The sequence below is a fragment of the Uloborus diversus genome, chromosome 7 (assembly GCF_026930045.1).
Source record: "Uloborus diversus isolate 005 chromosome 7, Udiv.v.3.1, whole genome shotgun sequence".
Lineage (NCBI taxonomy): Eukaryota > Metazoa > Arthropoda > Arachnida > Araneae > Uloboridae > Uloborus > Uloborus diversus.
The window spans coordinates 145,871,594-145,943,682 of record NC_072737.1 but is presented as its reverse complement, the minus strand read 5'-3'; the positions used below and the strand labels follow the sequence as shown (position 1 = coordinate 145,943,682).

The 72,089-nt window shown below is 34.7% G+C and overlaps 1 protein-coding gene across 1 annotated transcript; it reads left to right on the top strand.

Moving 5' to 3' along the window:
- Nucleotides 1-34,747: 34,747 nt before the first annotated feature.
- LOC129226931 (bombyxin G-1-like) lies at nucleotides 34,748-61,421 on the top strand. Its single transcript, XM_054861560.1, has 3 exons — nucleotides 34,748-34,842; nucleotides 57,085-57,283; nucleotides 61,225-61,421. The coding sequence occupies exons 1-3, from the start codon at nucleotides 34,831-34,833 to the stop codon at nucleotides 61,419-61,421; spliced, it is 408 nt and encodes a 135-aa protein (XP_054717535.1). The 5' UTR covers nucleotides 34,748-34,830.
- The last annotated feature ends 10,668 nt before the right edge of the window (nucleotides 61,422-72,089 follow it).

The window sequence follows — 72,089 nt, the reverse complement described above, 5'->3', positions numbered from 1 at the left end:
TTTTTTCTTTAAAAATTTTTTTCCCCAATTTCAACATACACACAGTAATTAATTTCCTTTTTTTTGAGCAATCACGATTGCTTATTGTTATCACTTGACTGTTTTGATGTGCTATCATTTTATTTTCCCGCTAGCACCCTCTGCAGCATCACCGTCGACCGGCTCCTCACGATGCTGCTCCTGTAGCGAAACCCATCTCCAGGTTGCATCCATATGCTACACACACGCGCATACATACACAACTACACAGACACACATATACATACACAACTACACACACACACACATACATACACAACTACACACACACACAAATAGATACACCTACAGACATATACAAACACATACACACACACACAAACACATACACTCACTCAAACACATACATGCACACACGCATACATACAGCCACCTACACATACATACAGACACCTACACATACACACACACCTACACACAACTACCCACACACTCATGCCTACACACAACTACCCACACACTCATCACACTCATGCCTGCACGCAGACGCAAATACATATGCCTGCACACACATACACATTCCCCACTACACACAAACACTCATACACATAACTACCCACACTCATACCTGCACACAGACACAAACACACATGCCTACACACACATACACATGCCCCCTACACACAAACACACATACCCCCCCACACACACATAAACACACATGCCTACATACACACGCACACACTCGTGATTGCGAAAAACATAATTTGAATTCAAGAGGTCAAAATTCAAATTATTATTATTATTATTTTTTTTTTTTGCAGAACAATTTAATTATCCGAAGTTTTGATCATCCGACTGGGGCCCAGTTTCAATTGATTCGTATAATTGAAGCTCTACTGTACTTACAATTGATTTTAAAACATAAACAAGGCTTTTAAAAGGATTTTTTAACGTTCTCTCTTGATTCTGCTTTGGCAAGTAGGAAAAGTTTGTATTTACGACTTCACGTAAGATCTAAGACTTCTTTTAAGAAAGATATAAAAGAAAGTTTCGTGTTGGCCGCAACATACTACATTGTTTCGATTTCTTTCTATCTTATAATTCTTATCCCGGATTTGTAGTGTGTTCTGTTTTGCCTGTCCCCTTAATATGCTGCGTTTTTTCATGACACAACTTTAGCTTTTTACATCCAGTGACTCTTTTACTGCAATAATTTCCTTGAGGTCTTCCACAAATTATGTCAAGCTCTGAAAAGAATATGTTCATGATATTGTGACAGTTTGGATCAAGGGGTGAGAGGGAGTAATAAGAAGTGTGAAGTGAGATATATTTTTCCTTTTTTACTTCCTTTTACAAAAAAGGAAGTATTGTATTCGCGAAAAAAAATTTCACCCAAAAATCGGCCTTAATTTCCATTTCACTCACCCCCAAATGAATGTTGAGTTTTTTTTTTCTACCTGACCACACGTGGATATGTGCCTAGGAACGTACAGACACCTGAAGTATCCATTTTGACGATCCCCGAGTTAATTACAACGAGTTTTCTCGTGACGTCTGTAGTACGTATGTATGTGCGTATGTGTGTATGTGTGTATGTATGTCGCATAACTCAAGAACGGAAAGTCCTAGAAAGTTGAAATTTGGTACATAGACTCCTAGTGGGGTCTAGTTGTGCACCTTCCTTTTTGGTTGCATTCGTATGCTTCAAAGGGGGTCTTTGCCCCTTTTGGGGGGGAAATCATTGTTAATTTCGATGTAAACTCACGTGGTGTTATAACTTGGCGGACACTTGTCGATATATCGCCAGTCTTTTGGTCGCCAAGATTTGTCGCCAACTTGGTGACAAATTTGGCGGATTTTTTTTTTTTTTTTTTAAATCTGGTTTCAGTTTGGCCACTGTTGGTGATATTTAGAGAGTAAACTATTGAATCATATTAAAACTGCCAATAATGAGAAAATGACATTAAATTGGAGTAAAAGGAATTCATGTGATGCACACATCAGCTCGTTTTACACCGCAGATGATTTGGGGATGTATTTCTGATCAAGGAATTGGTGGGCTTCACTTTGTGCAAGGAACGGTAAACGCTCAGGTGTATATTGGCATTTTGTAGGAGAAATTGCTTCCTACTATCCGAGACCACTTTACTTCAGTTCCAAACGTCATTTTCCAGGATGATTCTGATCCGAGTCATAGGGCAAAACGGGTAAGTAACAATTAAAAAACCTTTATCCTGCCATTAGATTTAAATTGACATGGGGTTAAGTAATTTTTTTTTCTCTAAGGAGAATTTTTTTTCTCTCTTCTTTTTTTTTCACAAGCAGGTTCAGAAATGGAAAAATGAGCATGGGGTCAGCAGGTTGCCTTGGCCCGGAAACAGCCCTGATCTACGTAAACAATTATCGAATTTCGGCTTTTAAATGTTTATTTCTAAGTTTTGCAGAACTTCACATATATTCATCGGTAATCAGTTGACAAAAACTTCTCACATAATCCCATTGTTGTGAAAGTGCAAGGGTGATGCAATTTGTTTTACCAGCACTGTATATGTTTGTGAAAAAGAGAGTTATATGAGACAAGGTAAGTGGGTAACATGAAGTGTGACTTTTTGTGACAGTGGGTTGGAGGAGGGGTCAAATTAGTTTTTCTTTAAAATTACGTCATTTCATTTACGTTCACTGTCCATTTATGGACAGCCCCTTACTTTTCATTTTCACACCTGTGAGGATCTCAAAATGATTGAACATTGTACTGTGAGAAATTACACTATATATTTTCACCCACTTGCTCCCTCAATTGTGTAACCTCTCTATCTCGGACACATTAATACAAGCTTAATGTTTTCTTCACGTAAACTTTTCAAATTTTTTGGATTTCAATGCTCTACCTCCGTCTAGAATTATCCTTGTTGGGTTAGCAAAAGCTTCTTGCTGAGTTTGTTTGAAATTTCCAACGTCATACGAATAATGAATTCAAAAACTTACTATATAATCTGGCCAGAAAGATCAAATTTCCATTTTACAAATATTTTGTCAAATGTATCTAAATGTTAGATTTTAATCACGCATCAAGATGCATTTTGTGGGAGAAAAAAAAATGTGTTCTTTAAATGAGTAAATCAGCTTTTGGATCAAAATTTAAATAGCCTGAGACTTACTGTGCACGTTGAGATGAAAATGTTCAAATGCAAGATCAGCAATTAAAATTTTAATTAGAAAATAAACACAGTTTGACAGCAATTTTTTCTTCTTCTTTCTTTACTAATAATAAAGCTGAATGTCTCTCTGTCTGGATGTCCGAAGGATGTCTGTAGGATGTCAGGATCTCTGTGACGCGCATAGCGCCTAGACCGTTCGGCCGATTTTCATGAAATTTGGCTCAAAGTTAGTTTGTAGCATGGGGGTGTGCATCTCGTAGCGATTTTTCAAAAATTCGATATGATTCTTTTTCTATTCCAATTTTAAGAACAAAATTATCATAAGATGGACGAGTAAATTACGAAATTATCATAACGTGGAACTGTAACATGGTTACAAGCCAATTGGCGAGAAAATTCACCATCCATCATTTGTAAATATAAAGGCGAACCAAAAGACCTTTTGATTTTTCTATTACGGGCAAAGCCGTGCGGGTACCACTAATAATACTAACTTACTAATAATTAAGCTCAAAGTCTCTCTGTCTGGAGGATGTCTGGATCTCTGTGACGCGCATAGCGCCCAGACCGTTCGGCCGATTTTCATGAAATTTGGCAAACTTTGTAGCATGGGAGTGTGCACTTCGAAGCGATTTTTCAAAAATTCGGTTTTGTTCTTTTTCTATTTCAATTTTAAATACACTTCCCGGAGCGAAATTATCATAAGATGGACGAATAAATTACCAAATTGTCATAACGTGGAACCGTAACAAGGGCATGCAAATTGGAGAGAAATTCACCATCCATTATTCGTAAATATACAGACGAACCAAATGATCTTTTAATTCTCTACTGCGGGCAAAACCGTACGGCTACCACTAGTTAAAAATAAAAACGAAATTAAAATGTTTATATATTATTGTCTATTAAACACAATGTTGCTCGAAAGGAAAATGAAAGTAAGAATCGTCATGTTTTCTTAAATCGGAAAGGTTTTTCCTGGTCATTTTATGTGTCCTGGCGCACGTGGACCGGCAATAACACCGTTGTTTTCTTCCTGTTTTAACGGGAGTGCCGCTGCACTCGATTGTTATCAATTCGGAAATAGTAACTCAGTTGGAACTTAAAAAATCTATGAATGGCTACGGATGAGTTTGTTTTGTGTTGGATTTGAAAACAAAACACGCTCACAGCTGTGTGAAATCTTTAATATCGTACATCATACTTTCTTTTTAGATAAAATGCTTTCATAATTTATGTTTACCTTATAATGCTAACTTTCGTTACACCACATACAAAAAAAAAAAAAAAAAAAATTTGAATTTTGACATCTGGAATTCAAATTATGTTTTTCGCAATCACGTGTATGTATGTGTATGTAGGCGTGTTTGTTTGTGTCTGTGTGCAGGCATGAGTGTGTGGGTATGTATGTGTAGGTGTGTGTGTGCAGGTGTGTGTGAATGTGTGTGTAGGGTATGGACGTAACCTTGAGACGGCTTTCGCTAGAGGACCAGCATCGTGAGGCCGGTCGACGGTGGTGCTCTAGAGGGAGGCGGGCGGGAAATAAAATCATAGGAACATCAAAACAATTAAATGAGAACAATAAGCAATGTGATTTCTCAAAAAAAAAAAAAAAAAAGTAAAAAAAGTATAAAATCTGAAAATTGTAAGAATCTTTTGTTTACACAAAGCTTTAAAGGATTTTTTTTTGAGGGGGTTGGGGGTGTGAGGTTATCTGTGAAAAGTTATATTTTTTATCAGCGTATAGTATCAAGTGCAGAGAGTGTAGTATAATGTGGATATAACGGCCGTAATGCTGAAGTCTTAACACAAGCAAACTCTCTGAAAGCGTGAATAACTTAAGACATTTTCAAAATGGTATGAGGGAGCTGAATTTTGTTTTTCAGAAAATATAAAATTTGGAAAATATTGTAGGTATTGTACTCTGGATGATTTCGAGTAAGGCAAGTTGTACATAAGTACTTTGCTTGAGCATACTTTTTATTCCGAATAAAAAATTAAAAACTAATTATACTTATTAATTCCATTTATTTCAATTGGTTTAACTTAATTAAAATTTGCAGTAAAACTGATAGTTTTGAACAAATTAAATTTTAAAGAGAATTATACCATTTAATTACATGCTTATCGTAAGAATCGGTTATGAGGTCACTCCACTTATAAGGTCAGTTTCGAGAAGTGTTGATGGGTGACCTTATATCGAGGTCCGACTGTATTTTTATTAACAGAACAAAAACCCTTTCTAAAATAACTGATACAGTTAACTTGTTAAATGTTTGAGCATTATTGTGTAAGATAACTCTTTTCAGCCTACTTTCCCAGTAAAAGTCAGAGAAAGAAGAAAAAAGCATGAAAGAAGGCTTAATGCATCTTGAAAATATCGCGAAAAAAAATAAATTTAAAAAAAATGTCGAAAAATTGAAAATTGGAAAGTAGGGTATTGAGATGGGGGAAAATGTTTGTCGGTCTGTCTGACTGTCCCCCTCCCCCTAATAACTTTTGAGTGAATAGTCCGATTCGAAAACAATTTTTTTTTTGTTCGAAAGATCTCGGCGAGGACACCTCATTCCTATATGTCACTTTTTGATTTGAACTATTTTTCGTTCAATTTTGAACAGTTCAAAAAAACTTAACATTAGCGCCTACAGGGAAATTCAAAGCAATTACGAACTTAAAGGCGAATTTGCTTCAAACAAACTTTGTAGGAAAAAGCTTTTAATGAAAAACTTGTATACAAATTTTTTTTTGATTTGAACAATTTTCCTTTCAATTTGAACAGTTCAAATCCCTTAACATTAGAGCCTACGTGGAAAGTGAAAGTCAATGTAGATTCCGCACTTGAAGGCGGATTTACTTCAAACAAATTTTGTTGGAAATAGCTCTTGACGACAAACTCCCGACTCTGACTCCGAGAATTTTTGGGCACCGGACTCCGACTCCGACTCCTGTGCCCGACAATTAGTCTAACGCCGACTTCCCGACTTCGACTCCTGTGCCCGACAATTAGTCTGACGCCGACTCCCCGACTTCGACTCTGACTTCATAGCTTTGGCAAAAATTTATACACGGAGGAAAAATGACCGACTCCGATTCTTGGATATTCGACGCCGACTCTGACTCCTTTATCCCAAATAAGTTCGACTCCGACTCCACAAACATTGGCAGAGTGGCGGATTCTAAGGAAAATGGCAATTTCCAACTCTGAGTCCTTGAATTAAATACCTTCGGCTCCCGAATCTGACTCTTTTATCCCAAAATGAGATTGACTCCGACTCCGACGCCATGGTTTTAACTGTGATATAATTATTGTTAATATGACTTGTTTTTGTTTTCACTCTAAAGTTTTAATTTATGTATTCAGTTTTCGGTGGATAAACTCGAAGTCATTTATGTTTCTACATAGAGATATGCGCAGACGATTTTTTTTTTTGACAATGAAAATTACTTTTTTAAGTTGACATTTTATTGTTTTTATTTTGGAAAGTACATTAATTCATTAAAAAAAATATTTTTTTGGCAACAGGGGAAAAAACAAACGTTTTTTTTTTTTTTTTTGATATGATTTATTTATTTTAGTGATCTTATTTATTTTAATTATTTTTTTTTCTTTTGGAAAGCCATTTAAATTTTTTTAATGGAAAAAATTGCATTAGCTGCTTTGTTTAAAAGGTGCTGCTATGTTATTTGTTCGTCTATTTTTATTTATTTTTTTTACGCATCTATTTTTTTAGATAAGTAAGGCGTACTTTATTCCTAGAAATCAGCTTAAAATATTTAAAAAATATGTTTGAAACAATTTGCGATTTTAGTTATTTCTGAGAATATTGATCAGATACTCGAAAGTAGATATGGGTAAAGGGAAAAGTAGGTTCGTTTAGTTCTAGACGGAACATCTTGCTTTCTCATCAAATGTGAACTAACGAATTTTTTTAAAACCTTTCTATCCAGGAAAAAAAAGGCTATGTGTATTTAAAGTCTGCAAAATATACCGATTAAAAGACTTCCAATGTCTTTCTTTTTAGATTAAAGAGAAAAAAAAAAACTATAAATTGGATTAGTGTTCTTTCCAACCGCCCGTCTAGACCACAAGTCAAGTTTTAGGAATTGATTTTAGAGGAATTTAGTACGCGAATGTTATGGCAAACAGTAATAAATTGCTTTCTTAAAATTCTGCGTGATTTTTTTTATTGCTTTTGGTGGTCAAATATTTCACGGAAATCCAATTTAACTCAATATCAAATATATCAGCAGTTATTTTTATTAAAATATGAGATATTTTGCATAAAATGGCACGAAAACCAAAAAGAAATTTTTATTGTACTTGCAATTATGTATTTTTTGCCTTGCACAGCTAAAGTGAGCTAATGATCAACCTGAAGTATTTTGTGTTAAGTAATTATTTTAGGTTGGCATGCAACTTTATAAAAGCATCTGTTGATGTTAAAAAAAAAAAAAAAAAAAGAAAAGAAAGAGAAAACACGGCTCAACCCGCGGAGCATACAAGAAGTGCCAGCACTTATGAATGAATTATTCTACATTTACTTCAGGCATTGAACAGGGTCGCGCAGGCTAATTAGGTCCGGGCCTAAGCCTCATCTTCCTAACGTGCCCCGAAGTTTTCAAAAAAATATGCATAGCATAAAAAAAAATCATATATTTTGAAGAAGCTAATAAAAAGTTAATGATTCATTAGTTAGAAAAAATATGTTTTATAATATATATATATATATATATATATATATATATATATATATATATATATATATATATATATATATATATATATATATATATATGTGTGTGTGTGTGTGTGTGTGTGTGTGTGTGAGTGTGTGTATTTTAAGCAATACAAAAGAATACGTATTCAACAAATATATTGAAAATACTGAATAACAAATCATAAATACAATTTAATAGGAATAATTTCACAACATTGGTGCTATAATAAGACGAAAAATGATAATAAGACATGCAACGATTAATACAAATTAGTTTTGGTAATAAAGAAATATTTCCAAACTGAATGAAACTAAAAAACAAATCTACGTCAAAAAAGAATCTAAGAAAAAAACTATCATATCACTTACCGTCAGATGAATAATGAGAAAGAGTTGTGCAAATTATATTAAAAATACAAATTTAATTATAACAATTATTATTAAGAGCAAGAAACATGTGTTGCACTGTTAATGCTGCATAATTAAACACAAATTGTAAGTAATAGAGGGACGACTCATTGGAGGAAGTCGATAAGTATTATAACCCCTAGTATTTGGTGTTGACAATTTGGAAAGAAGTTTGTTTACTTTGTATCCCAGAAGCTTATTTCTGTTGTCGCTGATTATCCCACTAGTCAGAGAAAAAACTCTTTCCGATGGCACAGAAGTTGCCAATTTTTAAAGTTGTAATTTTCACCGGAGAAATGTAAATGATTTTAATTTAGTTCAAGAACTGGAGTCTTGAAATAGACAGCAAGTTCTGGCACCAGACTATCAGTATCAGGTTCTTCCAATAGCTATGACCTCTTCTCACACTCCAGTTATCTCTTACCACACAGAAAAATTGATATTATAAAATGTGTATAAATAAATGAATTTTTTTGAGCAATTCCATAAGTACACTTAAATACCTATTAGCAAATTGGAACAAATTTTAGTATATTTTCAATTGAAATACAGAAACATCAACATCGAAAAAACATCAAACCCAAAACATCGAAAGTAAAACATCTATGTTTTAAAAAAAACATCGATATTTCCAAAACATCGAAATCGATGTCGTACCGCTACCCCGCGATGCTATATTCAAGGGCTCTACAAGCACCGACGCAACGTTATAGAGTTGAGAGGCGGACCTTCAAAGTATTGTCAGCCTTGAGCCTCACTTTTAATTAGTCGGACAATGGAATTAAAAAAAATTTTTTGATCGTTTAATGAATTTCAAGGTTCAGTGGCATTATTTGCGTCAAAATTATAGTGCTCTTTAGTAGCTAGACACAAAAATATTTTTTCCCACTGTCCACAGTGTTTATTGCAAACTCCGATCCTCCGCACGAAAATACCCGAAACCCTTTTAGAGGAGCTAGCTAACTCTGACAGAAGTAAGGGCCAAGGGTTGCAGCGAAAAACAAAATTTTCTGCATATATTTGCTGTGGGAAAGTTCCAGAAAGAGCTCCCGAACCTCTATTTATACACAAAATATCTAATTTCAGGTCATTTTCTAAGAAGAGGCTTCCAAAAATATATAAGGAATGGGAACATATTTGTTTGCAACAAAGTTCGCGGAAAGTTTGTTACTAAATACAAATATTTTGATGAAAAACCTGAGACTATATTTTGATGTTTTGCTTATTTTATGTTTTCGCTTTTTATTCTAGCACTTATGGAAATATTTTTTTTCAGGCTCGTATGGCATAGCGCGCATTTTTTAGTTTAATTGAAAAATTAATTGTTTATTATTGAAATATATGTTTTTATTCACCCTACGCACGTAAAATTTTCATTATTGAATAATATCAGTATCAAATTGAAATATGCATCATACATTCTTAGAGAAAAACATGTCCTTTTCACACTACAAAATTCCATTATGATTAATTATAACTTTTACGTAGAATGTTTTCTCTTTAGTAAAAGGTTGTGTTCATTCTTTTTTGAACAATGAAGCTTCCCAGAAAACCATACGATAAAGTAATACAACAATCGAATGAATCTAGTAAATCGTGTCTCTGAGAGCAAAAACTTTTTGCCCTTGTGACCCCGTTATAGAAATATGAATTCTTAAAGTCTGCCGACATTTTTAGAATGAAAATGTCGGCAGACTCGCCGAATTTAGCGAGTTTTGGTGGGAAATGAAAGACACCAGTCACACGTTTTTCAGATGAATGCTACATGCTGACGGTGGTGCATCATGGCACCTTCCCTTTCTCGCAAAGTCTTTAAACTTGGCGAGTTATCTTAAATTTTGACCGACTTGAAGGCTTTGTATCTCGACAATGAGGGAACAAGAGCAAATAATTTATACGACAAAAATTTTCTCAATATGCTCTTTCTATCGCAACCTATTTATTTTTTAACCGACTTCAAAAAAGGAGGTTATGATTTCGTCTTGCGGCTTTTTATGTATGTTTTCTTATTACTCCAAGACTACTGAACCGATTCGAAAAATTCTTCTTTTGTTTGGAAGGGTATACTTTCCTGAGGGTTCCATGGTAATTTGCTCTGGATCTGATAAGGTGTCCCAGAGAAATCCAAGAAAGTTTGAATTTCACTCGTTGTAAATACGTAATTCAACTTACGTCAACGGCGGAATACGGGCGGAATACTTCACAGATCACGTTGTATATTCCGTGACCGATGTATTTTAACAGCAAATGTTTTGCCGTCGTCTTGAACGATAATTCTCGAGGCATATGGGGGATTAATTTTCGCCGCCTGTTAATTTTTACATATAGGTGTTATTAATGTTTTACTGCGTAGCAAAGCAGTAAATTAAATATATTTTGGGACTTTAATAGCTGACTCAATTACCTTAATAATTTTTTAAACTAAAATAACTTTATTTAGTCACTAAATTTTTTTTTTAATATTTCAGTTTTTAAACATATTTAGTGTTCAATCCAAGGGGAATTGAATACAGAGCACCCCTCCCCCGATGATTTAATTTATATTCTTTAATAATGTGTTGTAACTCGTGTCTGATTTTGACCAGTATTCTAGATTTACTATTTCTCAATGCCGCCAGTTTAATTTGAAACTAGGGTTATACTAATTAGCAGGCTTCAAAAAAAGGAAGAGGTTCTGAACTTGTCGGATTTGTTTTTTCTTTGTACAATGTCCCACAAATACTCGAAGACACCTGTACCCAGGGGCGTGCACCGGAGGGGGGGGGGAGAAAGAACACCTAATTGCTTGGGCCTGAGAATGAAGGGGGCCCAATATTTTTAAAACTAGAGGTGAACTATAGGGGTGAGCAATAAGGAGAGGGGCCCAGAAAAGTATTTTGTGACGGGCCCAAAAATTTCTGTGCACGTCCCTGCCTGTACCGATTAGGAAAATTCGTTATTTTTTTATTTTTTTTGTTAGAAACGGTATAGGGTAGCACCCCCAGTAATTGGCATGTCACTATTAATTGGCACTTCCAACAAAAATGTTCTAAAATAAGATTCGTATCCTATCTTTTAAAAGTAGAAGGCTATATACCAACTGAATGTACATTTACTTTAAAGATTATAATTTCAATTCATGTTACTAAATGATAGCAGTGTATAGGAAAGAGAAACAATTGTGGCTTGTGTCAAATCAGCCATTTTTATTGCAAAAGCTTCTTCTCTGGCTTAAGGAAAGCATGTGCATCAATCCATTAAAATCTGACTCAAAATATATTTTAAATTTTCGTTGTCAAAAATTTTGCTTAGTTAAAAAATGTTACTTTGAGTGGGTAAAAGTAATTTTTTGTCTCTTTTTGGATTTTTGAAGAAATGATGGATGCCATTTAGTGGTGCTTCAGTTTTGCTAGTCCCCAGTAATTGGCACATGTGCCTATAAACACTAATGTGTTGTGCAATGTGTCACTAGTTTGATTTCTGATATTTTTGCAGCAACTATATTGTATGGGTTCTATTATTGATTTGAATCCTACAGAATATACTGTTACATTTTTAAGAGAAACAATAAAAAACAAATATTTAAAGCCATCAGTCAGATATTGCGATTGAAGAAAATCGTTTCATTTTTAATAGTCCCTCAAAATCATCGGGTCATTTTTCCTTTTTCTGCGGAAACAGCTATAATTCGTAAAGTCGAAACTGCATACTGACTAATGAAACAGCAATAATCTCGATATTTTTTTCTATGCAACACTCCAAATTTACTTTTATTTCTCTAAAATACACTTTCAACGTCAAGATGTGTGATTTAACATTAATTAACGTAAAATTACCTACTTTAAATTAACATTAAGTATGTTTCTTATGATGATAAAATTTGTATGTAATCTAAATGTGAAAAATAATGTGATTTTCCAGTTCTGTTAACATGTGCCAATTACTGGACCACAAGGTGTCATACACTGAGGTATCAGGTGCCAATTACTGGTGATTTTTATAAAAATATCAATTCAAATTCAGCAAGTTACCGCCCTATAGCCAGGGCTAAGACAGAAATACACCGCCAGCTCAGTCAATTCCAGCCGAGGACTGCAGTTTCGTGCTTATTAGCACACCTCAGCTCGGCATAGGAGTGACTGAGCTGTAGGTGGAAAATATCTTAAAGAAGCCAAGAGTGCCAAACAAACTGGTAACTAATACAGAATTAGCACTGACCAGACACGCGGGGGACACACCCCGAGAGGTCTTGCTTTTAACACTGTTTCCAATTCTAATATAGTAGTTAATACACGTGTAAGGACTGATGTGACCCCCCCCCCCAGAAGGAATTTCTGGCTACGTTAGTGCGCGTTTAAATGTAGTTACGTACGTTCAAAAAAACTTTTAGTTTATCTTTATTTTTATGTATCATTTATAGTGGTAAGTGTAATAGTTGATGAAATATAAATTTTTAAGACCGGGATATTCTTTTATGCTAACCCTGTATTTTATGCAGCTCCCACACTAAGTTGATTATTCTGATCTCACTGTAACAAATTTTGTATGTTAATGTCAAATTTATCATTAAATGGACCAAATTAGAAAATATACAAACATCCTAATTTCATGTCTTGGCTCATTTTCTTATCAAATGCTACTTCCAAACTTTTAATGCTAAATCTAGCATTAAATATCTTAAATTGGCAACAATGGATCTTGGTGACTACCTTGGTGAACTAGTTGCATATTTTCGTACTTTTAAATATTTTCTCTGTGGCAGTGAGTTCTAAAGTAGTTGTTTATATGCTATAAAAGTAAACACACTCTTACGCACTGCGATATCAGTTGATCAATTTAAAAGTAATGAAGTTTAATTTATATTTGTAAACAAATGCTAATTCATTTCTGGAGTGTTGTACAGTAACTTACTTCAGCAGAAAATTCAATATCAACTTTAAAATGTTAATACATTTCTGGAATCTAGTGCAGTAATTTACTTCACAGTTCAAGGTGCAATATTAACTTTACAAAGAAAAATGTTTGAAAAAAAAAAAAAAAAAAAAGATAAATTAATTTGAATTATGGCATTTTGAATTCAAATTATGTTTTTCGCAATCACGAGTGTGTGTGTGTATGTAGGCGTGTGTGTTTGTGTCGAGGCATAAATGTGTGGGTACTGTGTGTGTGTGTGTGAGAGAGTATAGGTATGTGTATGTATTTGTGTGTGTTTGTGTCTGTATGCAGGCGTGAGTGTGCGTGTTTGTAAGTGTGTATATGTATGGGTGGGTGTCTGTGTGTGTGTGCAGGCATGAGTGAGTATGTGTGTGTGTGCGTGTTTGTGTCTGTGTGCAGGCACGAGCGTGTGTGTATATGTGTGTGTGCAGGTGTGTATGTATGCGTGTGTATGTTGGATATGGATGCATCCTGGAGATGGTTTTCGCTAGAGGAGCAGCATCGTGAGGCGGCCGGCCGACGGACGGTGGTGCTGCAGAGGGAGGCAGTGGGAAAATAAAATCATAGCAACATCAAAACAGTCAAATGAGAACAATAAGCAATCGTGATTGCTCATAAAAGGAAATTCATTCAAAGGGACTTTGTTCTCTTCGATTTGTTGCATAAAAGTCTTTTTGTCTGACAATTAAGTGGCTTTTTCCGATTTTCCAAAATTAAAATTTTCGTATGATTCATTTCTTTAAGAAGGGGGGGGGGGAAATCTATTTCAGATAATTGTGAAAAATACTTTTTTGAAACTGATAAAAGTGAGAAAACAGCTAAACATTTTTCGTGACTATTTATAGCAAATGAACCCGGATAAGATAACAAGACTGATTTATTTTCGCAAAATGGTTAGCTACACGACCACTTAAAAATATTTTCGCAATAACACCAAAAAACGAAAATATTCTGGCGGAAATTCACATGCATCTTATAAAAATTCGGCAATAAATCAAATTCGCTATTTACCGAAGAACCAGTAAATTTATTTGCTTTTTCAGCTGTAAATCATTTCCAAGAATAAACTGATATGATGTTTTTCGCCGAGCTTAACCTTTGAAATTCGAGCCAACGCACTTCCTCGATCATTGGTATTCCGTAACGGAATATGGACGAAACAAATTGAAAAACCTCCTTTCTAAAATTACTCAAATTAATGGAGAAGTTCTCGGTTTACCGAATGTACTTGTAAGTCACGCTTGTAGAACAAATTTCACTGGTTGAGAAGTAAAAAAGCTGATCAGCTTTCTAGAAGAGGGTGGGAATTGTTGGTGTTATTGGGGCCATTCATTAATTACGTAAGGATGATTTTCGCAATTTATCAGGAGTGCCCACTTAGGAGAGGGGGTCATGGCGCAGACTGCGCCATTGAATTTTTTAGAGGAGGGGTGTTTTGACGGGTATTTTTTACATTGGTGGGGAGGGGTCCTCGCTATATTTAAGGGGTGCGCCCTTGCTCTTAGGGTGGGTGGGAATCCCTGAATTTATGACCCCCCTACTCCTTACAAGGGTACGTAAGATTTTTCAAACCCCTCCCTCCTATACGTAAGATTCCATTTCGGTTTTCAAAATAAAATGTTTTTAGAAAAGGATTAGTTACACTCAAACACCAAGTTTGACGTAAATCATAGATTTTTTTTCCAACAGATTAGTTATATTATTATTTTTTTTGCTGCCAACTACATATTTTCATTATATTATTAAATAATTATCTACTCTTTGGAATATCAATTAACAGTAGTTAAAAGTAAGTTTTTAAATAATCTTAAACGTAAACCAGTTAAACAATCTACAAACCAATAACACTTTTAAAATTATGATCGACTAGTTTTTAATTAATTTCAAAGAAAATTAATTAAAACAGTTGAAACGTTTTTACGACATTGTTTTGTGCGATACTAATTAAAATATGCCACACATTGTGCGATTCTTTTATTATATTTTACACCATTCATTTTTTGTAGAAACAAGTAAAAAACAGTTCATCCTAATACGTTTTTTACCTTCTAGATGCAAATGAAATATAATCCTTGCATAACCGCTCGACCGCGCGATTGCTAATATAAAATATCGACTTGCAAAATATTACGTAAGAATGGGTTCGACCTCCCCTCCCTCCAAAGTAAGGGTATGGAGAGATTATTCAAACCAACCTCCCCCTCGGAACCCTTACGTAATTAACGAATGGCCCCTAAAATATAAAAAAAAACTCTTGAAATCATTCTAATAAATGAAATATTTCACAACCAAGAATTGCATCCGGTTATTAATGCTTCTAAAAGTCATAATTCTGCATAAAATTCAGCGTACCTTTTGCTGTTTTTTTTCATGTATATCACTATCAGTACCCGCACTGCGATGCTCGTGCTAAGAACTTAAAGAAAGTCCGTTGCATAAAAAAGATTAACGCCCCCTCCCCCCCTTCTGATGTGAAATTATCATTTTTCTTCAACTAAAATGCGTACACGTCTTTTCAAAAAACCTATTAAAGTTTCTTTGGAGTTTAAAACTATTCGTCAAAACACATAAAAAGATTAACAGTAGCTTTAAAACTCAAGATAATCCTTCAACTGTATAGTTCATGGCTTAACGTGCCAAGCAACCACGCTACCATAAACCTGCCCTTTAGCAAGTGAAGCGGTTTTTTCTGCAATTTAAAGTGTTTCGCCAAATAAACAATACAATAATAAAAATGTTATAAAAAGCAATCACAATTGAATAATACGACAAATCAAATTATTTACTTAGAATAAGTAACTATCTTCAACTATAAGAATGAAAACAAACGTTGAGGAGATAAGGAAAACAAAATCCAATACAAAAATCCTACAAAATCAAATTATGTTCCTGAATAACGAAAAAAAAAATCGCATTCAAAAATCTGTTTGCTGACCACAACAGCATAGTCGATCACGCGCCTGAGTAGCTATCGACGTAGTCGACTCTCAATGAAATAACTTTCCCAGTAGTTCCTGTGATTAGCGCGTTCAAACAAGCAAACAAACTCTTCAGTTTTATATTATTAGTATAGATCAGGGGTGCCCTGATTGGAAGTCATGAGAGTTTCTCTGTGACCTCTCGAAATATTCCCTGATTCGGCAAATTTTGTCTGACGATTCGGCAAAATGATCTTCATTTGGCAAGATTTAGAGTTCTATTCGGCAAAATTATCATTATTCGGAAAATTGTGGAGTTCCATTCCGCAAATTGAGAATTTCCGCCCTGCCAAAAATTAAAGCTCGGGGCGCCCCTGTTCACCATACAGCTTGAAGTTCCGACCGGAACGAAACGAGCCTACTTTCCCGCATACCAACATCGACTTTCTAGTATCTAATCAATATTCTCTAAATTGGGTGAGACTGAAAATTATGTCAAACATTACTATTTAACATTTTAAGCTGATTTCTAGAAACAAAATATGCCTTGCTCATCTATAGAAATAGATACAGAAAAAATAAATAAACGGACAAAGAAAGTAGAAGCACCTTTTCAACAAGGAATTCTTAACCTTCCATCCAGGCTTTGAACCTCACTTTGAATACTGATGTGAGATCACGCCCCCCTCTCCCTCCCGCACACGCGGTCAATGCAAATAGAACAATCGAAAAGTCTAAATTTGATACAAAAGCTGGTTGTTAAATGAAAATATAGATATGGATAGAAACTGCCACGGTATTGGCAATCTGTGTTAAAACCAAAAATTTAGTGGGGTCGACCCTCAACCCCCCCCTCCCCTTTTGGTGCCCCTGGAAGTTTTTTTTCATAAATAGAAGCAATTTTCAAATTTTTTAGTTAGCTTTACCAACATGTCTTCAGCTTATAGTGTACAAATAGGGAAAAAAACTTGATGAGGTAAAGATCAAAATAAAGCATAATTATGTATAAATTTTCTTTATCAATGCAAGAGTTTATAAACTCCTCCGTTAGTTTATTTTATTATTACATCAATGTTTTTACAATTATTTCATGAAGTTTTGCTAATTTCGGATTGGTAACTATTAATTGCTATGTTAATTTTTCGAACCGAAAGTGACATTTGTATAGTGCTGTTTAGAATTGTTACAAATAGTATTAAGAAAGCAAATAGCAAGAAGTCATTTTAAAAAATAGGAATTTCAAAACTATAATTCATTGCGCGTACATAAGCAAACGCAAGCATTTTTTTTTTCGCTATTAAAAAAATATATTACACATTTTTCAATGGCTCTGACAACAATAAAACTTCTTGAATGTTGAAACGGAAAAACACAATGCACTGTCAAAAGAAAATATTCTTTTTTACATTTTGAAGACAATTGTTGTTCCGTCTTTTCACTTAGTTATTTTGTTATTTCTCTTTCAATTTTCCATTCTTTTCACGCGAAGTGTTTTTTCGAAACAAATACACAAGGAAAAGTAAAACATTTCGATACGTCTTTTAAACCGCTTTTTGAGCAAATAATTTTATAAACGAGTAACAAATGGAATTAAAAATCCCTACCTTTTATTTGAAGAGCAAAACTGTAAAAATACTTTAAATCAGATTTTTGTTTAACTTCAGAAATCTTATAAATTTCATTAATTCACTTCAGTACTTATTTCTGCCAAAATTATAAAAATAAAGTGCTACGATTTTACTTTTGAAATACGCATAAAAAATCAGTAGAACTCCATTTATCCGAATCAATTCAAACCGGATCCCATTCCGATGCTCAAAAACTTGGATAACCGGACTTTCTTTAAAAAATGATCTATTTTATTTATTTATTGTACTAGCTGCGTTGCCCGGCTTAGCACGGTTTATCTCAAAAAAAAAAAAAGTTATGTCAAGTGACGGGTGTTCAATAATTGGGATTAATTAATAGAAAAGAAAAATACTGTAAAAAGTCAAAACAATGATCCTTAAATTTAGTTTACGGCAAATCTTTAATTCCCGAATAAATTAAACGCAAGCCTCCATAATTACAACTAAAGTCCTTGATTATCATCTGCAAACAGTACAAAAAATAATCATAAGGGGGAAGAAAAAGGGTTTTTAAGAATTTTATTTGTTCACAGTCGAGAAAAAAAAATGGAAAGAGATCAAAAATGATTTCATTCACGTTAATTTAAACGCAGTTCGTTTGGCAAGTGATAAATTTAAGATTTGATATGAATGTTCCATTAGGCTTAAAAATGCTTTTAAGTTTTATTTTCTGATGATTTTACATCCTTTTTTTGTTTTTAATTCGAAGGAAGAAAATGAACTACAGAGATATCTTTTGCGAGCTTTCGAATAGGATTTGAATCAAGAAAACCGGATAATTATTTCGGGTAGAAAGAGCCTTTTTCGGATCCTAAAATTAAAATTCGAACCGTTCGGTGCTTTTTGACGTTCGAACTCCCCCCCCCTACTTTCCTTCTCGGAAGCCCAAGTAACTCCTTGCCAAATTTGGTCCATATGCGACGCAAACTGTGGATTTGTATAGGGACAGACATACACACATATATATTCTCTGTTTTATTTATATAGTGTGCCAGTTGCACTTATCAAGGAGAAGGGTACTCATACCATCCATGTTCTTTCAAAGTCTGCTCGAAATCTTGCTATCGCTTTTACAGATGGCTCCTCAGACTCCAACCTTGACCGGGGAGGTGCCGGCATCTTTTTCACTTCCGCTAATGGCAATTCTGAGTCAGGGCCGTCCCAAGAGGGGGCGAGCAGGACAATCGCCCCGGGTGCCATGAAATGAGGGGTTCCGCAAGGCACCCCTCGTTTCGGCGGAACACGAGGACATTCACAAGATGGCGCCTTTCGGCGCACCTCATCGTATAGAGTGCCCCGATTGTATAAAATTGGGGGCGCCTTGCGGCGCCCCTTCATTCATTAACTCAACGGATCTGCATTCTTCAATGGATTCCAGCACACGTCGATATTAAATCCCCAGATCGCAGCTTAAGTAGCGACACGTCAGCCATCTTGGGGTTAAATGCCGCTTTCTTCCTATGTCTGCTACAATGAAGTAGAGTGCTTCGCTTCTCGATTGTGGATAAACATAGATTTAATAAGAAACCACAATCAAGAAGTAAAACACTCTATTTCATTAGAGCAGACATATTGAAAAAGCATCGATTAGCCCCAAGATAGCGGACGTGTCGCTACATCTACAGTCGACTCCCGCTACAACGCGATTCGACTTACGCGAAATGGCTGTAACGCGAGTTTTTCAGGAGCAACGAATTTTAGAGCTAAAGCAAATTTCTCGCTCTCAACGCGAAAATATTTGGAAAGGAATCGTGATACTAAGTTTCTGCTTTGGTATTGTTTGCTAAACATTGACTTCGTGAATGTACTTTCATCAAAGGTGATGAAATAAATTGGCACCTAGGCACACTGTTTCATCTAAAGTTTGAAGATAGAAACAAAAAGCGAAAGTTTGCGACAATTTAAGAAAAAGGTAAAAATACTTGCTGCGCTTGAACAACTAGAAAGTGGGTCGAAGGTAGCACGACAATTATGTTTGAGTGAATTTTTCATGCGCACTACTAAAAGTCACGAGAAGGCAATCCATATAGGTCCAGACCTTAGTATCAGACCATAGTCTTAATATGAAGCTCACAGAGTGGTGTTTAAGCAAAATGCAAACAATATGAAACTGGAATCTGCTGGTGTATTGCTGATTATAGAGACTCTGAAAGAAGGGTGTTACCATAGATGTAAATGTTATAAAAGTAAATGCAAAGCCACTGCAGTTAAAAATAAATAAAAATGACGATCAGATTGCGCAGCATAAATCATCATCTTCAATTTTTAACCTATAAATGTAACTTATTGCATCTACTGTATAGCACTCTTACAGTGCAGTGCTTTATTCTTACTACATACTGTACGTACCGCACTGTTTTATTTTTATGTCTCTCTCTCCCATCGATCATTGATTTTGTGCATCATAACAGTATTTTATGTTAAATAATGCAGTTTTTTAAAAAATAGGGTAAAAATTCAGCTCTTTATGTAAGAAACGGTAATATATAGTTGAAAAATGGTCTAAAGCAGTTAGAAAAGTGTTTAAAAATGTCTAACATGATTGGGTTTGCTAATAAAAAAATCATATACACGACACTTCCACAACGCGAAATTTCGACTTACGCGAGGAGTCATGGAACGCATCCCTCGCGTAGGTCGGGATTCGACTGTATTACGATTCAGGGCTTAAGTCGATACAGACGGCAATGAGGAAGCTGGTGTCCTCGCCAAAGAAGCCCGAGACGGCACTCAAAATCGTGACACTTACCGATGCTGACGCAGTAGCCAGCTGAAGACTGCTTCATGCTTCGTCCCAGAAGCACTCCATCCTTGCCCTAAACTGTAACCGTGCTATCTCTACAGCCATTGCCAGGCTGAGGACCAAACACTTCAAGAGAATGAGGATACATCCCGATGGCCATCGAAACTATAGGAGCTGTCTTCACTGCACAGACATTGAACCCACTCCCAAACATATCTTTGACTGCCCCGCCATTTTGGCGAAGCTCTTGTGTGAGAATCCATCTTGCTTCCCCCATCAACTATCTATTCCTCGGAAGTCATGTGGCAGGGACTGTTTTGGATACTTTTGGACCAGTTTGACTCTACCGCACTATTCCACTGGACAAGACAACAACAACAATGTATGTGTTAAAAAGCATGAGCTTTTTTCATGAAGTAGATAAAATTCAGAAACAACGCTTAAAAGCACAAAGAAAAGATTGAAAAGTTAAAATGCAAGCATGTTTCAGAGGCCTTTTTCCTCAGTGCAAAGCAAGCAAATGGGACGGAACATGGTCATGGGAGAGTTTAAATGCAAAACGGTGGGGGGAGGTGGACCAATCAGATCTCAGCGAGTGCTGAGGCATGATTTGACGTGTCAGGATATGTAAATTTGAACCCATCAATTAAGATTGGAGAGATATGCGGAACCGCAAAAGACTCATTACAAAGAGTATTAAAATTTTTGTGAACATAAAAGGCTTCCAGAAAATCCAATTCCCCTACAATTGTAGCTCTGCAAATAATCTTGGCCGCCGAAAAAACAAAATGATGCCCTGTGTCCCAACAATGAACTCCCCCTCTGAAACATGTTTACATTTTAACTTTTCAATCTTTTTTTTTGTGCTTTTAAACGTTGTTTCTGACTTTTATCAATGCATGTGTGTTCAAAATGGGAGCACAAACCTTTTTGAAGAATATAATGGCTAATTATTAATTAATGAACCGCAATCCTTTTACGTTTAAAGCGTACTTACAAGTGCTACATTAGGAGCAGAATAATAGATCTGCCACATGAAACGATGACTCATCATCCCAATAATATTCGTTCTGTGCCTGGAAGCTACGCGGAGAGAAGAACGATAATGCGCGATTCATTTATTTTGAAAATCACAATACGTTTCCACCTTACGTTTTTTCTGAAAGGGAATGATCAGCGATTTGGATAAATGGATTTCTTCTGTGCTTTAAAATGTGTTTAAATGCATGTAACTTCGTTTATAAAAGAATATTTTTCGCCGCAAACGTCCTAGTTTGTGCCATAAAGTTTTAGGATTGTCACACAGTATGATGGAGGTGGTGGTTTCATTCCCATGAGCCATTCCCAACATAGGTCCTGTATCGTCTGGGGGAAAAGACAGAAGCCCTAACCACTAGATCTCTTGTGACAATAACCTGGGACCATTCTGAAATTCAAAACGTTTAAACATTCACCTGACATTCATATGTCATCAATCATTGATCTTTTTAATTTGCATTTGGCAAAAAAAAAAAAAAAGCGTTTAGGGGGAATTGAAGATTGTAAGCTTCTCACCATTTTAAGATCCAATCAATCAGCCACCGATTCTTACCGAGATTGAGTCTCCGTCAAGTGATAAAATGCGTGGGAAACACAGATTGCTTATCACCACTCAGCAGTCATCGGTTCCTTACTGATTTCACTAAGATGGTGAGTTAAAATTTTAACTCGTCTTATTATGATTTCTGGCTTCGATATTTTTTTACATTTTGATACCACTTCCTGTTGAGATGAATGATATTTTCTAATTTCAATTTTGATTAAAAGTATTTTTTTATGGATGTCAATAATGGAGTCGGAATATTGTGCTCCAGTTGATGGATGCTCTCACATTATGATGCATGGATATGGTGGCCGTGACTATCATAGGTCTCCAACCCCACGAGCCGGGCATGGCGCGAGTTTCATTGTTGATGACGTCTTAGCGTTACTCGATCAGTGAATTGGCTATTATATATATGAGGATAAGTTGTAATAGTATTCGCAAACAAACACATTATAAATAACTTTTCTTTTAATTTCTGTTTTTATTTTTATTAAACTTTCATGATAGGAAAATATCAGTTTTAAGCATCTTAGGTTTTTTTTTTTTTGAAAGAAAACAAAAACAGTTTAAGTTTATTATATCAAGAAAGAACATAAAATAGATACTCAAATTAAAATGTAAAACATATTTCCGCATGTTTTCAGTTGGTTCGCAATGTCCAGGGTTAATAGAATGTTATATACCTTATCGTCTGATGCCTTAAAAACATGTAAATGTTTCGGCGGTTTTTACGCCGACATAGTGATTTTTTTAAATTTAACGTGTTACCATCACGCAGTACTCAGTTCAAAGAGAACCATCGACAATTCTGTCATTGCAGGTACTGGACAATCGGTACTTGTTTTTACGTTTATAACAATAAAACGGTACGAAACATAAACTGGTGGCGAGGACAAACTATTGGTAAAGAAATTAGCATAAGTACATATATCCATAATTTATAGCCTATGTCACTCAGTAAGAATGCACCTTTCATACACTGAAAGAATTTTTAGGATAGTTGCAATGATTCCGGAGATTATCTCGGACGTATAAACACACAAAAATCCGCTCTCTCTGTATAATATTGGTATAGATAGTGAAGATAAATTGAAGAGTTACTCTCGAAACATTCCCCGATTTCCGTGACGGCATCCTGTTGCTCTCTTCCGATCGAAAACTAAACATGACCGTCACATGGACAGATGTGGAATACTCTCTACCCCAACTGTCCGTGACAACAGTGATCATGTGGCGAATGCTGAGCATTTTGGGGCATACTCATCAGCTGTCTCTCGAGATATTAAGAACATACTATAAAGATATATTTGAAGTTAAAATAGTAGATTAATAGATATAGACAAATTAATATGTAAATCTAAAGAGAAAATTGTTTATTTTTTTACTGGATAGCTTTTAAAATGATCCCAGCAAGCATAGATGGGAAAATATCGGCACAAGAGAAGCTGTTGGAAGGAAAATATATGAATGTGTCGACAACCATGCTTGGAAAAATGATCGCTGCAGTTACAACAGTATCCTATAACTAGCCGGTCAAATATCCGCCGTCTTCATTAATGGTGACTGAGGAACGTTAAATATACTCGTGGTCGCAAAGTCCTCTAAGTGAAACGATACTTCTGGGGGTGCTTGGCCAGGGATTGCTCGGCTTCTGGTCTGGATCAAAAAATCAGGGCAGACTTCAGAGTCCCATCCAACTGGTTAAACCACTAATAGTGGTATTTACGGGGGACCCTGGAGTGAAAAATAAAGAAACAAGTATCCTAGAACTTCAGATCACAGCGTATTGCTCTTTGATACACCATAACCTAGCATCAAAAAGTCAGGCTAAAGTTCATTAGTTGAATTTGAAGACGAACAATAAATCCTCGTTCCTTGAGTAACAGAATGGGCTGTTTTGACAACGGCAGTTGCTTCAACTTGCGAACATTTCCTGAGAAAAAAAAAGATGGATAAAACAAAGATGAGGAAGATAAAGAGAAGATTTAAAATTAAAAAAAGTATAGAGGGAAAAAAAATACGGAGGGGAAGACAATGAGAAATTCAAACGAAAAAAACCAAAGAAATTAAATAAAGCTCCGCACGATCAAGTTGATGGAAATGATGAGATTGGAGACGGTTCTGATCAACATGCGCCTTATGTAGTCGAGTCGCGACTTACGCGAGGGATGCGTTCCAAGACTCCTCGCGTAAGTCGAAATTTCGCGTTGTGGAAAAAAATATGCATGCAATTTTTTTAGATGCATACAAAATTCTTTTAGATACTTATAAACACCCCTCAAACTGCTTTAAAGCATTCCTTAACTATACACTACAGTTTCTTACTTAAAGTACTGAACTTGTATTGTATTTGAAAAATAAAAAACTGTTTAGTTCAACATGAAATACTTAAAGTTGCACAAAATAAATGATCGATGGGAGGGAAAAACATAAAATAAAACAACATGGTACGTACAGTATGCAGTAATAATAAAATGCTGCACTATAATAGTACTGTACGGTAGATACAGTAACAATATTTATGAGTTAAACAATGAAGATAATGATTATTTATGCTCCATGATCAGATTGTTATTTTTATTTAATACATTTTTAAATACGGTTGCTTTGGCTTTTCTGTTGGCAACAGCCCCACTTCCTGATCTCTTTAATCCACAATACAAGAGCAGCTTCCATTTTCATAATATTTACATTTATAGACTGCACTGCAAGCTTCAACATTGAAACTAAGTCCTGAACTTTTACGGATATCTTTTTTTTTTTTTTTGTTTTGACTTTTAATTGTACGTATGGAGGATTCACTCATACCTATTGTCACGCTACCGTCGACGTTTTGTAGTTGTTCTAGCATATCGAGAATCTTAAACCTTTTTTTTTTAGTCAGAAATTTTCTTTTTCTTCCCATCTTCACAAACTTTAGATGAAGGTGCCACTCAAGTGCCATTATAATTCATCAATTTTCATATTTAGAATGAAAAAATTAAATAAGTGAAAGGTGCGGAGTGGTTATTTGATGCACTAACAACGCGATGCATAGACTAATTTGGTGTGGGAACTTTCATTGTCAGTGATGCTTAAAGCGATGTAACGACACTCACGAAATCAATATTTAGTAGCCAATAACGAAGCCGATACTCTCTTCCAAAAAAATTCATGTTGTGGACGAAAAATTCGCGTAAGCTCTAAAATTCGTTACTCGTGAAAAATTCGCGTTGTAGCCATCTCGCGTTAGTCGAATCGCGTTGTAGCGGGAGTCGACTGTAGTTCGATCTTTCAGCTTTGAATACGAATGAGATTTGTAGTAGAACTTCAGAAGTGCAAACCAAAAAGAACTTGTCTCGCAATACCAGACAAGTTCTTTTTACTGATGAAAAATAAAGTGTTCGGTAATCCAGGGGCAGATACAAGGGGAGGGTCATGGAGATCATAGACCCCTCCTCCCCCACAAACCGTCAGAAATGTTATCCATCGCATTGTGTTCAAATTTTATGAATAATATGTAAGAATAAATGCAGACTGCAGTAATCTTTTCAGAATATTAATTATTTTTAGGAAATATTTGAAATACTACTTCATTCCGTTGTGTATGAAATTAATTAGTTACGTTTATTCCTTTAAAGGTGCCTCATTCCAGGCCGATTTGGTGTTTTTTAGTGACACCCAAGCAGTTTCAAAAAAATTTCGTACTCAAACCCCATATTCTTCAGCATGACCCCTTCCCCTAAAACGATAGTCTGTCTCCGCTCCTACCTGAAGTCGAACTTCGTGTACAGTTGAGCTGAGTAATGGAATTGAAAAGCAGCTGAATAGATGTTCTGATAATTTTGGTCAAACATATTCTTGCAGGTAATGGAATATGGAATGATATAAAACATCTCAATTTCTATTTTTACACAAGAGCTAAAGCTAATGAACAGTCATCATAATCCCAGATTATATCCACGGTAGAACAAAAAAGGAATGCCAACCGAAGGACAAAAAAAAGGAAGAAAGTGAAGAACATTGCAGACACAGCCACGAATCAAAGAACTTCTTTCAAGTCAAATTTCAGCAAATATGATAGACGGAGTTCACTTTAAGTACAACATGAAAATAAATAAATAAATAAATAAATAAAAGAAGACAATCACGACTTCTCAAGTTTTTAGGACTGTTAAGGGAAAATTTGCTGTAAATCCTCTCAGAGATTTAGCCCATTTTAGAAATGAAAAAAATAAGATAAGAGTCGAAGATGGTTATCGAATTGTTCAAGCCTCTAGTGTTTGAGAAAAAGAAAAGAGGAAGAATTTTTCCACCTAATTCTTCAAATATCAGTCAAATTACACTGACAGTTTAACAATTGTATTTCTAATTTTCTTTTTCAACTATTTTGTGATATCTGGGACTAAGTCAATAAGTTTTGAAATGTTAGGTACAAAAAAAAAAAAAAAAAAAAAAAAAAAAAAAAATCGTTTCATTGTTAAATATGGTGTCAATATTCGGCTCTTTTCTCTCTCAAAAATTGGAGCACTTATGTCACTAATTAGTTAGGTTCGGAATTACGTTTAGCAGTTCAAGAATTGGCTGAAACCACTTGACATTGATCTTCGGTTAAAAAGAAAACTTTTGGTAATTCGACAAGAAATTGGATCAAAATTAATAAAAAAAACCATGCACGAATTTCAAAAACTCTAAATCATGTGTCTGAGAATAGCTTTTTTTCTAAGAAGAGTTGGTGGATGAATGCTTGAAATTTTTTTTTATTTGGTGCTTTTACATTGGAAATGCAGTGACCCGGTTTTTCACGGAGTAGAGATTTTCAAAAGCTGTCGTTTACATTAAACCCTGTAGTTGAGCAATACTTCCTCTCAACTATCCCGCTTTGCACCTGGGAAAGAGTAGTTCCAAAATTCTATCTGCAATCTTTGCAACCATCTATGCGATGGAACAGCATCAGCATTTACTCACATCTCCAATAATCAGGTTGTCTACGATTGGTCAGCCAAACTAACAGTAAATAATTCAGCTTTTCAAGCGGAACTTTTCTCCATCTTTCACGCTTTCAACTATATCACATCAAAAAATATTTTCTCCAGCACTACAATATTCTCAAACAGTATGTCTTCTCTCAAAGCGATAATGGACCCAATGCATACCTCTAAGTTAGTCAGAGACATGCAGAGAACACCTAAATATAAAACTAAACTGGATTAGAGCTCATATGAGACACTATGGCAATGAACGAGCCGACATTTTAGCTAAAACAGCAGCAATGACTCTTACACATCCATTCGCATATAAAATTCCTCTGCTAAAATCTTTCCTCAAATATCTTCTCTGGTCTGAACTTCTTCAAAATTGGCAGGAAACCTAGGACATTGCAGAAACTGGTCGGAGAGTTCATGATTTCCTGCCAAAAGTAAAACTAAAGCAACGCTGCAAACATCCAATAGAAGTACAATTTCTCAGTGCCACATGGACTATTTCCATCGTATCTACACAGATTTAAGTTAATTAGTTCACCGTTATGTGTATGCAGTCAACCTGGAACTCCTGAACATTACATATTCAACTGTTTTCTAACCATCCTCTTTCCATTGCACTTACAATTCCAACTTTTCTTTTTCCAAAAATATTACACATATTCTATCTCATCCAATTGCACGCAAGGATGTCCAAAAAATAATGTCACTACTCATATCTCAAGCAGATGACTTTAAATATCCAGCCTAAAAACTTTCAAAATTGCCGTTTACGTTGCATTTACCAGCCATTCCAGTCTTATTTAGCTTCTTCACGTGTATACTTTGTTCTTTTTATTGTTTATGATTTTATATTGGTTTCTGTAAATATCAAAATTGTTCCAGCGAGTGTCGCTCGTGAACTGTTCTGTTTCCATCAGTCACCACATCCGGTTAAACTCTCACCGGGCTTGGTACGGTGGTGATTGGTGGGGTTTAAATAAAAAAAAAAATAAAAATAAAATTACCATGGGAAGTAAAACGATTGAGCAGCACATCCAAATTATAAAACTTTATGATCAAAACGAAGGTTTATTTGTGCAAACGTTGCGTGTATTCTACAGCAGATGCGGTGCACTTTCCCAGCCGTATTTGAGACGAAGCCACTCCATTTATGGTTCATGAGGTGGCAATGAATCTACAAAGAGTTAATGTTGCTGTTTGGTGTGGATTTTAGGCTGGCAGCGTCATTGGTTCGTACTTTTTTGAAAACGATGTTGGTGAGGCCATCACCGTCAATGGTAAGCGCCAAAAGAAAGTTTGGGCCAAAAGAAATCGAACGACGGCGATCGATTTCTTTTGGCCCAAACTGAACGATAGACGAAATGTGGTTCGGGCAAGACGGTGCTACGTGCCACAAAGCGGGCGTCACGATGCACATTTTGCGTGAACGATTCAAGGATATGGTTATCTCTCACAGAAGTGATGTGAATTGGTCAAAAAGGTCACACAATTTGGCCCAGCTGAATCTTTTCTTGCGTAATTTTCTGAAGTCACAGGTCTATACAAATAAGCCACAATAGACAAATGCCCTTAAATTCAAAGTAAAATCTTTATCGCTCAAGTTTTGCCGGATCTATGCAGCAGTGTCATTGAAAATTGGAACACTCAGATCCGTGCCACCGTAAGAATCCGCGGTAGACATTTTGAGGATGTTATGTTCCATATAAAATGGAATTTTTTAACAGTGTCCTTTAAACAGAAAAAGAATTTCGTCACTACCTCACACTAAGGCCACTATATGCGGAGAGCTGATTTATTCGACATTTTGGTTTCCAAAACTGTCCGGTTACAAAATTAGTACTTGCACGTATGCCTTCTTTCATAAAACTGGTGCCCAAGCTTTAGATGTGATGCTTGATTAATGTTTACTTATTTTATTCTGTAAGTGAAAAATATTTAATTAATGCAAGTTAAAAACAAATAAGATAAGAAAATTATGTTCATTGCAGAAAACATTTCCCGATACATTTTTGTTAAATTTTTGAACAAAGTTACCTTCCTAAATTCACCTTAAGTGACTTTTTACTCAATTTATCATCAGTTTTATGACATAGCAACAAGCGAATATTATAACGTAACTATAACTACTAGAAACAAGGTTAGATCCAAAGTTGTCTCGGAACCAAAATGTCGGATAAGTCGGCCTGTCCTTTTCAAGGAGTTCTACCTCACACGCAGCCTACTTTTTTGTATTTCAATATCAACCCTCCCTTATTGAAAGGCCCTTTATTATTAAAAGACACTCATGAGCGAACTAGTTGTCCAATGAAAACACAGGTGTCCTGCTGTTTTCGGTACAGAGAGCTCATGTAATTTGGTAGAATCGGAAGTACTGTTCTTATGCAATGTCCCTCACTAGATAAGATTTCAATCTTTAATTTCTCATGGTCGAAAACATTTAATTTCGATACACTATTTTTCTTCCTCAATTGGCTTGTACTTTGATCCATAGTTTAGTGATCACGTATCAGAAAATTTTTGCGGTAATTCGTCAGTGTCCGTGCACTTTGTTACGTCATATTCAAAAGTAGTTAGACCTTTAAAAACTCCAGAACCATTTCCTAATCACACTTAAGATATCATATCACTTTTTTGTTTACAGAACATGTTATAAGTTAAAATATTTTTAGAATAAGGACACATTTTAGTGTTCTATTCCATGGAAGATCAGACATTTCGTCCTGCACGTGACGGCTCTAATTTTCATTTCAAAATGAGTAATAAGCAAACATTCTTTGCTTAAGAAATATCACATAAATGTACCGTGTTTCCCGAAAATAACAGGGCTGTGGAGTCGGAGTCGAAGAGAGGGAGTCGGACTGGTTTTGGGGCAAAGGAGTCGAAGATTTAAAGTTTCAACAGTAGAAGTCTGCACGTGACAGCTCTTTAGTTTCATTTCAAATTGAGTAATAAGCAAACATTTTTCGCCTAAGAAACAACACGTAAATGTATCGTGTTTCCGAGAAAATAACAGGGCTGTGGAGTGGAAGAGCCGGAAGTTGGTCATTTTCCCTCCAAGTCCGCAAATATGCCAGTTCTTGCGGAGTCAGAGTCGGACTGAAAGAGTCGGAGTCGGAGTCGAAGGCTCTAAAATTCCTGGAGTCGAAGTCAGTCATTTTTCCTCCGTCTCCGCAGCCCTGTAAAATAGACCCTGTCTTACATTGCCCTGTTTTTTGTTGCAAAAGACACGCTAGGGCTAACTTTCAGGTGATGTTTCATTTTTATGCGCAATAATAAAGAACTGTTCGTGTTCAAAAATACATTTATTCGGGTTTAAAAGAGATTATATTTATTTAAATCCAAAAATTTATTTCCGTTCAATAAAAACTCAAAAATGAACTAATTAATTCAACAATCATACGGTCGAGCTAGGATCCAAGGGAATATTGACCTCTCAGTAAGACTACCAAAAGTAATTTTTTTTTTCTTTCTTTCTAATGGAGTTGTGTTAGGCTATTTAGCCTTTTGCAGACCTAGAACGATCCCCAATTTGGCATCCAGTCTTTCATGTGCCCCCATTAAGGCACGGATGTGAATGGCACAGATAATTTTGACGCCTAATTTCTATCAAATGTAGGTACATGGGCTATCTTTGATACGAAACTTCACTAGAGATTTAATTTTTCCGAGGGCATTCAAACCCAAACGAATACCCAAAGAATCCTTTACATGCCGCATAATTATGCGACTTGGAAGCTGACGGTTTTCTGCATCACCAAAATTCACCGACTGGCGGCCGTGGGTTAGAACTCTGAACCACGGTGCAAATGGCCAACGCCTTACCATAACTCCGCCCAGCCAGGTAACTAAAATTGCATTTTGGGCAGCTCTTGATTACTGAATAGGTCAACTAGGTCGTGGCCTAAGGTCTCTCGCTTTTTCAGGGGTCCTCAAATGGCTAAAATTGTTTCAGCCAATGGTTAAAATTGTTAGATTTGACCACAGGGGGTCCTCGAAATTTTTTTTGGCCTCGGACAAACTCCGTGGTTTTGGGGGCTTGACAGATTGAGAACTACTTTCGCGCAGTTGTACATAGTTGTGTTCAAATACTATACTTATGCCCCCCCCCCCCCGTCCTCTCGATTTCTGTGATAGTATTTTAAAAATCCCCTCCTCCAGAACCATATTATGAGATGGATTCGACCTTGTGGCTTCGGAAACGTAGTCAACAAGCTTGATGATAGGCCATGGCTGCCTAGTCGGAAACTAGGGGCCCGGGCCTTGGGTGGTCCCGGCGACACTGACGTGAAAAAAAGAAAGAAAGAAAGGAAGGAAAGAATAAAAGAAAGGAAGAAAGAAAAAGGAGGGATATAAGAATCCAAATAAGAGCAAACGTAAAATTTACTCTTTTGGTATTTTCTGTTGTGGCACTTAAAATAGAGTTATTTGTTTTCAAGTAAGCAAATTTAATTTTTATTCTCCCTCCCTTTTTTTTCATATTTTCTTCATTTTCTTTTCTCCCTCCCGTTTTTTCTTCTTTTATCCCTTTTTTTCATCTTTCTTCTTCTTCTTTTTTTGAGGGGCGGAGGGGCTCGGTGACGTAACTGACAAGGGGTCGTCCGCCTTGGCTCTCTGCAGCCCTAGCAATAAATGTTAAATGTTTGTCGGTAACGCAACAAAATATATAAAATACGGAATATTCTAATTTGTAACTAACAGATCCATTTGTTTCGTTTAAAATAAGCATAATTTATTTCGCCAGTCCTTTACATTCTGGAATAAAACCGTCTTGTCTATCAATAAGAAGCCCATCTGAATGGCGTGTTATGTAAGACCAAGACCGTAACCAGAAAATAATTTCGGGGAGGGTTTAAAAACTTTCATGCGGAGCTTTGCGATATTTTTGCTAATGTTCAAGTCGTTGGGTTATCAATTATGAAAGCGTTTTATGCAATTAAAATACATATGAGAGACATTTGAGTTTTCGAAGAATAATTTTTGGAATTTTTTAAAATTTTAACGAACATTTAAATGTCAAACTGAACTTTTCGGGGGACGGGGGATGGGGGGGGGGGGGGGTTGAACCCTAAGACCCCCCGCCTTTTATACGGCTCTGTGTAAGACGTTCTTTAGAGTGACATTTTCAACTAGGACTTATTTTATGGATAGGGTTTACATAATGAATACCCAGAAAAATCATGCTAGGCTCTAATTTTTGATTAGGTCTTATTTTTGGAGAAACTCGGTATGTGGCATCTTTGATTTTTTATTTATTAGTTTATTTATTTTTTCGTTGATAGCACCATTATATGAAAATTCAAGTAAATTTATGACAATATTTAATTTTTTTCAGTAAATTAAGAATTTTTAGTTTTTGCAAGTTAGTTCTGAAGTAGATGAGGGGGTACTTTTGAACAAAACATCTAGGGGCATATGAGAACATTTCCCATCTTCTCTGTAATATTAATACTAGTGTAGGGTTAAAAAATGCGTAAATATTTTTAATTATCATTTTTCTGCAATCAGCTTAATAATAATAATTATTAAATATTTAATTATTTATTTTCATTACTTTTAATTTAATTTATCCATTTTTTACTAGATATTTGGTCAACAATTTAGTGTTATACTAATACTGACAAGAAATAAAAAGACAAATTATTTTCATTTAATTGAAAAATGCAGTTTAAATTAATTTTGAAGTACAATGGCATACTTCGTATGAAGTATAAAAGCAATATGTTATAAAAACAATGTTTACATAATAAAATATTCTGTGTACTATGTAGTCTTATAAATTTTGTTTTGTGTCTATCCAGCGATCAGAACAGACTACAAGACTTTAAAACTTGACAGTGAGCAGTTATATATTCTGGAGAAAATATTTTCCCTGTGACACAATTACTACACAATTTAAATTGACGCAGTATAGGTTACAAACCCCTTCAGTGTAATTGGTGTATACATATATGTTTCATATTAAAGAGTTTTTCTTTGAAATATGATGCTTGTTCTGCATTTTTTAATCGTGTTCATATGTGCGCCAGACCTGCTCACATGTACCCTATAGGGGCACATGTGAGCACTTGAAGACAAAACCATCATAAAGTAAAGAAATAATTTTTAAAAAATCTCAAGAAATTCCATGAGACAAAGAAAAGACTATTCAGTATGAGAATATTTTTACTCTGAGAAAGGGGGTCTTTTGCCCCCCTTTTGCCCCACTTCTTTTTGAAAAATGAAGAAGTGAAAAAAATCGTTCACACGTGCCTTCCTTTCCCCTGTGTTTTGAACAAAAAAGTCTGTACAAATAACTTATGAGCTGTAAGGGATACTCAAACTGTAAGACGAAACAAAATGCCGAGTCGTTTAGCACTTTTTACTCTACATGAAAAATAAAAAAAAATCACGCAAAAAGAGCACACAACATGTTTTCTCATATTTCGTTTCTTGCACATGATATTTTGAAAGCAAGAAATCTTTAAAAAGCATCTTCATTCCACCGCCCGTGCTTTCGATTCTGAGAAATGAACTTTACTCAGTGTTGTAATCATACTTCATGCAAAAGTAGAAAACACACAAGAAGATCTAAAAGATTTCATAATGGGGTTGTTTCCATCAGTCATAAGTACTACTTTTAGTCACTGAAGTTGATAAAATAAGCAAAAAAAAAAAAAAAAATCGTGGAGCAAAGAAAATCTTTTATTTTCAGAACGTTTAATTTTTAATTAATTTTTTTAAGTGTCCGATTTTTCAAATAAGGCGTGGTCTTTATGAGGTCACAAGTGATGAACTCTGGTGCTACTCCACTGGCGCGTGAATGCTGACGCTTGCTGTCTACCGTTTCCACGTTATGATAATTCAGAAGCCAATTAAATATTGCGCTCTTTACTTTCTATCAACTATATCGTTGTCAATTCACAACTCCAATAAACTATAGGGGGCGCTGCAGCCATTGTCTAATGGTTGATGAAAAAGGTAAAACAAACAAAGGCCGTAACTTTAACTTGCTTTGACGCTTAGTGAATGACAGTAATTTTTCGTCGTGTTTGTGGGAAGAGTCGTGTTTCTTTTCTATTATTCTGAAATTACAATACATCACAAACTGTCTGAAGCCTGTAATTTACCCCAAAGAAAACACGTGGAAAGGAATGTTTTACCCTTTTCTTTAGTATTGTTAATTACCGTAAGGTGGCGTATTCGAGCTCTGTAGTTGCGAATACGCGTCAGTAAAGAAGCGAATTAAATATTGCGCTCTGCGCTAATGGCATGAGTGAATGGCATTTATCTCTTGTGATGTCATGCACAGAAGTGGAAAAATAAAATTAATCTGCGCTCCGATTAAAACTATTTTTTAAAAATATTAAATTTTGTCAAATTATTTAAAAAATGATCAAACCCCATGTTTTTAAGCATTCTCTTTCAGAAAAAAAAATTCTTTTAAAATTTCAGAAACAACTCCATTCAAATCGATATGAGCATGCGCATTCAGATCAACAAAGCTTTCGATATTCCGCTTATTATCGTCATGAATTCCACAATTATTCTAAACCCCCGACCCAACCCCTTCGAATCTAATTTTAGATTAATTTTACGATTTCATCCTTAGCCACGTGTTACTTTCTCTCTTTCTCCTAACAATCCCTCCTCATCTCAGACAGCGCACGGCGAATTGATAGACAGCCTTTCTCCCTGCACTGGTATATAAACACTGCAGCCCTCGCAACTTAAAATCGCTTCGCGCTCTCGTGCTAGCGACATTTGTAACCAAACCACCGAGCCAAATACATCGTTGCTGTTTTGTAGCGTGCCTAAATTTCAAATTTTCTCACCATGGCATTTAAAGTGAGTAATATGCTATGTTTCGTAATGATTTTATTAATTTTTTTTACAACTATCGTGAAAAAGTTGTATACTGTGGTTCGAAATTATTTTATTAATTTTTTACAAGTATTGCGAAAAAGTTGTATACTATGTTTCGAAATGATTTTATTAATTTTTTTTTTACAACTATAGCTAAAAAGTTGTATACTATGTTTCGAAATGATTTTATTAATATTTTACAACTATTGCGAAAAAGTTGTATACTATGGTTCGAAATGATTTCATTAATATTTTACAACTATTGCGAAAAAGTTGTATACTATGTTTCGAAATGATTTTATTAATTTTTTTTACAACTATAGCTAAAAAGTTGTATACTATGTTTCGAAATGATTTTACTAATATTTTACAACTATTGCGAAAAAGTTGTATACTATGGTTCAAAATGATTTCATTAATATTTTACAACTATTGCGAAAAAGTTGTATACTATGTTTCGAAATGATTTTATTAATTTTTTTTACAACTATTGCGAAAAAGTTGTATACTACGGTATGAAATGATTTTATTAATATTTTACAACTATTGCGAAAAAGTTGTATACTATGGTTCGAAATGATTTTATTAATATTTTACAACTATTGGGAAAAAGTTGTATACTATGTTTCGAAATGATTTTATTAATTTTTTTGCAACTATTGCGAAAAAGTTGTATACTATGTTTCGAAATGATTTTATTAATTTTTTTTACGACTATTGCGAAAAGTGGTATATTATGTTTCGAAATGGTTTTATTAATTTTTTTTACAACTATTGCGAAAAGTGATATACTATGTTTCGAAATAGTTTTATTAATTTTGTTACAACTATTGCGTAAAAGTTGTGTTTCGACATGATTTTATTATTTTTTTACAACTATTACGAACAAGTTGTGTTTCGAAATGATTTTATTATTTTTTTGCAACTATTGCGAAAAAGTTGTATACTATGTTTCGAAATGATTTCATTATTTTTTTTCAGAACTATTGGGAAAAATTTTTGTACTTCTAATAAATTTAGCAAAAAGATTTAAGTTTAAATATTTTGTCCTTTTCCATTTTAAAATCCAAGTTGTGCGGCGCTTTTATTTTCTTCCTGCTTGGGATATATTTTTGTCGTTTTTTGATATTCGTATATTTTTGCCTGAAGCGGATTTATTTTTTATGCGAAAGAAGTTTAAATTTATGGCACATTGTTGTTGAATTGTAATATTGAATACTTTTCAATTAAAATATATTGCAGACAAAAAAATGTCTTCTAATCAAAGGGTTAGTTGTCCGAGATTATTTCGTCAGACCCTCCATTCTGGGTAGTGACCGCCTTGTAGGAAAATGTTTACAAATTTAATATTATTTTAAAGAGCTTAACAACTCAATAACTCTCTTAACTAATGCTGAATGTTACAAAATAGTTTAATTGTTAGAAATTTGTATGAAGTAAAAAAATTGTTTTGTCTTGAAAGAAATGTAGCTGGTTTTTAATTTTAGATAGAGATGTTTTTTTTTCTGTTGAATCATTTACTTTGAATATCTAAGCTTGTTTCCATTCTGTTCATTTGAAACACGTTTTTAAATGATTAAAAATGAAAGATTTTCCTTTATGTTTACTACAGATTAATATCAATGCAATGCTAAATCAATTTTATTTTGTAGTTTATTCTCTTTAATTGCAGTTGCTATAATCTTTTGTTGGATCATACATATATATATTTTTTCTTTTTAGTTGATTTTATCGTTATTTATAACAATGAAGTGCATATTTTTTTACGCAATGATTTAATGCTGTCAATTTTTTTCAAATTTGAGAAAAGAATAATTAAAAGTTTTCAGCATAAAATGAATTAGTTCCAGTTTTGTTATTATCATTATATTTGGTTTCAACCGACATATTGTTGACAAAAACAGTGGTGTGCTTAAGTTTTAGTTTTTTGAAATTAATATTTAATCTTTTCTTCTAGAACATTTTTTCCTTCAAAGGAATTGTGGAATTGGCATTTAAGAATTTAAGAAATCTATCGCAATTTGCATTCAGTCCAGAAAACTTATTTGCAATAATTAAGTTCATAATCGTAAAATAAATAAATAAATAAATAACGCTATATTAAAGGGTGTAGTGAATATTGAGGGCAATATTTAATCAAAAATTCAGGTTAAAAAACCGGAATATAATAAATTACATCCATCACCGCTTCTTTTAAGGAATGAGTGAAGTATATCATCATAGGCTTGCATCAAAGAAACAACCAGAGGTACCGTGGCAATAATAATAAAAAAAAACATGAAAGGAAGTGCGGACTAGCGTTCCATAATATATTGTTCATAAACATAATTGCTTTTGTAGTTTTTACCAGCAACATTATGAAAGCATTAGGTATATTTGCATGATTATTTATGCAAGCTTAATCCTAGAATTACAGCTGATAAAATTTTTGTACTTAAGATTTATATATTTCATACCGTAGACCAAGGGTTCGTAAACTTTTCCAAGACGAGACATCCTTAGAAGAATTTGAATTTTCTCAGAGCGCCCTACACTGTTAAAACTGCGGGTTGCATACGGCACCTTTTAAAGTGAAATATTGTAGCACCAGCGGCACCCTTGTAAAGGTGCCAATTGACTCCTTATGTGACCCTTAAAGGTGCCATCAGGTTCCGTATGGCACCCTGTGGCACCTCTAAAGGTGTCATTTGGTTCCCTCTCGTATCCTTAAGGGTGTCACCGAGAGCCAAATATCACCCTTAAGGGACACCGCTGTTGCTACAACGTTTAATATTTATAGGTGCCATGCGCAACCCGCAGTTTTAACAGTGTAATCATTTATCTATGTGACGTGATAGTTAAATCAAATTAGCATTTTATACGATTTTGCGAAAAAAGAAAACAAGTTTGTAATTCCCACTCATTAGTTTTTTGATGAAAAATATGCCTTTTATGGGATGTTGGTACCCTAAAACTTTAAATTTCTTTTTTCAGTTTTTATATATTCCAAATATTGAAATAAAGAGCTCTCAAGCGACAAACTTCATGTTTCTATGTAGATTACAAGAAACTGAATTTAAATATTAATGGGGCAGAAATGCATTAAAGTGTACATACAATTTTACTTTCAAACGCGAGCTTCTCTAAACGTCAATTAAAAAACTCATGGGTCACTCCACGGAAAACGGCCATTTTGTCCCGCACGTAACGCCTGATATACTTCATTAAAAGTAATATTTTAAAATGGTAGTGAAATAAAAAGAATTACCGTAAAATGTCATTTACGTAGATTCTTATAGATATTTCTTTTTAACTCTGAAAATTGTATTTTTCTATCATTAAAACTCTTTGAGAAGAAGGTAAATAAAGTTTAGTAATTTTACATACGCTTATACAGGGTACCGACTCCCTTAAGCCTCTTTCTATGGTACGGCGCCACTATTTCATTTTTTTTTTGGAGTAAAAATTAAAATACATGAAACTGGTTGACATTTAGATGAACATTTTTTTTAAAACAATGATTTGACACTGAATACTTCACGGCACCCCTTATCCCAGCTTGAGGAACCCCAGGGTGTCGGAGCACCCACTTTGGTAACCTCTGTCTTAGATTATTTAAAGATTCTGTTTTTAGACTTCATATTTCTGAACTTTCCATGAGGGAGCAGCTGGAACCCTCATCTTCTCAATTTAAATTCTTATAGCTTGCGTTCGACCAGCGCGACCAGTAGCGACCGGTCGGTTAATCACGTGACAGCAAATGATGTCAGCCTAAGCTAAACTTCAGCTAAAGCATTAGAGACGATGTCATTATTTGTCATGTGATCAACCGACCGGTGAGCTACCGGTCGCTCATCGAACACAACCAGACTCTCGGTACAGTAGTACTCCCAGTTCTAAATTTCTTCTCGCGCCTTAACTGTGCGCTACTGTTAAAAAATCAGGAAAGCTTTTAAGTAAATTTACTGCAACATGGAGTTTTTTCAGTAACGGATTTTTTTACAGTAAAATGTACCGGGAAAAAGTAAGCGATTGCAGCGCCAATTTGTACACGACGTGACCTCCGGGGCGAGGTGTATATTCTATTATCTTTACTCACATCACGCTTCCCATTTGGCGGTGGGGATAGCGAAGCCTGGTACATATCTGACGGCACAAGTTCCGAGCCAACTACTTGCACCTTGATCTTTTTTACCCAGCGTAACTAGCTGCATCGTTCTCTTTTTTTCTACCGTAAATTTTTACAGCAATAGAGGATTTTACGGTAAAAGTTACTGACAACATGGACGCCAGTAACTTTTGCCGTTAATTTTTCGGAAAATTTTTAACAGTGTACGGTTTAACTGTTTACAACTTTTTTCAAGTTGTTCGAGACGACATAAATAAAGGACAAAAATTCGACCCTTATACCAAACATTAACCTTTGGTTTCAATCATTCATATAAAATTTAGCGGTATTTGAATGTTCGAAATTTGCTACTAGTCCAGTCATATTAGACATTAAAATCGCAAAATGTGATGTATTTCTGATTTTTTAATATGTTGTTTGGGTCAGTTAGGGTTATGAAAATCTAAGTTTGCAGTTTCCAAAAAGCTGTGCTCACTGCGTAATTTGCGAAAAACTGCGAAATTTTCGGACGTTTTTTAGTTTTTCCTTTATAACTCCTAAACTATCCAACTTTTGATGCTAAATGTGTGCACCCGTTTTAAAGCACATTAAATTTTGAACAATTTAAGCTCAAATGATGTTCTTTACGACCAATAGTTTAGGAAATATTGTACTTCGAACATTGACCATTTTTTGCGAAAAATAAAAAATTATGCTTCGATCATATTCCACGCCAAATATGAACATGAATTCCCACTCTAATTGAAAAAATGGATATATTGTTACAGTAGGTTTAATTGGCTTTCATTTAAGCCAAAAGTCAAGTCTGTAGATTCAATAGTTCTTTTACAATCGCAAAACAAACAAATAATCGGAAAATTCAATTTTTGAAGAAATGAGACAAAACACTTTTCAAGACAATATGGAAGATCCTGTTCTTAAAATGGTGCAAAGAATGATATAATAAGACTCTAATGAGTATTTATATAAGTTATGTGTGCTGGCAAAACAGGGCGCTTATAAAAAAATTAAATAGGCCTATAGATGACAGTGATATGAAGGTAACGCAAACATTCCTTCCCCTACTTATTTATGCCTTTCATATTGATGAGTTTTCGGCTCTATTTCGTTTTTCGACTGGAAAGTTATCAACCGAGTTTTATTTTGAGTAGATAGTATTCTTGAACAAAAGATTTTCAGAACAAAACACTTCCCATTAGAATAAGAGAGATATGGACAAAAGAAAGAAAGGAAAAAAAAAACAGAATCATTTCAAAAAGGTGAAACTATTTACATGTTAGTTTTATCATTAAAACATATCTTAAAAATTAAGTACACTTAATGTCTTGATTGTATTGTGTCTTTGATGGATACGATCGTACTCTGGAACTGAAGAAAAAAAAAAGGGCTAGGTCGATTTTTTTTCATTTTATTCTTGTTCTTTTCTTGTTCTTTTTTTTTTTTTTTTTGTCCATTAGAATACAAAGATGTTGTGAGCAGTCTTTTCAAAGGGCAGATTGCACAAAGCTGAGCAGCTAAGATCAGTTCTGCAACAACAGCATGCTCCCATATATCCCTTCTTGCACTAAAATGAGAAAAATCTAAAAAGGACGAGTGAGGCTAATGTAGTGATTGGTGACGGACCAATCTCAAAATTTAGGTCGGTCTTCAACCAACTCCCCGATCTGAGGCATCCTTCTTCTCTGCCAACCATTTGTTTACTTGTCGGTACCTGTGTTACGAATGGAATGAAGCTACCCTTTTGGTTGAAGACTAGCAAAGGAAGTTCACAGTTGCATTACATGCTGCTTTGAGGAACGGGTGGAACTGAATACTGTCGCAGAATATCGGGAGGTGCCTCATTTCCATACTGAGCAACCAGCTCCAACTTTACAGCTTCTGCTAAAGTTTCGGGACTCACTTCAGGAAGGAAAGCTATGGTGGCCTGGTCAACTTTATACCAGTTCGTTTGAAAAATAGCGCAGCTTTGCATTTCTTAGCCAGACATGGGAAGATGTGGTAGAACATCCACTAACAGCGGGAGGAAAGGTATGAATCTAAGAGTTATTCCATTTTTCCTCGGTTGAAAAAAAAGGTATAAAACTGAATAAATTAACTGAACTTTGGCACTTTTCTGGAATATAATATTTTGAATGTTTGAGACAAAAACAGCGGGGGGAAAAAAAGTAGATCCACATCCTCTTCATCATCGATTTACAATCTGTTGAGACGTACTTTTTTTCAGGCGGTTCGGATAATGTTTCAATGAGTTTCTCTAGTTGTTTTTATTTTCAATGCCCTCAAGTCCAACCTAGGGAGCAACTCGTCATGAGGTGTCGTTTATTACACGATTTGGAAAAGTGTTTCCTCTGGAGAACTCTGATGTTGAGAAGTCAAATATATTCACATTGCGCTAGCGCGCAGTCGTTCTGATGTATCCGAAGACAGTAAAAACCTCCCTGAGTCATTCCAGTTCTCCAATAAAATTTAACATAAACATAATTCATTAAACTCAACGGAAAAGCCCACAGCTGAAATATTTAATATGTTACAACTATGGATTAGTTCTTTCAGACTCTCCTTTAGTTTCATTAGAACCAGTTCATTCATTACACAAGTATGCTCACAAACTAGGCAAAAATTTATTGATTCGCTAAACCGGAAAGTTTCTTCCAGTGTTAATAAAAATCCCTTGAATTCATTCCGCTTTTCACGTCTCATGTAAATATAGGAGAGCATTTTTTTGCGTAGAAATCGAGACCTGCCAAGTGAAAAAGTGGAAACATTTTGGTTAATGTTTCTAGGTGCATCCCTATTTTCCATACTTTCTGCTTGAATGATTTTTCAATAAGTATAAACATTCGACAATATTGCACTTAAAATGTACAGAGGGTATATTTTTCATTCTAGGTGTCTGAAGCTTTACGTTTGATATGATGAACCTGGACAGTTTCATTTGCTTTTGCAAAAAGAATGAGTAAATTTTCATTTTCATCCATTCTTTGTTTCTCTGCTCGTCCCTCTTAGGATAATTAAAATCATTACAAATTTGTCTGATACCAAAACTATTCTCCATCCAAAATAAAACTCGATAGATAACTTTCCAGTTGAAAAGTGAAACACGGTCGAAAATTCATCAAAAAAATAAAATGAATAAAAATAAAAATAAGAAAATGAAAAAAAAAAAAAAAAATCTACCTATCCTACCTTTTTTCAGTTTCGGAGTACGAGCGTATCCATCAAAGACAGAATACAATCAAGACATTAAGTGTACTTAATGTTTAAGATATGTTTCAATGCTAAAACTAGCATGTAAATAGTTTCACCCTTTTGAAATCATTCTGTTTTTTTCTTTTGTCCATATCTCTCTTACTGTAACGGGAAGTGTTTTGTACCGAAAATCTTTTGTTCAAAAATATTATCTACTAAAACTCAAACTCGGTTGATAACTTTCCAGTCGAAAAACGAAATACGGCCGAAAAATCAAGGAAGGAATGTTTGTGTTACCTGCATAGGACTGTCATCTATTGGCCTATTTATTTTTTTTTATAACTGCCCTCTTTTGCCAGCATACATAACTTATATAAAGACTCATTAGAGTCTTATTATATCATTCTTTGCCCCTTTTTTAGAACAGGATCTTCCATATTGTCTTGAAAAGTGTTTTGTCTCATTTCTTCAAAAATCGAATTTTCCGATTATTTGTTTGTTTTGCGATTATAAAAAAACTATTGAATCTACGGACTTCGTTTTTGGCTTAAATGAAAGCCAATTAAACGTACTGTAACAGTATATCCATTTTTTCAATTAGAATGGGAATTCATGTCCATATTTGGCGTAGAATGTGATCAAAGCATATTTTTTTTATATTTGGCCAAAAATGGCGAATGTTTGAAGTACGATATCTCCTAAACGTACAGAACATCATTTGAGCTTAAATTGTTCAAAATTTAATGTGCTTTAAAACGGGTATTTACATTTAGTATCAAAAGTTGGATAGTTTAGGAGTTATAAAGGAAAATCTAAAAAAGGTCCGAAAAATTCGCAGTTTTTCGCGAATTACGCAGCGAGCGCAGGTTTTTGAAAACTACAAAATAAGATTTTCACTACCCTAACTGACCCAAACAACATATCAAAAAATCAGAACTACATCGCATTTTGCGATGAAAGGTGATTGGTGTGAAGTGATTAGATAATATCCAATAACTTCACACCAATATTACTTTCTTGGTTGAAATTCTAATAGTTCTAGGTTTTTTTAAAAACTTTATTTGGTTATAATGTTTTTAGATCTGCATGAATTCAGAAATTTCTTTCAACACACAAATAAAAAACGTGAACTAAGGTTCCAAGCCTTGAAATTTTAATCCGAAGATCAAAAAGTCCCCATTTTCTTCTTAAGCAAGAATAAACTCCCAATTACCTAAACGAGTTGTAATTCTGAAATCCAGAAATATCTTAAGCTGATAACACTAATGAAGAACTTGTTGTTTTCATTTTAAAAACCTTTTTCTCTGAATTGCCAATTAAAAATCATAGTTTTTCTCCGAACCAGAAATAACTTCATTAACTTTTGCGAAAGTGCAAGCTCGTGCCTTAAGCATTCAGTTATGAACTGTTTTTCGTAATCATAGTATTTCAGTCTAATATCCCTTCTTTGGACCCATTATCGGAAAATATTCGGAAATATCTGAAAAACCTTTAGTTTTCATGTTTGAAGTAATTTTATTCAATTCTAAGACACAGTTTCCTATTTTTTTCCTTCTCGTTTTCATTAATTCCTAAAGTCGTGTGGAAGATCGAACTCTTTATATTATTTAGAATTACAGTGCTGGCCAAATTATTAGACTAAGACTGTTTCAAAAGCAAATTCTTTATTGATTACATAACTATAGACACATTAACGAACAGTGAAATAATTATGTAATATTTAGTATGCATTCCTTTGTTCTTGATGAGCATTTTAAGTCTTTTTGGCATACTTTTCACAAGGTTCACACCATTTCTTAACTTTTTAAAAAAGGAGGTAAAAAATTGTTTATACTCACTATTATAAATACTCACAATACACATACTCACTAATTACCTAAAGCTAACTTTAAATATTACAGAACACACTAATAAAAAGAACTAGTGAGGTGGTGGTGTAGGCAATGGTGGTGGCAACACAGTCTTTGACGAAACTTTATAAAAAATTCACACGGGGTTAGGTTTAGGTATCTGGCTGACCAACGCATAAGGGGTAAATCATCATCACCTGCACGGCCAATTCAGCGCTGCGGAACGTCAGAGGCGCAGCGACGTGGGGGTTGGGGAGGAGGGGGAGGGGATAAAAACGTCCCCCAGAGGTCTTGGTTTTAACACTGTTGCCTATCCTAATACAGTAGTTAATTCACGTGTAAGGACTATTGTGAACCCCCCCCCCCCCTCGAAGGAACTTCTGACTGCGCTAGTGCGGGACGTTCATGCTCAAGTAATAGTTACATTGGTTTAAAAAAATATTATCTCTATTTTTGTGTGTCATTTATAGTGTTAAGTGTAATAGTTTATGAAATATAAATTTTTAAATCCGGGATATTATTTTATTCCTGTATGTTATATTCTTAGATTTGAGTGTATGAGGTATTCCAGTCTTAAATAGCTTCTAAGAAGTCATTTTAGAGTACTTAGAATCAAGGTTGATACAATTACTATGTGTATGCTATTTTGTGCCAACTTATTTTGTAGAAAAAATAAACAAAAAAGATTAGCTGCTGAGTAGCATTGGGCTTTCTACAGTTTTGTTCGAAACCTTTAAACAGGAAGTGTTGCAAAGTTAAAACCTAGATGGTTAAAATTACTATAAGTTAATTATAATAATGTTATGAAGTTTGATAAATAATTTTCTTCTTAAGTTCTATAGTTTCTTTACTCATGGGTGCTCACCTAAAGGAGATGGGGGTATGGTGCAGATTGCGACATTAACAGTTTTAGGAGGCTTGTTGGAAGGGGGAATTTTTTTTTATTTTTTGGGGGAAGGAGAGATAATTAATTATTATAATTAATAACTTCCCCCTCTATTTAAGGGGTGCGCCCTTGCTCAGGGGGAGGGGGTGAGTACCCCAAATTATTTTTACGGAAACATGACGTTCAGGGCTGACGAGAGGACATGTCTGCCTAGTTGGAAACTAGGGGCCTCGAGCCTTGGGATCGGAATCGGAGTAGTATATGTTTTATGAGTTTGAGCGACCAAACTGAAAGGGCTCTCAACTGCCCTGAGGATGTTCATGTGATATTTTGCACTTGGTTCGGCTTCGTGATTTCCGAAAACAAAGCGCTTTTCCCTTTTCATGCAGTTTCTTTACTACTTTCTTCTTACGGATTCGTTTTTCGTCCTACAATCAGATATATTTTTTTACTAGCGGTACCCGCAAGGCTTTGTCCGTTGTAGAAAATTAAAATGTCATTTGGTTCTCTTGTATATTTACGAATAATGGATGATGACTTTCTTGCAAATTTGCTATGTTAATTTGCTCGCCCATGTAACAAATCCACGTTATGATAATTTGGTTATTTACTCGTTCACGCTAAGATAATTTGCTCTTTAAAATGTTCTTAACTTTTTTTCCCTTTTGTATTCCGTGTTTTTTGTTCTTTATGCTTGTTTTTTGCGGCCGGCAACTGTTCATAATATGCAATTATAAGTGAAAAGAAAGAATATAAAGATGTGCAAACATTTTTCACCCCTGATTACTGAATCTCTAGCCCTTCAGAAGTTTCCTAATGGTTAATACAATGCTGCTTTCCCTTGCAAATTAAAGTAATGACTATGAAACTTTCGGAAACTGAACAAAATTGAGAAGCGCCACTTACAAAAACTAGAGTGGTGGGAAAAACGATGGTCACATATTTCGATCCGAAGGTCATCCTCATATAAATAATGATGAAGTAACGATCAAGCCAATGATCAAGTAACGCTCCTGACGTCATCAATAATGAAACTCGCACCACTGCATGATAATTTGAAAAAATGTTTTAGTAATGTTTAACATCCACACTGTAAAAAAAATTCGGAAACGTTTCTGAGTATATCGTGCAGCTGCGGTTCATGAAATTTTCAAAAACGTTTCTGATTATTTCGGAATTCTCTTTCTGTAATGTCCGGAAACGTGTCTGAGTATCTCGGAATCCTCTTTCTGTAATGTCCAGAAACGTGTCTGAGTATTTCGGAATCCTCTTTCTATAATTTCCAGAAACGTTTCTGAGTATTTCGGAATCCTCTTTCCGTAATTTCCAGAAATGTTTCTGAGTATTCTGTGCAGCTGTGGTTCATGAAAGTTTCGAAAATGTTTCCGAGTATTTCGGAATTTTCCAAACAATTTTCAAAAACGTTTCTGAGAATTTCGGAATCCTTTTTCCGTGATTTTTTCTAAAAAATAATTCTTTACTATAGTATTGCATGCCGTATCAGTTTCAATTCTTTCATATCTAAGAGCAATGAAACAAGCAATTTTAGAATCATTCGTGGATTTTTTTTTTTTTTTTGAATTTCTAATGACAAATAGCATGGTTAACAGCATAACATATGCACAGTTATAAATTTTTGAAAAATTATGAAATAACCTAGTAGTTTCATTCCTAATCACAAAATCGTCGGGGAATTGGAGTGGGGGTACCTTTTGAAAAGTGGGATTGTTTGTTAAACAATCTTAAACTTCAGTTTATCTCTCAATATTTTCAATACAAAACTATCAACATATTGTAATTTTAATGCAGAACTTAAAAACATATCTTGTATCAAACTTGATAGCTTTTATCTTCGGATAAAATTTGACAGGACTTACCTACCCTTCGCGTTCCGGAATTCGTTCACCTCAAGTCAATTTCTCTGACGAACAAAGTTTACCGAAAAGTACCAACAGAGAAATTGATGAATTTAAATATGACACCAAGTCCCCCTGCTGGAACCATTCGGGTTGATTCTTCTGTTCTTGCCCTTTTCCATCTCATCACAAATATAAATACTTATTCAAAATAGGTTACTGATTTTATTTTTACAGTGTGCGCAAAACGCATTATATATTTTATTTATTAAAACATTGAACTCTATTACATGATTATTCCATTTCATATATACGAAAGTCCGCCCCCCCCCCACTCCATAAGAGTGATGGTGCACCCATAAAATGATATAAAGCGCCCCCCCTTAAAAAAAGCAACCCCTTGAAAATGTCAATGGCACAGTCTGCGTGGTGAACGCCCCTCGTCTTCTCACCATATGTGCATTGCATATTAATAACATAGTATTTAAAAACTGATCACTTTTAAAACGATGACATGAAATAATATTACTTTTTATTTCGGCATGTAAATGCAGCTGTTCCATTTTTGCCACTGACTCATTCCTCCTGACTGTCCTACATTAAACTAGTATATCCACGAAGGAAATGTTATTTTCGGAACAACTAATGTCAAGGAATTTTTTTATTGTTAACCACATTTAACAAAATGAATAAGCAGATGAATTAATTGCATAACTATGTTCTTACTAATAGATAACATGGTCATTTTCTAATGGTATAAATATTTTTAAATGAATGAATAAATTATAATAAAAAAAGATAAATTATACCGGCACATTTTTTGTGAAGCATATTACAATACTAGAAAATATTTGCATTACCATATTTCTGATGAATTGATTTTTTTTTCTTTTTGAACCAAAATGTATGTACATCCAAGTATTTCGAAATAACTTTTCTGTGATTGCTTCTCAAATATAAACCTTATTTCTTTTGCGTAATTAATCAGTTTCAGTTTGTTACAACAAATAGTACACGCGCACATAGGTATGTAGGATAACTTTAAATTAATTCGATAAACCCAAAAACAGTTACAATTGGAGCCTCATCAAATGCAAATCAACAAAAATATAAATGTATATAACAACATGTTTTAAAATATTCATTAATACTTACAAGTGAACATGAGCGGAAGAAAATCTAAGTACCTCCATTACAACTGAATAAGTAATCCAAAGGGTTTCGTTTCATTAAGTATAAACACGGGTGTTGAAACTATTCAAGCTTGAACACACAATATATCTCTAATTATGGTCGCATTGGAAATTGTAAAGAAGCAAATGGTTATTAACTAACTTAATAGCTGCGTACATCGTCTAAAAAAGCAAGGGCAGTCCAAAATGCAACGGCGTAAAATTAGTTTCGACATATTTTACTACTCTCTGGACATGAAATAACAAGCAATCCAATGCTAAACAGTTGCTGACTTCAGCAACCATAGATAAGAAAAAAAGAAGTTCTCGTTATTTCCGACTCATTGGCGCCTGTGTTGGAAGGATGAAATAGGTTTCGAAGCGTTGCGTCATCACTTCCGCTTCTAGTTTTCTTGAAATAACAAAAAGCTTTCTGAATATTGAGGAGTTCGCTATTGGATGAAGGATTCCTACTATTTCGGAAACGTTTCCGATATATCCAGAAACGTTTCCGAAATTTGTTACAGTGCAGGGAAAGGCTTTATTGTGACAAAGTTGAACTGAATCCGATAACTTAACTGTTTTACTGGTAAGACTAAGGGACTAAAGAAAAGAAAAAGTGTTCAATAATGAACGCTATCTACTGGAGTTTAGGGTTAATCCACTGGAGTTAGGGTAAAATTTCAACTATCAAAATATCTCCAAATAGGTTTCGTTCAAATGAAGCAATTTTCCCCCGTTATACCTTGACGGGCGATTTTCTAGTTTTACATAAGAATCAATAAGAATAATATCAGATAGATTTTGAAGGGTATATTTTTGTTTGCCGACCAGTGAAACAGACAACAGTGTTATATGGTAAGAATATGGATTTCTAGAAGAGAATTGTATTCATGATGGTCAACAACTTTAATCTTGCCAGCGATTTTAAAACACTAATGTAACATGTCTTTTATTTTCCAGCTCCTATTTAAATCTTTTCACAATATTCATTTCCGAATTTCTCCGAAATGACCTCTTGTTTATCAAGTGAAATTAAAAACTTCACAACTTCAGCAATATTTGCTTTCGGTGTTATTTTTCTCACTGCATCTCAGAGCGAACCTTGTTTATGACCGGGCCTCTCGCCCAGGGAAGCCTTGACCTCTCAAGTTGTTTTTGTTTACACTCGTTCAGTGACTTTTTCGGGAGGGAGAGGAGAAATTAAGGAACTACCAAAGTGTCTCGTTATCTCCCGAAGACGGCATTGTGAGACTTTTTTATGGCATTTTTTTACGACTATCCGATTTCAAACAGCTTCGTTACCGAATGTATTACTGAGCGACGTACTATATCGAGATATTCAATATCTTTGTAGAAGTTTATCGTTATGAGATCACGGGTTATCGCGAAAAAGATACACCCTCGTAATGGGAGGAACTAAACTCGGCAACAACTAAAAACGTTTGTGAACTTGCCATAAAGGGAACGATGTACGGTTTTCTTTGTAACTTCTGCATTAAAATAATGAACGGCACACCGCACTCACAGCTATGATGTTATGGGGGTGCTCAGGAGCACCCCGATGGGAGGTCATTGCGGCCTCCCACAAATTTCCTTGCTCTGCTAATTTTGTCTTACAATTCTTCAAAATTACTATCATTCGACAAATTTTGTCTGACGATTTGGCAAAACTATCTTCATTCGGCAAATTTTGTCTGACGATTCAGAAAAATTATCATCATTGGGCCGTCAGGTTTTGTCTGACGATTTGGACAAATTATTATCATTCGGCAAATTTTGCCTGACGATTCAGCAAAATTATCATCATTCGGCGATTTTGTCTGGCGATTCGGCAAAATTATCATCATTTGGTAAGTTTTGTCTGACGATTAAGCAAAACTATCATCGTTCGGCAAATTTTGGCTGACAATTCGGCAAAATTACCATCATTCGGCAACTTTTGTCTGACGGTTCGGCAAAATTTGGAGTTCAATTCATTAAATAGAGGTTCCCACCCTCCCAAAAATTTAACTTCGGGCCACTCCTGGGGGTTGCTCTCGTATACGAAACATGGTCACCCCTAATATTGATTCACTGCTGTATGACAGCCAAACAGATCGTTTGTGTCATACTTCTGTCATATGTGTTGGCACCAATGGCAGAATTCTCTGGAGCCATTTGTCACCACGACAATGCTAGTTCACATTCAGCAAGGATCCACCAGGGGACTTCCTCTTCATAATTATTAGCTTCTCTGACCTGAGCGATGTCCTGATTTGTCACAAATCGAGCACAGCTTGGATCACATATGACGGTAAAATGGACAACCTATGAGCTTGATCGAATTAGTGGCGCGTTTACAGTAACTTTGAACTTTTCGAACTGAAACAATTGCACAGCTTTCGCAGACCAACTTTTATTGCTTTGAAACACGCTTCTGCATGATCCCATGTTTAATTAATTTAGAAACTTCAAACTTTGAACCATCGGGCGGATTTCATCTGGAGCAGAAAAATTCGCTCATTCGAATGGCACAAAAGTGAAAACTGAAGCAATTTGTTCAGTTTATATTGATGATTTTAGCAAAGCTCCAAAGAATGACTGGAATCAAGGAAAACGTTAAAAATTCCAGCTGAAAGCGCAAATAACTCCCTTTTCCAATTATTTTAGAGGATCAGAACAAATTCCATCTTGCGCAGAAAACCCCGTTCTATTCTTAATATGCGCAATGATATTTTAACCTCATGTTTGAGACGCATGTTCTTATCGTGTATTTGATTAAAATTTAAATAATCTACGGACCTATCGAGCTTTTTTCGATCGCGGTTCAAAGTACTAAAAGAAATAAAACTGAAAATTTCAGCGAAGTCTGCTGAGTAGTTCCCACGATTTGGTTGGCCAACATATGCAAGGCCAATTACACCGTCATGTGGGTGACAGTTCGACTCGATAATTTCACCACCATTTTATTATAGATCTTAATATTTTAACTAAACAGGGGTAAGCACATTTTTTAATCTTTACATTTGGCGCAAAGATGCTTCTGACACAGCATTATTTTTATAAAATATATTTTGTTACTTAAAATTTAATTTATTTGCATGCATCACGTGGTACATCCGAAGTCAACTTCTGTAGTTTGCTGTATGCATTACTTAATATTTTGGCTCTATTAATATTGCAATAACGAGACAAATTTTGGATTTTGAAAGCTAAGGTTCCAACGTAAAGGAAACATATTTCATTTGTTGAGAAATAATAATTTAAACCGTTAAAAAAATATGTATATGGGCATTCCACGGAAAACGGTCATTTTGTTCCGCTCGTGATGGTTCCTATATTTCATAAAAAAGTCAATTTAAAAGGTAGTTACGAATTTTTTAGCTTCAGAAGTCACACATGCGTTTGTGATTTTCTAAACAACAAAGTTTTGCCTATTATCCTTTTAAATTATTATTTTTAATGAATTGTATGAAGCGTCACGTCAGCGGGACAAAATTACCGTTTTCCGTGGACTGGCCTGCAGATAGTTCGTTTTATACCATGTATGTATAAAAGAGGTAAGACCTAGTGTATACGTTGTTTCTTTTTTTCCCCTTCCATTACTTAATATTTGATGTAGAGGAATGTGGGACAAAGTGAAATTGTTAAGATAACTTATTTTTTTTGAACGTAAAAATTAGAAATTTGCTTTGAAAATTGCATTGAATAGTGGAAGAACAATGTGTTTTATATAAAAAAAATCGCAACGGAACATTATTATTCATTTGTGACAGTAAATTTGTATCCCCCCCCCCCAAGGAGGAAAATTTAGGCCTTTTTTGCATAAGGCAAAGTGAAAAACAGAAAAAAGGAAAAGAATAAATCTATCGAAATGTTCGTTTTTATCTGAGTTTTTAAATATTTTCATCAAAGTAATGAATAAATTAACGAATAAATGAAAAAATGAATAAATAGCGAAACAATAATTAAATAAATTAATTGATATGTGAAAAAAAATGAGTGAATAAAATAGTGATTGAATCATGGATCCTACCTCCATGGATTGAATAAGAAAATAAGTGAACGAATGAATAAATATGACAGAATTATTAAGAGAAGGAATAAATGAATTAATTAATGAATGAATATGTTAGCGATTTAATAAATGAATGAATGATTTAATAAATGAATGATAGAAAGGTAAACGAAATGAACATATCTCTTTGCCCCTAATGCGCAACACAAATTGTATTAAACACCTGAAAGCAAAACGTGCTTAATATTAACTAAATAAGAACTACAATAGAAATCCGTAGATCTCAATTAATATCTAAAATAATAATAACAAAAACTATTCAAATACTGAATTCTATAATTCAAAATAGCAAAAATTGTTTTTGATAAACCACAAAATATTTGTGTATAAACTTTGAAAACAACCTATTTATTGTTTTCCTTGATGTTTAGAACTATTCATTTCTTGACTGGAATCAACTATAAGTTTAAGAAATTCGTTCAAATATTGTGAGATAGGTGTCGCTGCAATTTGCGGAAATTGAACATTTGAACATTTTACTTTGTCTCACATTCCTCTACTTTATTATGCCATCTATGTAACGATATTATCCAAGATTATTAAGTAATACTTTAAAACTATTGAAAGACCAAAGCTTCCAAGATGAAAAATGAAAGTTCAGTTGCGATTTAAAGACAGGAATAGAAAACGCACTGATTACTGGAGTTTTATCTCTTTCCAGTCTAAATCCTTGAATCTGTCTTTAGATATTTGTCCTTCTTCTCCAGACTATTTTTCTGTTGCGAAATAATTAGCACTTTAATAATTACATATCAGTGTCTTAGATTTGAAAGATGAAAAATATCAATCAAAATAAGCATCTCACTTTCTAGAATAAAGGTCAAGGAAAAGATAGAAACTTCCTCGTTTTCCAAAACACTTAATATATCTTTTAGTTTTTGGAGATAACTGTTGGAGAAGCTGTTATTTATAATTCGATAAAATATTTCATTCAATTTTTTAAATACCTTTTTCTTTATGGATGTTTCGGGAGGGGGAAGAGGAGTACTCTTCCGTTATAAGCACTATAATCGTTCTAATAGGGATTGGCGACTAATTAGTTTTCTAAATTAGTCGAAACAAAAAATATCGTTTTCGTCAACACCATGTTGCTTTACGTTAAGAAACTTTTATTGTTTTTAATTTTGTTGTTAATTTTTGTTGCATTTTGTCGCCAGATTATAATTCTATTTCTTCCCCCAAAACCTTAACAAACTGTCAGGAAAAATATTTTCTTTAAGAAAAAAAGAGGAAAGATATATTATGCATATAAATGTGAGTTGGCAACACTGGAGAAATTAATGGAATATAACTTGAATTGCTTAATCACTCCTATTGTAATAAATATACCGCCATTACAGCAGTGCTTTCAATTGATAAGCTGCCAAGATCTTCATTTGGGTGCTTTAAAATTTTACGTACACCATTCGGTGCAAAAAAATAGGTTTTGCTCAGCGAGCGGTTTGATTGACCGGCATGGCTCAAAGTTATTTATTCAGGGCAACTTTGAATCACGCCGGTTAACTTTGCCTCTTTAACAAATTTTGTCACAGATTTAACTTTTAAAAATTAAATAAAATAAAATAATAACTAGAAAGTTCAACACTTCACTCTCCGAGAAAATTAATGAAATAAGTTTGCTACTCGTTATTCAGAAAAAAAAAAAAAAACTAAAAGACAAAGCTCGTTGCTCTCTGAGAAAATGGGAAAGTTAACGAAATAAGTTTTACACTTGTTGTTCACAAAAAAAAAAAAAAAAAAAAAAAAAAAAAGAAGAAACTTGAAAAACCCAGCTCTGCACTTTCCGTGAAAGTTAATAAAATAAGTTTTTTATTTGTTATTTAAAAAAAGAACTAAAAGGTACAGCACTGCATCACTTTCCGGGAAAGTTAATGAAATGGGTTTTCTACTTGTTATTTACAAAAAAAAAAAAAAAAAAAAAAAACCCTAAAAGACCCAGCATTGCACTTTTCGGAAAAGTTAATGAAATAATGAAATAAGTTTTTTACATGTCATTTACAATAAATAAATAAATAAATAAATAAATAAAATAAAAAAATTAAAAAAAAAGAAGAAGAAGAAGGCCCAGCGCTGCATTCTCGGGGAAAGTTAACGAAACAAGCTTTCTACTCGTTATCATTATTATTTTTGAAAAATAATAAGGCAATACTGCACGCAGCTCATTACATCATTTAATAATTCTGAAATGACCGTTCGGAAGCTATTTTTGAAGTTGTTGGAAGTACTCTTTCTACATCGTATTAGTCTTTTTAAGTGATAGAAATCTTGAGGTGTTCAGAAAATTCCGACCGTGATCATGTTCATTAAGAGTTGGCAGAAACCCAGGAATACAACTTTTCTATTGGGCACGACTCAAAACACGATAGACGCTCAGCTCTCTCAGCGAGACTCTAGCCGAACAGATTTTTTGAGAGACTGAAGGAGCATTTACGTAATTTTTCGTTCTCGTGTGAGGCTGTGGAGGGTCGTCGTTATCCGAAATAATTCTCTTTGGCATTCTTAATAGTTCCTTCTTCTTTAAACTTATCCAGTGAATTAATGATTGTCAGTTTCGTTAGTATACACCTTGTTGAAACTAATGGAGTCGTTTCCGAAATTTGCAACGGCATAAAGACCACGCCTTACTTGAAAAATCGGATATTAAAAAAATAATACCAATAAATTAAAGTTTTGAAAATAAAAGATTTTCCTCGCTCTATGTTTTTTTTTTTTTTTTTTTTTTGCTCATTCTACTAACTTTAGTGACTAAAAGTAATATTTTTGCCTGATGGAAACAACCCCATTCTGTTCTTGTCTTCTCTCGTGTTCTCAGTTTTCCAGTAGCACTGAAGAGTGAATTTTCTTTACCCAAAGTTTATTCCGACTTCAGCCGTTATTTTAAGCAGTCATACTTGAAAAACGGACACCAATTGGGCCAGTTACAACCATTCATGTACTTTTGTATGTCAGTCAAAATTGCGTGTAGCAGAAAGTGTGAATTGTGTGTGCTTCGTTCAAGCAAGTGTGTTACATCAAGCAACTAAATTTGAAATTCGTGTGTAACGGTATTTTTTACAATAACAGAACTGAACTGTTATCATTTTAGAACTGTTAGCATTATCATTTTGGATAGATATTTTAGGTATAATGGTTCATTGTATACAAATATGCAATTTAGAACATATTGTAACGTTCTGTTACTTTCGTAATTTTTTGACTTGATTGAATTGTCGAGAATTCGTTTTGTTCAAATTAGACTTTTCAAAAAATGTCAAATCTTTTTAAAACTGAGCATAATTTGATTATGATTAAACTCTTCCACATTTTTTGGCCATATGTATTTTTATAACTTAGCTGAAGAAAAAATTGCAAAAGAAGAAAAAAACAGCTAATGGATTAAAAACACCTTCAAGAACGCGAATCTTATGACTATGAACAGAAGCATTTAGGAACATAAACATCAGTTATTTAACTGTTAAATATTTGTCAAGCACTCATAGACCAAAACTAAATGATAGACTCATCTCAAAAAATTTAGATAGACTTAATTTAAAAAAAAATCTTTAGAAAACACGTTTTTCTAATGAAACGGCGATACCCAATGGAAAAAGCAACATTCATTACGTTGTTTTTTGACATTAGTTATTTAATTTTTAAAATGTTTGTCAAGAACTCACAGAAAAAAATTAAACAATAAACTTGTCTAAAAAAAATTTAGATGGACTTAATTAAAAAAAAAAATTCTTAAGACTTAACACTTCTTTTCTAATGAAACGGCGATGCCCCACGGAAAAAAACAACATTCAGTACGTTGTTTTTTGACAATAGTTATTTAATTTTTAAAATGTTTGTCAAGAACCCACAGACAAAAATTAAACGATAAACCTGTCTCAAAAAACTTAAATAGACTTAATTTTTAAAAACTTCTTAAGAAAACACATTTTTTTCCTAATGAAACGGCGATACCTCACGGAAAAAACAACATTCAGTACGAAGAAAGAAACTTAATAAACAACTTTGTTTAAATTGAATGTTAAATTAAAGCTTTCTGGATTCAGATGTAAATAGCTTATCACCAGTCTTTCATCTTGCGGGAAGATGTTTTTGTTTACGCGGCTCAACGCGTTTTCAAGTATCGATTGAAAAGTAGCTGTGAAATAAATTTGTCGTCACTTAAGATCTTGGTGAATATGTACCATATTTTTCACTTCGACACAAGTGCTTTTCTTCGGTTCTGTTATCGAAGTGCAGAAAATAAAGAAATCTACTACCCCATCTTTTATCAGTCATTTTGGGAAAACAACTTATTTGAAAAGCATTATGCAACGAATAAGAAGTGGTGGGGTTTTTTTTTTTTAAGTTTTTATTTCACTTCTAGAGCTTTCGTTATAGTGACTTGATTGTCATTTCTAAACCTCAAAACCAGACAGACGTAAGTCGATTAATCACTATTTTACAGGATAGCGTAAAAACGTTTCTGAAAGAGTTTTATCTCAATTTGGTTCGAAGTTATTCATGAACAAATATCGTACACTGTTAAAATTCAGGAAACTTTTATGGTAAATATTTCTGTAAAATAGAGTGTTCACGGTACAGAACCAATTTACAGTAAATTGCACCTGAAAATAAACGATTGCAGCCACAGTTGATATTCCACGTGACTTACAGTGCGAAGCAGATAAGACCATACTTTCCCGCACACGATCTTTCCTAACTCTAATGGGGGACAGCAAAGCCGCCTGCCAATTCGAAGTTCCCGAGATCGAACTTGCTGCTCGCATTTTGCGTTTTTGAACTCTTGTTTATTCTAGCGTAAAATTTTACAGTGAAATAGGATTTTACGGAGAAAGTTACTGGCAACATGGATGCCAGTCACTTTTACCGTAAAATTTCAGGATTCTTTTTTAAAACAGTGAAGCTTTTATGCTATGTCTTGTTATCTCCCGAAACTATAAGGGAGGAAGGGAGGGACTTGAATTATGCAGTTTACTATTAAGAGTTCAGTTTTCGAAATCAAAACCATGAACGGTGATCATTTTCATTTTCTTAGTTTTGAAATATGTGTCTTTTAACGCTCACAAGTTGTATAAATAATTAAAATCAGTTTTTTTTTCTTCTTTGCAGAGCTTTGTTTTGTGCGCAGCACTATTACTTTATTGTTTCACACTATCTCATACACTGCCAAGACTGCACAACATTCATAAAAGAAGTCTACGGTTATGTGGGAAAATGCTAGTGGAAGCTCTTGCTGCAATTTGCCAGAATGAATATTATGATCCTAGCCATCAAATAATGCGTAAAAGAACTTACGCTTATAGTTCAGGTAAGATTTATTCATTTGAGTCACACACTAACTAATTAGCTTTCAACATAAAGTAGTACAGTCATTCAATGTAGCTATTAGCCGCAATTCCTTTATACAGGGTCACTATAAATAATTCATTCGTTTCGGAAACGCTTTTCAGTGAAACTTCGGTAACTCGACTACCCCGATAATTCGACATTTATTTTTCTTATGGCTTGCCCAATGCTAAATATCAATGGGTGAAAACCTCTCTAACTTGACACACATTTGCAGAAACTCCTATAAGTCGACATTCAACTACCAATATTTGATACCAGCATTCTTTCATATTGACCTTTTCTTAGAATTTTATGCTTCTTGTTCAGTCAATCGTTTTGGGAGTTGCCTCCACACTCTGTGTTGTTAGTGCTATTCTAAAAGGCTAGGAAAGGGTAGGATAAATGTAAGCTGAAGAGTCATCTAGAGAAAGAAGACACCACGACATATTTTTCAAACAAGTGTGAGCAGGATTTTTTATCATTAACAGACCTTGCTGATAAGAAGCTTGAATCTTTTTTCTTAAATTATGGATTTATGAGGTATTCAAATTAGTATTCAAATTATAATAATGGTTTTATTATGTACTTTTCAAAAAAAGAAAACGAAAAGAAAATAACTTGTACTGCATTCACTTGTAAAATGTGAAAAGAAAGTATTGGCAAACTACTTTTACTTCTAGAAGAGTAATAAATTAAAGGAAGAAATACATTACGAGGAAATTATTAGGAACATAGTACAATAAACATTGTTTCTATCCTGCGCTGTCATAGGTTTACTTGATCTGGGAAAATAGGGCAAAATGATAGCAAAATAAGGTGTAATATTAAGCAAAAGATATAATTAAGTGGAGGAACGAAAATTATCGTACTAGTTTACAAATTTTTTTTTCGTAAACTTGCTACATTGAAAAGATGCCTATTATCACCATTTGCACGACTTACATTTTCAAGGTAGGAAAAAAAAATCGATTTTGAAATTTTGAAAATTTATAGAGCCCCAGTGTTTTTCTTTCCAAATTCTTATTTTTTTTTAAATCGATGATCTATAGAGAAAATTAGAAGAAATTAACTCAACTCACATGAATGGAATTTTTCAAACATTTACCCATAAGACCTGTTTTTAATTAACTAGTTGCAAATTGGAGGGTCATATCACTCTCTCTGGTATCTAACAAAGAGATAGACACATTTTTTTTTTTTTTAAATTATGAAAAAGTGAATGCGCTGGAAGTGTTAAGGCAATAGTAGTTTTTTTGCTAAAAATATAACTTTTTTGTTAATAAAAAAATGTATAGATTGTTTTTTTTTTAACAAATCAGTAGTAAAAATGTGTTATTTATGTCATATTTAATAATCGTATAAAGTTTTAGAAAGGGGTAATGAATATTGCAGGGAAAAAAAATGAGGGTGTTCGCCTACCTTAATATGTTGAGTTTATTACAGCTAAGCCACCTTCACACGAGGCTACTTAGTTGAACCAACTTTCTAACGAGCGTTTATCAGAATGTGTAACTATTTAGAAAAGTAAAGGAGTTTGCCGAACTCCTTCACACGACAATAAATTGGTCAAGCACGCCAGGCAGCATATAAGCAATCTTTACTCAGCTAGAGACCTTGCAATAGTTTGGGGACTTCTGATTGGCTAGCTGCTGCAAATGAGTCGTCCATATTTATCTTCCCCAGCCAACACATTTGAACAAATTTCATTTTTCAGCAATTCTGAGTTCAAGTTTGAACGTTTTTAAGTTTCCTTCTTTGAATAATGTCTAGATCTTCTTTCGAGTGTAATTAATTGAGAGCAAGTCAAGCAAGCTATAAAAGAGATGGATTACGTTTTTACTTGATAACCAATCAGCAGTCTCTAAATTTTTACATGATTCCTAGCAAAGTAAAAGTTGTTTATATGCCACCAGGCACATGTGCCTCTACCATTCTCAACTTAATGAGTTGAATAACTTCTTAGTTGATTCAACTAATCGGGACATCGCCAAGCGCTCGCTCTGCACACGAGTAAACTAGTTGAGTCAACTTGGTTCGTTTTTAACAGCGATGTGATGCAGCTGCTCGAAAAAGTTCGACTTATAAGAAGAAAAGTTGATTCAAACAACCACTTTGGGTGTAGGAAGCCTTAAAGCAAATTAAAGTAAATGTGATTGAGAGAAATGAAAAATCTTTCCGAAAACATATCATAACTCAAAGTTCTAAGAATTGCAACTCATGTATTAATTGAAGTTTATTCTTAACTTCAGAGGCAGATACAAGAGGAGAGTTATGGGGGTTATGACCCCCTCCCCCCTAAACCGTCGACAATGTTATCCGTACATATTGTGTTCAAACCCTTTATGTATAAAATGTAAACGATAACAGTATTTTTTTTTTCAATTCATTAAATATTTTTGAAAGTAAATACTTGAACTACTGCTTCGTTTAATTGCGTATGGAATTAATTTGCAACGTTTATCCCCAATCAAGTGCCTTATTCCTGGCTGATTTAGAACTTTTTATTGACCCCCAAGCATTTTCAGAAATTTTTCGTCCTAAAACCGTAGGTTCGTTCATAGGCGGCTGGGGGGGGGGGGGGGATTCTTCAGCATGGGACCCCACCTCTCTTAAAATGGTTTTCTGTATCAGTCCCTGCAAGCTGTGTATTAGAACTATGTCTCCTCAAAAGTAGAATCACTGCATGTGATCAAGCATGTACCGATCAAGGAAATGTCTTCAAATTCAAATATTTGCACTGCAAATACCTGTTTTACAATGCGCTACCACCTTATAGAAAAAAAAAATTACTCTACTTTTTGGGGTGGTCTACATTAGGAACATTGGCCACCTTTGGCTCACCTACCTAAGTCTTTGTCAAGCGAAATAATGGTAGAAAAACCGAAAATTTGAATGAACACCTGAAAATGTTTTAATTTTTGTTAGGTTTTTTGCAGAAAAAAAGTATTTTTTAAAGTTATAGCAAAAAGTTGCACAGTTTTTCTATTGTAACTAATTTCAACATGATTAGGCAATCAAAGTTGAAAATTTCTCTTGAAGTTGATTAACAAATGCATTCTTATCAACATTTTTTTTCAAATATAATAAACGAATCTGCATAAAATGCACGTATGCAGTAATATTAACTCTTATTAATAAACACGAAAATGTTTTACTCCAGCCATATTCAAAGACGCATTAGGTATGTGTGTGGGATAGCTCAATTCAAATACATTTAAATTTTGTTGCATCCACAGCATACGAGGTCTGTTAGAAGAGTATTCGACCGTTTGTCGAAAAAAAAAAAAATTCCATGCCTGCAGCGTTGGAAAGCAATACCTATTTTGGAATGGAGCTTTTTTCGACTGTCAATGCAGCCATAATGTCCTCTCTTGTCTGACAGGGACCACATCAGTAGAGTAAGGGGCCATGAAACTACAGGAGCAAGAAGAGTTGAAATCAAGTGCGTGGAAAGTGCTGGAGCATTGTCAAAACCGTCTGCATCTTCCAAATGTTTTCCATTTTACTGTCACCCAATTTTTTCGCAGAAGTTGATGGAGTAGCGTTGCTCCGTAGTCTTTTCATTGTTTTCTTTGCAATTGAACAAACAATAAAGAGAGAGAGAGAGAGAGAGAGAACACTACATCCTGCCTAACTCAAACGCTGTTTGCCAGCGACTGATGCTATAGAGAGGCACAAAAAGATCCCGCATGTGCACAAGGGCTCAAAACCTTGAGTCCTTGAGCGCAAGCTTGATTTTTCAACTAATGTAAGCGCACTTGCTACATCTCCATCAGGTTTTCGTGAATAAAAGGTCGGAATCTTTTCTATAAGACCTCGTACTACAAATGATCTGTATTACTTTAATTTATATTGTCGTTATATTATTAGTATTCTAACGTAATTTTTTTTAAACTAATAAATTGTTATTTTTTTTTTCAGATTCTTATCCTATTTTAGAAAGCTCCTATTCTGAAGAGGGAGGCTCCTATTCCATCGACCCTCAAGAATCCTTCGAATTTTTCAGCATGAATCAACTACCCCGCAATCCCAGGGGCGTTGCGGACGAATGTTGCAGATTTCCTTGTTCCTTGCAACAATTAATATCTTACTGTAGTACGGATTCAGATAGAAAATAATCTTCGCGTACTTGCTGTATGGAAATGAATGGTCCCACCTGAATTCTTGTTTATTATCAGTTTTATTTTATGGTCAAGTTGTTTAGTTTTGTTTGTTTGTTTGTTTGTTGTTGTTTTATTAATTAATTCGAAAATTGTCTTCGGTAGTTGGAAGAAGAAATTTATAGGAAAGCGTAACGTCCCAATCCGTTTTATTACGCGATCATTTAATTTCTCAAGTTAAGTATGACGCGCTTTTGTTTTTAGCTTATGTAATAGTTTTTAAAAATCAAAGGTACATAGTTCTATTTAATAAAAGTAGAAGGGACGGAATAAATAAACCGATCTGTCAAATCAATGATATTTATCCGAAAATTATATATTTTAGTTCAATTATTATCTCCTTTTTTTAAATACTAACCTATATCTTAAACATTTTAAGCACTTTCATATGTTTTTGCTTGAGCATCAACAATAATCTCTACTAATAATAAAGCTGAAAATCTATCTGGATTTCTGTCTGGATCTGTGCAAAGCGCCCAGACCGTTCGGCCGATTTTCATGAAACTTGGTACATAGTTAGTTTGTAGCATGGGGGTGTGCACCTCGAAGAGATTTTTCGATCTCTTTCTATTCCAAACTTAAGAAAATTTTACCGAGCAAATTATCACAACGTGGTATACGGTTCCACGTTATAATAAAATACGAAATTATCATAACGTGAAACCGTAACATGGGCAAGTGAATGAATGTAGCAAATTGGCGTGAGAATCATTATCCAATATTTGTAAAGATAGAAGCGAACCAAATGACGTTTTCGTTTTCTACTACGGGCAAAGCCGTGCGGGTACCACTTGTAAATGTATAAAATGCGAAAACAAAGATTACAAAGAAAACTTTTTTCTAGTCTAAAAAATATGGCTTAGAAATATACAGTTCTAAAATCAATATTTCTGACGAAACTAAGCAGCTATATTCTTTCCATTTCATTTCTTTATCTGCTTGAATTGATTAATCGGTAAAAAGAATCTGATGAGCAGTATTCTCTTTATAAATAGAAATTAAATGAACGCACAAATAAATTGCTGCCGTAAACTATTGAAGAATATTTTATGAACTAGGTTTGTTTCCTTAAATATTTCTAAAAAGGTTATTTATACATTGTGTGATGTAAAAAATCAATTCCCGAGTTTAATGGAGTTTTTCCCTTCGAGAATATATAATTCAAACTAAATGAGTCACGTTTCAGATTAATTTTTTGAGAAAAGTTTTAAAGCAGGTTCACTTGATGCTGCTAAAAAAGAAATCTGATTTGGTATTTCAGAGTCTCAACACGAATTTTTAAATCAAGGAATTCATATTCACATAAATTATTAAGAGTGAGAATTATGAGCAAATATTCTTCTTACATGTTGATTGCGATGAATATGGTTTTGAACTTACTGTTCAGTTTTATAATGTTACTATTGAGTAGGCTTGCCAGATTTCTGAAATGTTCAATCGGGACACCAGGATTCCCCCCCCCCCCCTTCGCGATTCAAAAAGAAACCAGGGGTGATAGAGAACTGAAGTAAAATTTTCTGAAGACACGGAAATTTTCAGAAACTATGAGGAAGCTTGACCCCCCCCCCCCCCCAACCTACCCCGTAAAACATTTTTAACTATGCTACCAAAAACTATTGAAAATAAACCTTTTAAAAGTTTTTTTAAAAATAATTTTTCATCTTTAGAATGTGTTGTCAGCCCAAAATTTTTGAAAACTTCCCTGAAGGGAACACACCCCTGGCAGGTCTTTAGCGTGTTTTAGGAGGTAGTTCATTCTTCATGCTATGAATAAATACCAATTATGAATCCAAACCAGCGGAAATAATGAATGACACAAGCAAATATAAATTTAAACATTTTATTTCTCACTTGTTAATATTTGTTAGTTACTTTAGTAGGAAGAAATACTTCGAATGATGAATAAAAACTTGAACAATATTTACATGTATTTTTCATTCACTAGGACTTTTTTTAGAAACTCTTTTTTGGTTTTAATGTTGTTGTAAAAATCCTCACAAGCTGACTCGATATTAATTTTACAAGGCTAAGTTTCAAATGACTTAGTAATAATCCAAAATAATCCTTCACAGTTAATAATGTTTAGACTTTTTGGTCATCTGATCAAATTTATCTTTTTCCGGGACCTGAAGTAAACCGGCCGGAACACCGGGATTTTACCTAAAATCCGGGACTGTCCTGGTCAAACCGGGATCTGGCAAGCCTACCCTACTATTGAGCATTGTTTACTATAGATAGATCATCATTTCCAGAACATTTTTTACGTATTGATTCCGTTGAATGTTTACTTGAATTTACAATGTAATATTAAAATCGTAGTATTCAGCATCGTTTCACACACAGTATCATTTCTAGAACATATTTTGTTGCACATTGATTCTTTTAAATATGGACTTAAATATTTACTTTGAAAAAAATAATTTTAAAATTTAGAGTTGTTTTTCACAGAGTAAAATATCAAGATCAACAGTTTCGTGAAAACAACTCCTAGTGAAGTTCAACTGATGCATTATTGCTTTTACTTCATTGAATCGGGTTACCCTACTTTTCGCCGACGTACATATCCCCCCCCCCTCCTAAACTATATGAAAAGGTAATGTTGAAACTGAGAAACAGGGGGGAAGGAAATTTTGTGAGGGCAAAAAGCAGGGGACACCATTGAATCTGAATTCATTTTCCGCTTTTGCAGGGTATGGCAGCAATTATAAATTTGCTCATTGCAATATTGTTAGAAATAGCAACTAAAGCTACTTTCTTCAAATATTTAACAATTGGTATTTTTGATAATGTTGGTGTGGTTGCGATTTCATAGCTAAGCATGAAAAATCCCTTCCCGAAGGAAAATAAAAACAAAACTTATTTACAAGCAGAGGTATTGAACAGTATTTTTCCATCTTTGTTATTTTTAGAGGAGTGAAGTTCAATTTGATGGAGTGAAATGTACAAAAGAAACTAGATACATACTGATGATAAATTCCATAAAATTAAAAAAAAAAATTCTAAGAATGAGATGGAAGGTGGCAAGAACAAAAGAAGTAATCATTTGTCCTTTAGAACTTGATGACCTGACATTTTGTTTGACTTGACATTTTGAAATTAAAAAAAAAAAAAAACCTCTCAAATGTAATATTTTTGAAATTCTGTTCCTCATTTTCACGGTGTTAAATTTTTGTTTAAAATACAAACCACGAGAATATGTTGGAATTTATTTTAAGGTGCATTTTTGATTTTCAATGTGCGATTTTCATTGTAGGGTCATTTTAAATATCTCTGCTTACAAGTTCACTAAAACTTTGACCTATGCTGGAGTCTTCCAACTGCTGAACCATTTAAGTGATCTGAAATTGCTTTTGTTGTCCTCCTCATCTACTTTGTGTTTGGACTTAAAATATTTTCATTAAAATTTTCATTAAAAATTCTCATATATTTTGACAAAGGACAGTTATGTAACCATTGAAACAATGTGAAATGATGTGAGTGGCCTGCCCCTCGTATGTGTTTGCGCAGCACTTGAGTCTCAAATTGATGCACATTGTATTTGTAGATATTTTATCATATTCACACATTAAAATCTTGTCATCAAACAAAGTGGTCTTTCTTAGTTTTGACTAATACATGCATTAAAACTTTCCTTAACGTAATGCTACTCCACAGAAAACTCCCTTCGATTGGACTCGTTTAAGGAGTTATATGAGAGAAATAATAAGGATGCAATTTGCCATCCAGACTTTATTCAGTTTAGCAACCATTGTTCATAGATACAAAATGTTCAATAACTCACCGAAACTCGCTTAATGGAGTCGTTTCCAATATTTTAAAAGTATTTTTTTCTGAAAGAACATGCTTAAAAACATAGGATCTGAATATTTTTTAAATAATTTGTTTAAGTTTAATATTTAAAAAAAAATACTTAAATCGGTGATCTTTTATTGTTTACATTTCTTGCCGATGACATCACAAATGATGAAATGCCACTCTGTGTTGCCATTCTCAGGGCAAAATATTTAATTCGCATCTTTACTCACGTGTATTGGCAACGATATGATTGATAGCAAGCGTAGAGTGCAATTTTAATTCGCTTCTTGATTATCGTAAAGTGGAAAAGCGGTACAAAGATGCGCCAAAAAAGCATCAATTGTGACGTCATCTAGACCACGCCTTGATTGAAAAATCGGACATTTAAAAAAAATAATTAAAAAATAACTGTTGGGAAAATGAAAGAATTTTCTGGGTCCATGTTATTATTATTTTTTTCTTCTTCTATCAATTTCAGTGACTAAAAGTACTACTTTGGACTGAAGGAAACAACCCCATTTGGCGACTTAGTTAAATATTTCGGCAGGCTTAAGACCTTGTGATTCGCATACGAAGAGACCATGGCAAATAATTTATGCGTCTAGATCTAGAATCCTACTTTGCAGTGCTCTTTCGATCACTAGATTTTTTTTCATTACTACACTTACGTATGGTCTTCTGGTTAAAGGTCAAGAAGTGAAAACTTTATTTTCTAATAAAGGTGTCATCATGCATTCAGGGGCATCTTGTCAGATCATGCAATGGACACTCTCATTTTTTTACCAAGCCTAAAAAAATAACCTTTTGCCTAAAAATAGGCAAAAAAAAAAAAATGTTTTTATCCCCGAACTCCTTTTGCTATGGTGCCTCCCTCCCCGCGTGCGGGAGCCATCGGTGTCATCGTTGACGCATATCGTAATGATCGGAAAGTAGTATTCTTTTATCGCAGTGTAAGAAAATTAGCTTCTAAAAAAAGTAGCAGTGCGTTACAAAAATGCATCGGAGAACATCAAAAGGGAATTGAAAAGGCCAATAGTAGCATCAAAAGGAAGTTAAGGCGCTTCAAAAGAGCAACGAGACCAAATGATCTCAGAGTCATCTCTACCCTGTCCCAAAGCGTTTTAGTTATCTTTGTCAATTTAGCTTGATAAACAGTATTACACCAGTACCCAGTCCGTTGTCTTTCACCCACCAGTTTCAAACATAGATGCATAGTAAAACTAGATGCAAAACTCCGTAGCGACACTCAATGACCGCCATTGAAAACGCGAGACTTGAAATAAGCGCACAAAAGTGCAGCTCCGCATTGAGCTGTTTTACTGCTTGCATCCTATCAGGCTGCGGCAAAAGTTGCTTGCGCGAATGCGCTTTTCAGCTACTGCATATACGGAGAATGTTTTCATTTTGCAGTTTGTGTGTCTGATACTTCAATGCTCCTGTGTGGTCGCTGCATTTTTGTCCATAAAAGGAAAGCCCGAACTAACAGCCTCTCTAAAAAGACGAACATGATCCAGTATAACTTATCTGCAATACCTTTGTGACGTAACGCTTCTTTGTTCAAAAATGTGAAGCGATGTTCTGCCATTGTGCATGATGCCTGCTCATACCATCACGCCTGGGCCTACCGAGCACGTTCACAAACCAATTTTTGTGCATAACGTGTTCCGCGCTTTGTCCACAGTAGTTGGTGACCAGAATCACCTGTCACACTGAAGCGAGATTCGTCGGAGAACATCACTCTAGACGAATTTTGACGATCCCACCCAACATATTCCATAAACCAGAGTAATCTCTCTCAACAATGGCGTGGTTGAAATGGGATGCAACGTACGGGCTTCTGTGCATGCAAACCAACATTATTCAATCGACGTGAGATGGTACCGGTAGAGGTTGCAAGATTTTAAGCTATTTGTCAAGGAGTGAAATTTCTGTTTCTTTTTGCCACGAGGGCTAGATAGCGATTCTCTGAAGGTTTGGTGTTCCATTCACGACTCCCGGCATGCTTTGGTAAAGCATTTTCACCTTCAGTGGCTTTCTTTAATCGCGAGATGATACTTTTTGATGCACTCATTGCAGCAGCTACAGTGGTGACACTTTGACCTGCCTCCAGTCGTCCAACCGCTCGTCCACGATCGTAGATACTCAAATGATGTCTTGCTGACATTTTACTCTTAAATATTTCAAGAACCAAACAGAATTTCAGAAAAAAACATTTTTATAACATCCAGCACTATTTTTGTTTAACAACAAACAGCGTGAATTTTCGTACGAATCTTGAGCTTGTAAGCACTGCCTTTTGTACAGATAACAAGTGTTGACCTACCATATTATATGAACTTGAATTTATTTCCATTGGCCAGCTGTCTGGGGCACGAATTTGCATAAATCGCTTGTTCCTTATGAATTGTCAAGCAACGTAGTTAATACTTTATCTGTGGTTTCAAATAGGTCTATAAGTTTCTAACATTATTTCCGTACAATATACTTAGCTTTGATTGGGCGTATCAGAAAGTCTGCATCTTCGCACGATCTTGCTTGGCGTAGGAAAGCATAAAATTGGCTGTGTTGAATGCTGGCAAATAGATACCTAAATTTTCAAGATTATGTACTTGTGATTCATGTCAATGATCATGTAAAACTTTGTCTTTTGAGGTGCATTGGTACACCTACTGATATTTTGAGTGAAAATGTTCGAATGTTTGTAATAAAACTGCATAATAATAACTAACCTATGGCAATAGGTCATTTCATGAAAGGAATATTTTGTGTTTTATACAGTATTGTGGCAATTAATTGGGAAATGTTATTTTTTTAGTTTTATCACACGTAAGCGAACGAATAACCACTCAAATTCTGCTCAGAGTTCAAATGGCAGCTATTGTCAAACTAGTAGCTGTTTTTACCCATCAGGTAAATAGCAGGTATGTAAATTCTTCCGCCGAGTGGATAGAAGTTGGCAGTGTTAGTTGCTCGCTTGTTGTGGGAGTAATTAGAGTCATGGATATCAGCCGTGAAACATGTGCTAAAGTTTAGAGAACACACTTCTAAACCGTTAGACGAAATAGGCAAAATATGTGGAGTGAGTAAATTAAGTGTCGGGAGGATATGGCAGCGGTTTAAGATAACAGGAAATACTGGAACCAAACGTATTGAAAAATACGGTCGAAAAAGATCAACTTCGGCTCGTGACGACAAAAGTTTACATCGAATGAGTGTTAAGAATCCTCGATTAACTAGTTTTGATCTGTCCAAGTCCATGGTGGCAGCTGGTATTGACATTGCACCTTCAGAACTGAGATACAGGCTTTTAGAATTTGGGCGGAAAGCAGGTCGACCGTACAAGAAGCAGCTTCTCACTCCTCGTATGAATAAAAAAAATAGGTTAAAATGAGCACGAAATATAAAATATGGACTAAAGGAGGACTATCCTATTCCTATTCAGAGTCACAACTGACTACAACTATATTTATGTCGAGGACTGCATACTAAGTGCCTTGCCTCCATTATTTTAGGTATCGATAGATGGCAGCACCATCACCGGGTCGAACAGTTAATGAGAATTTAGAACTAGTCCAGGAGCTAATAACTACCTGGTGCTAACACCCCCAAAGGTATCGTTTCACTTGGAGGACATTGAGACCACGAGCATATTTAACGTCGCCCAGTCCCCTTTAATGACGACGGTGGGTCTTCGACCATCGAGGTTCGAACCCAGGACCCTCCGGCCCCAAATCCGACACTCTATCGATCGGGCTACCACGGCCCAAAGGAGGACTAGGAAAAGGTTTTATTTTCTGTGGTTCGGGGATTTAGATCCAAGTTCGTGAGAAGGAGCAAAGGAGAACCTCTTCGTCCGCCCCACATTAATCATGCACCCAAGTATCCACCTAAAATGATGTTTTGGGTTTTTTTCTGAGTTTCAGGGACATAATCCCTTGTTCCGATTGAAAGAATGATGAACAGTGCCAGCTAAGAATCAATGTTGACCCAAAATGTGCTTCCAACCATGTCTAAACTTGGTCGAACGGAGATTACGTTTTTCAATAAGACGGCGCGATGGCACACATCGCAGCAAAGTTTTAATTTCTGCTCCAGAAACAAAATTACTGTACTGGATTGGCCCAGAAACTCACCGGACTTAAATCTGATTGAAAATTTGTGGCCTATTGTTGAAAAACGTCTTCATAAGTGTGACAGTACTACGATGGAAAATCTAATTTCGTCTGTTATTGTCATATTGTATAATGACGTTGAAATTAAAACTATATGTGCCAGTCTAGTACATTCCATGCCAAAACGTGTCTGTGATGTTATTAAGTCCCGAGGAGGTCATATTAATTGTTAGTTTCAAATATATTCATGAAAAACTGGAATAAAACAGATTTTTTTGAAAAAAATGCATTTCCCAATTAATTGCCACAATACTGTAATTACTCCAGTGCCGAAAGAGGGGTGTAATGGTTAAGAGTGACTAATCACTCACCCAACGGAGGAGGCTAAATACTTGATTACAGGCGACGCATTTTCAAACTGCAGAAAATCGACAATGATCATGTCGTTTGATTAAAAGGCATGTTATAGATCCCTCGATTGCTCGTTTGGCTTGGAGTACTCTTGGCAAAATTAAAGTCCTAGTGCAGTTTCGCACTGAAGAGAGCGCAGGTCCACCATCTGTTGAGAAACTGGACAATTTTTTTTAGGGATTTTGTCCTTATTCTGAAGGGACTTTCGAAGGACGTAAGGGACTACTTTAGGAATACGATGTTGTAAGAATACTTTTTGTGCGCATTTTAATGCGATATAATATACAATAGTATACACGAGATTTTTTTTTTTTTACTGATCTTACATATAAATTCTTCCGGAAGGTTTTCTCTAGCGACTTCTTTCAAGATTTTACTGTAAGTTTTGCCGTGAGAGTACTGCTACTATTGTTAATATCTAATAAAACGAAAGTTAAATAATTGCTTCAGATAAATAAGTACTGTTTTGTTGGTTTAACACATTGAAAACAAACAATTGTTTCTTCCATGTACACAGCGCATCGCTTCCTTTTCAAGCACAAAATTTGAGTTTCAAGAAATGCCTCTATTATGGAAACAGCGAAACATCAAAAAATTGCAACAATGAAAATGCAAAATAATACGACAAAACATTTTTCTGCATTAGCATTGAGTTTTATTAGCTTTTTCTCTTGAAGTAACAAAATGTCACTACAAAATTTTCATATCGTACCTTATTTTTATAATTTACCACAAAACTACAATTCACGGATGATTTTTCTTTTCTATTTTTAACGTCAATTGCCTAAATGGGAAGAGAAAAGATGAAATTCTAGTGAAGTAAAGAAATATTTTATAAGTTACGATTGTTTTTGAGAAGCAAATGTTGTCTCGGCATTCAAAAAAAAAGGGAAAACGAAATAATATTCTCTAAACTCAGTATCTCAGAGATCACCTACACATGTTTTTTTTTTCTGATTTTAAAGCTTCTTCTTCTTCTTCTTCTTTTTTTTTTCAAACTGTCTTTAAAAACAAGTAAAATAAATTTATAATGTACTGCAAAGAAAATTCAAGTACATAACACATCTCCAATGAAAATGTCTTTCAAAAAATTGTAATATACAATCTTATTGGGCTATACACTAGAAATTATTGCAGTAAAAAATTTTAAAGTATTTTCAGTAAGTTACAGCCTGCCTTCAATATTCGAGTTGAACTGAACCATTGCTTCGGTCACTCGTCTGGTCAGTGCTAATTCTGTATTAGCTACCAGTTTGTTTGGCCCTCTTGGCTTCCTTAAGAGGTTTTCCACCTCCAGCTCAGTTAATCCTATGCCGGGCTGTTGAGTGCAAGTAAGCACGAAACTGCAGTCCTCGGCTGGAATTGACTGAGCTGGCGATACTTTTAAAGTAGTCCAAATGTACTTTCTAGTCTTATCTTTGCTTTGTATGGCGCTGAGCCGCTCCTTCTAGACGACTTAAATTAAGGAGTTTCTGTGAATACCTTCTTTACTACAGAACCCAATTATATAAACTGCCTTCCTTTCTATAAATGTAACGAAGGCTGGAATTCTGTCACTAGAGCACTATAACTAAAGACACAATTCATCATCATCATTATCTTCTTCTTCTTCATGGATTAGGGATATAGATTGTTCCGGCTCCTTGGTCGCCCCACCGCTTCCTGGGCCTACCACGGTCTCGTTTGACCCTTGGTCTGTAATAAAAGGCAGCACTTGGAAGTCTCCCTCGCGCCATGCGTCGAACATGGTTTTTCCAATCGTTAAGATATTCCGTAATTTTTTCATTGAGGCTGAATATCCGTAATTCCCTTCGAATAGATTCATTCCATATTTAGTCTAGGATAGTGTAGACGAAATAAGACACAATTCCAGCGTTAAAAAGCTTAATGAGTCAGAAGGGACATGATCCAGTAACTTAAACATATTAAACCGCAAGATGCTGTTGGACTGCACTTATGCACAAAAGGCAAAACCAGGGATCAGTGTTTTGACTCCAAGCTAATCGTGAAATTAGGGGAAAAAATATTGCATCAATGGGGTTGTCGGAATATAGAATAGTTTACTTGATGCAGCTGCTACTTCCAGAGAAATGAATAGTTTTAAGAGAACTTTATACTTCATCGAGGGTTTGATAAATTGCATCGGCCATCCCAGCTGTGGGCCCAGCGATTGTTGCTGGTTGTCACTTTTGCATTTGTATTATTCAAAGAAATTTTTGAACCGACAGCCAAATTGTGTCCTCATAGGGTTACCCGGTAAGACGTCAACCCATTCCCATTTGTGACATTTGTATCGTTCATGATAATG

What these genes read in the sequence shown, in the direction of transcription:
- LOC129226931 (XM_054861560.1), top strand. An exon ending in AACTTACGCTTATAGTTCAG is followed by an intron (nt 57,284 to 61,224) that starts GTAAGATTTATT and finishes TTTTTTTTTCAG; the next exon opens with ATTCTTATCCTATTTTAGAA.